This window comes from Trachypithecus francoisi, unplaced genomic scaffold (assembly GCF_009764315.1).
Source record: "Trachypithecus francoisi isolate TF-2019V2 unplaced genomic scaffold, Tfra_2.0 Lachesis_group21, whole genome shotgun sequence".
NCBI classification, from domain to species: domain Eukaryota; kingdom Metazoa; phylum Chordata; class Mammalia; order Primates; family Cercopithecidae; genus Trachypithecus; species Trachypithecus francoisi.
In genome coordinates, this window is record NW_022681467.1 from 4,194,652 (window position 1) to 4,266,740 (window position 72,089).

At 40.0% G+C, this 72,089-nt stretch overlaps 1 long non-coding RNA gene across 1 annotated transcript; it reads right to left on the reverse strand.

Annotated features, from left to right (window-relative positions):
* Window positions 1-6,627: 6,627 nt before the first annotated feature.
* On the reverse strand, window positions 6,628-27,344 carry LOC117068236. Its single transcript, XR_004431038.1, has 4 exons — window positions 27,150-27,344; window positions 12,563-12,811; window positions 7,827-7,905; window positions 6,628-6,783 (listed from the first exon to the last, which is right to left on the reverse strand). It is a non-coding gene; the product is annotated as an uncharacterized LOC117068236 (long non-coding RNA).
* Window positions 27,345-72,089: the final 44,745 nt, after the last annotated feature.

A 72,089-nucleotide genomic window follows, 5' to 3' on the forward strand; every position in this document is an offset into this window, starting at 1 on the left:
CTATGCTCCCAGCAGACTGCCTAGGACTTCCTCTCCTGCCTTGCAGAGGCTGCTCATGGACCCAAGGTGGCCCCTGCCAACCTGGCCAGTGCACTGGAGCACGATGGGGGCCCGTGGGGACTGTTTGCTGGGGGGTTCCACAGCACACATTTTGAGTATTTTCAATGTTATCGGGCATTTCACTAATTCCAATATTCACACCTGTGATGCACATGGCATCTAAATAACTCAGTAAGCTATTGATGGTCAAAACAACTAGCTAATGCCGTGATGAAAATGGTCACTGCCATCAAAACACACAGCGATGGGGCCCAGATCTCCCTGGGCGTTTCTCCAAGTTCAAATGAAGAGGATATACTCAATCTGTCCTGGAGCATTCTAGTGGCGAAAAGTCAAAGTTCTTCTGGTGAACATTTTCAAGTTGAAAGAAAAATTGTGCATCCCCCCCCAAAAAAAAAAAAAAAAAAAAAAAAAGAAAATGTGGTGCATATACACCATGGAATACTATGCAGCCATGAAAAAGGATGAGTTCATGTCCTTTGTGGACATGGATGAAGCTGGAAACCATCATTCTGAGCAAACTATGCAAGGACAGAAAACCAAACACGGCATGTTCTCACTCATAGGTGGGAATTGAACAATGAGAACACTTGGACACAGGGTGGGGAACATCACACACCAGGGCCTGTCGTGGGGTGGGGGGAGGGGGAGGGATAGCATTGGGAGGAATACCTAATGTAAATGATGAGTTAATGGATGCAGCACAGCAACATGGCACGTGTATACATATGTAACAAACGTGCATGTTGTGCACATGTACCCTAGGACTTAAAGTATAATAATAAAAAAAAAGAAATTGAAAGCACCCCATGTTCATGAATTAGAAGCTTGTTATTTTTAAATAGATACTTTAAACTTCATATATTGATCTATATATCCAACACAAAAATTGATGCCAAAATTTAAATGGTCTTCATTAGAGAAATGAAAAAGTTTATCTTTAAATATGTATGGAATTGTAAAGTGTCCTAAACAGTGAAAACAATCTTAGAAAAGGAGAACAAAGTTGGAAGACTCACACTTCCTAATGTCTAAAGTTTTTGCAAAGCAACAGAAATCAAAAAAGTGACACTAGTATGAGGATAGACATATAAAACAATGCAATAAAATAGAGAGTCCAAAGTACCCCATATATCTATGGCCAATTGATTTTTGACAAGAGTGCCATGACTAATAAGTGGGGAAATAATAGTCTCTTCAACAAATAATGATGAAACAACTGGACAACCACCTACAAAAAAATAAAGTTGCATTCCTACCTCACACCATAGGCAAAAATTCACTCAAAAATAGATCAAAAAACCTAAATAGATAGAGAAAAACATAGGAGTAAATTTCCATGACTTTGATTTGGGAATACATTCTTAGAAAAATGCTAAAAGCCAAAGCAACAAAAGTAAAATTAATTAATTAATTAAGCTATATCAAAATTTAAAACTTTTGTGGGTCAAAGGAAATTAATAAGAAAGTGAAAAGATAATCTACAGAATGGGAGAAATGCCTTCAAATTATATATCTGGTAAAGGGTCTAGTATTTAGACTGTATAAAAACTTTTACATTTTAATAACCCAAATACAAACAATCCAATTTTAAAATGAACAAAAGATTGACAAGACAAAGTAGGTACATAAATGGGCAATAAGCACATGAGAAGATGGTCAACAGCATAAGTCACAAGAGAAATCAAAACCATAATGAGCTACTACTTGACACTCACCAGAATGGCTAAAATTCAAGAAAAGAAAAGAAACTCATGACTTTTAGCATGGATGTGGAGAAAATGGAAGCCTGTGTCTTGCTGGTGGGCATGTAAAATAGTTCAGCCATTGTGACAGTAACTTGGGCAGTTTCTCAAAGAGTTAAATGTAGAATTACCATATGATTCATCAATTATACTTCTAGAAATGAAAACAGGTACTCAAACAAATATACGCACATGTACATTCATAACAGCACTGTTAACAAGAGCCAGAAAGTGGAAACAGCCCAAATGCTCATCAATATATGAATGGATAAACCACTTGTGGCATATACATACAGTGGAAAATTATTCAGTTGAAGTACTGCTGCCTGATACAATGTGGATGAGTCTTGAAAATATTATGGTAAGTAAAAAAAGCCAGATACAAAAGGTTATATATTGTATAATTATATTTATGTGAAGTGGCCAGAATAGGTAAATCCAGGATACAGAACATAAAATTGGTGGTGCCAGAAATGGGAGAAATAGGGAGAAATTGCTTAATGGGCACAGGTTTTCCATTTAGGGTGAGGAAAACGTTTTAAAATTAGAAAGGGTGGTTGTTGCACAACATTATGAATGTACAAAATGCCACTGAATTGCTCACATTAAAATGGTTACTTTTAAATTTTCACCTCATTTTTTTTTTAAAAAAAGAGTGTCCAAAGGGAAGTTAATGCATATATGTCTGCAGACAGCTGAAATAGAGCATTAGGATGGGAAATTAATTTTGTTTCATTGTTTCCTGGTAATGATAGCAAAATTAGTGTGATCATGTTCTGCTGATTTTGTTTGTGCATGTGTTTGCATACCTTCCTTTGTCATGAAATGGTAACTGAATGAGTCACTTACATTTGGAAGAAGTGTCATTATTGTACTAAGACATCAAAATCCCAGTATTTTTATTTTGGAAATTGACAAACTGATTCTAAAATTAATATGGAAATGCAAGGGATCCAGAACAGCTAAAATAACTTTTTTTGGAAGGAAGAAAATAGTTGGAAGACCAAAACTCACTAATTTGAAGACTTATTATAAAGCTACTGTATACATCATGGAATACTATGCAGCCATGAAAAAGGATGAGTTCATGTCCTTTGTAGGGACATGGATGAAGCTGGAAACCATCATTCTGAGCAAACTATCACAAGGACAGAAAACCAAACACCACATGTTCTCATTCATAGGTGGGAATTGAACAATGAGAACACTTGGACACAGGGTGGGGAACATCACACACACTGGTGCCTGTCATGGGGTGGGGGGATGGGGGAGGGATAGCAAGGCAGGTGTGATTGGTACAAAAAATAGACAAATAAATCAATGGGAAAAAATAGAGAATATAGAAATAGACCCACATGTATGTAAATAACTGATTTTCTACAAAGGTGCATAAGTAATTCAATGGGGGAAAGGGGAGTCTTTTCAACAAGTGATGCTGGAACAATTAGATATTCATATACAAAAAATGAACTTCAATCCATGTCTTGCACCATACACAAAAATTAACTCAAATGGATTGTAGAATGAAATGCAAAATCTAAGACTATTAAACTTGTAGAAGGAAACAGGACAAAACTTTTGTGGCCTTGAGTTAGGCAAAAACTTCTTTGCTATGACAGCAAAGTCATGGTCCATTAAGAACAAAATGGTAAGTTGTATTTCCTCAAATTAAAAATCTTTGCTTTTGGACCAGCATTGCTTCATTCATAAAAGAACGAAAAGGCAAGTTACAGCTGGAAAGGTATATTTGCAAAGCACAAATCTAATAAAGGACTTACATTCTGAATACAGAGCCCCCAAAACTCAATAACTTTAAACAATATTTTAATAGGCAAAACAGACACTTCACCAGAGAAGATATATAAATGATAAATAAGCATATGAAAAGATTATCAACATTGTTAGTCACTAAGGAAATGCAGATTAAAACCACAATGATATACCACTGCACTCCTATTTCAATGGGTCAGATTAAAATGACTGTCAGGTGTTGGCTAGGATGTGGAGGAACTAGGACTCTCATGCACTGCTGGCAGGATGTGAAATGGTACAACCACTTTGGAAAACAATTTGGCAGTTTCTTTAACAGTTAAGTGTACACCTCCTAGTTGATCCAGTAAAAATGAAACTATCCATACAAAGATTTACACTTTATTTGGTAATAGCTTAAAACTGGAAACAAGCCAATAGTCCATCAACATATAAATGAATAAACCAATGACAGTATACATAACAGAATATCACTCATTACTCAAAAGGAATGAAACACTGATATAAGCAATAACATGGATGAATCTCAGAATAATGATGGTGAGTGGAAAAAAAAAAGACTACATCCCATATGATTCTATTTATATAAAATTCTAGAAAATTGTCATTAACCTACAGATCTATAGTGCCAGAAAACAGATCAGAGGTTTCCTCTTGTAGGGTGCCAGGGGCAGATTAGGAAGGGGCAATGGAGGGATTATAGGTATCCAAAGAGATTTGGAAGGTGATAGTTGTGTTATGATCTTGATTTTTGATCATGGTTTCATATGGCAAAGCATATCAAATTGCACATTTTAATAATTGTGGTTATGAATGTCAATTACACCTCGTTGAAGTTCTTGAAAGCATATCAAAAAGCAAAATGTCTAATTCATTACACAGCAAACATTTCCTAAATTTCTGTTTATCGATTATTTTTTGTCCAACTCTTCTCTGTTTCCTATTCATATCTTGAGTGAAACAGTTATAACACTTTTATTTATTTTTTTAATTTTTAATTTTTATTTTTTTAATTATACTTTAAGTTCTAGGGTACATGTGCACAACGTGTAGGTTTGTTACATATGTATACATGTGCCATGTTGGTGTGCTGCACACATCAACTCGTCAGCACTCAACTTGTCATTTACATCAGGTATAACTCCCAATGCCATCCCTCCCCTCTCCCCCCTCCCCACAATAGGCTGTGAATCCACCTGGTCCTGGACTTTTTTTGGTTGGTAGGCTATTAATCATTGCCTCAATTTCAGAGCCTGCTATAGGTCTATTCAGGGATTCAGCTTCTTCCGGGTTTAGTCTTGGGAGAGTGTAAGTGTCCAGGAAATTATCCATTTCGTCTAGATTTTCTAGTTTATTTGTGTAGAGGTGTTTAGAGTATTCTCTGATGGTAGTTTGTTCTCCTGGATGATATCCCGAAGAGTGTTTTACAACTTGGTTCCATTTTCCCCCTCACTTTCAGGCACACCAATCAGAGGTAGATTTGGTCTTTTCACATAATCCCATATTTCTTGGAGGCTTTGTTCATTTATTTTTCCTCTTTTTTCTCTAGACTTCTCTTCTCACTTCATTTCATTCATTTGTTCTTCAATCATTGATACTCTTTCTTCCAGTTGATCGAGTCAGTTACTGGAGCTTGTGCATTTGTCACGTAATTCTCATGTCATGGTTTTTATCTCTATCAGTTCATTTATGGCCTTCTCTGCATTGATTATTCTAATTATCTATTCTTCCATTCTTTTTTCAAGATTTTTAGTTTCTTTGCTCTGGGTACGTAGTTCCTCCTTTAGCTCTGAGAAGTTTGATTGACTGAAGCCTTCTCTCAACTCGTCAAAGTCATTCTCCGTCCAGCTTTGATCCATTGCTGATGATGAACTGTGTTCCTTTGGAGGTGGATATGCACTCTTATTTTTTGAATTTCCAGCTTTTCTGTCCTGTTTTTCCCCCATCTTTGTGGTTTTATCTGCCTTTGGTCTTTGATGATGGTGATGTACTGATGGGGTTTTGGTGTGGGTATCCTTTCTGTTTGTTAGTTTTCCTTCTAACAGTCAGGACCCTCAGCTGCAGGTCTGTTGGAGATTGCTTGAGGTCCACTCCAGACCCCGTTTGCCTGGGTATCAGCAGTGGAGGCTGCAGAAGATAGAATATTGCTGAACAGCGAGTGTTGCTGTCTGATTCTTGCTCTGGAAACTTCGTTTCAGAGGTGTGCCCAGCCGTGTGAGGTGTGAGGTGTCGGTCTGCACCTAGTGGAGTATTACTCAAGGGTCAGGGACCCACTTGAGCAGGCAGTCTGTCCATTCTCAGATCTCAACCTCTGTGCTGGGAGACCCACTGCTCTCTTCAAAGCTGTCAGAGAGGGTCATTTACATCTGCAGAGGTTTCTGCTTCTTTTTGTTTAGCTATGCCCTGTCTCCAGAGGTGGAGTCTACAGAGGCAGGCAGGTCTCCCTGAGCTGCGGTGGGCTCCACCCAGTTCAAGCTTCCCCAGCGGCTTTGTTCACCTACTTAAACCTCAGCAATGGTGGGCACCCCTTCCCCAGCCTCGCTGTTGCCTTGCAGTTAGATTGCAGACTGCTGTGCTAGCAATGAGAGAGTCTCCATGGGCGTGGGACCCTCCAGGCCAGGTGTGGGATATAATCTCCTGGTGTACTGTTTGCTAAGACCCTTGGTAAAGCGCAGTATTAGGGTGGGAGTTACCTGATTTTCCAGGTGTTGTGTGTCTCAGTTTCCCTTGGCTAGGAAAAGGGATTCCCTTCCCCCTTGTGCTTCCCAGGTGAGGCGATGCCTCGCCCTGCTTCAGCTCTCACTGGTTGGGCTGCACCAGTTGACCAGCACCGATTGTCCAGCACTCCCAGTGAGATGAACCCAGGACCTCAGTTGAAAATGCAGAAATCACCCATCTTCTGTGTCGCTCGAGCTGGGAGCTGGAGGCTGGAGCTGTTCCTATTCGACCAGCTTGCTCGGGATCAGTTATAATGCTTTTAATTCTGCCTTTTGATACTTTAGTGATTGTATTAGTCAGTTCAGGCTGCTGTAACAAAATACCCCAGGCCAAGTGGCTTAAACAACAGAAGTTTATTGTTTCACAGTTCTAGAGGCCAGAAGTCCAAGATCACTGTGCAAGCAGGGTTGTTTTCTGGTGAGGTCTTGCTGGTCAGGTTGCAGATGGCCACCTTCTTGCTGTGTCCTCACATGGCCTTTCCTCTGTGCACCTGTAGAGGAGAAAGAGATCTCTAGTGTCTCTTTCTCTACCAATAAGAATACCAGTCCAATCAGATTAGGGCCCTACACTTATGACTTCATTTAACTTTAATTACCTCTTTAAAGACTCTATCTGTGAATGCAGTCATATGGGGGTTAGAGCTCCAATATATGAATTTTGGGGGAAGGGGAGTCAGGCATGATTTAGTTCATAAAAGTGATATTTAGTTTTATTTTTTAAATCTTTGTTCAAATATAATATGCAGTAATAATTAAACATACACATACAAACATAGAGAGGATTATGGCCCCAGGTCTAGCTATTGTCAGGGTCCGTATTCTTAGAGACTAGGACCATGTGTCTCAAAACTTTGCTAAAAATGCCTGTTTCTTAGCTTCAGCCCAGGCTACTGAATCAGAATCTCAAGGGGTGGCATTTTTAAATAAGTATCATAGGAGATTCTTGGGTACACTGAAGCTTGAGAGCAACTGGACTCCTTTTCCCTTTAACTGTGACTAATTATTCTTCCAGATCCTTTCTATCTTTTATACCACGGGTTGGAAAACTTTTTTCTGTAAAGGGTCAGATTTTCGTTTTAGACTTTTAGGGCCATACGGTCTCCACTGTGCCATAGTAGCAAGAAAGCAACCACAGACAACAAATAAACAAATGGCATGTCTTGTTCAATCAAATTTTATTTATAAAACAGGCAGGTGGGGCTGTGGGCCATTTAACCAGAGGTATAGTTTGTGGACTCCGGGCCTAGACAGTCTATTAATGCTACCTACTCAAGAGACAACCGTGTTGAGGTTGGTTTTATATTTTCTTGAGGTGAGAACAAGAGTTGATTCTCTGAGATTCAGATTTAGAACAGAGATTCACGGCCAAATCATCAATAAACAATTTTGAATGCAGATTTCTGTGCTCTCCTTTCATCTACTGAGTCAGAATCTCAAGAAACCAGGACTCAGGACATCCTTAGGCTCACCAATGACCCAGATGCACAGACAGTGGAAGGGATTCTGGAAGAGGATGCAGCATGACCATACTTACTTTGCTCCAGGTAAGGTGGAGTGTTGCTGCTACAACCAGCAACTTCTCCTCCGCATGACAGACACTGCACCCATGGCCACTGCAGGGGGAATTTCTTTTTTTGTTCAATGAAATCCAAGGAAATGGGAAAACTCACCTAAAGCTAGCCTAGACCTTAGCCTTTAGGAAAAATACAGGCCGCATGATCCTCCTTGGGAAACTTCAGTGGCTCAGGAAACTAGACACAGTCCTACTGAGCCACACGCAGCCATTCCCACCATTCCCATCTCATTTCCTCAACCTCTGTGCCATCTCTTGAGGACAGGATTCTAAGAACCAAATGGGGAACTGAAATAACTGTGTGCTTTAGAGTCAGATAAATGAGGGTTAAAATCATAGCTCTGCCATTTTTAAGCCAAGGGAATTCAATCAACGTAGACAAGTTTACTTTCCCTGAACTTCAGTTTCTCTGTTTTCAAAGCAATAAAATGGAAATAACAATAAATACCTCATAAAGTTGTTCTGAAGATTTAATGAAATAGTGGAGCTGAAACTTGACCTATCACAGACACTTGCTTGGTGTCAGCAGAGGATGAATGGGCACAAGCATTATTTTTAGTAAACGTTTAAATTTAGAATAATTTTAGATTTATAGAAAAGTTGTAAAGATAGCACAGAATTCACCTATACCCTGAGCCCAGTTTCGTCTATTGTTCACAGTTTACGTTAGTGTGGCACAAGTGACTCAATCAATGAACTAATATGGACACATTATTATTAATTAAAGTCCACACTTCCTTAAGGCTGCCTCAAGTGTCTTCGCTCTGTCCTATGCAGGTTCCCACATCACATTTAGTGATCTTATATCCTGAGCCTCTGGGAGACCCTGGCCATTTGTCACTCCTCTTGTTTTTCATAATCTGGACAGCCTTGAGGAGTACTGGCCAGGAATTTTGTAGAATAAATGTCCTTCAATTTGAATTTGTTAGATGTTTTTCTCATGGTCAGACGGGGGTGGTGGGTAGTATTTTTTATTTGTCTTCTTTCTGTAGTTTCCATCCATGTTATTCAGATTCTCAGGTGATGGGCCATCTGACCCAGAATAACAAGGCCAGGAGGGAGAAACCTGTCATTATTATGGAATCAGGGCAGCCACAGGAAGGCATAAGTGCAATAGCACTACACTGAGCTTAGATTTGCAAACAAAAAATGTAGGTCTCACTTGTTACACATGTGCTTGTTATAAAGTTAATTTGGGATTTTGTCCCAGGAATGGGTGCAAAGTAACAGCTCTTGCTAATTCCTTAACCGTAGGTAATAAGTAGTAATAAAAAGTTCTCTTTGTTCATCACCACTGAGTTGCAAAATTTGCAGGCAGTTTATATCTCTATGTCATAAAATTTAAACAACAAGCTACTCCTTCAAGGTCAGTTAGTGAGAACTCGAAAGATCTGAGTCAGGCCATCAATAAAATATGGCAAAATGAGATCCATGTGGACAATCTGTCGTGTTCAAAAGTCTGAAATGAAATATGATCATCAAATGATACAGAAAATTTCAGCAGCTAAAATTCAGCTAGGTTACTTGAAAAAGTTGCCTGCACTGGATAGCATCTGTTATAGATGCCAGAGATGCAGTTGCTATTAAATTGTGTAAAGTGTCTTTTAAGTAAAAACATCACATTTCTTTTCCACTATTATCAGGAACCAAGACATTTGCATATTATTGCAAAATGTATGCTGTCCAGAGGGTGTGTATGATAGACTTTGATGAAGCTAAAGCCAAGATCAAGGAAAACTAAATAGGAAAGATTCATTATTGACTCCCTTCAAGCACACACATAACTCCCATACACGGGAATGGCAACTGCATGTGCCTATCAAAAGCTGAGTATTTGCTCAAGCTCTTAAGACTGAAAAATACAGTTTCCTCATCTGTGAAGCGAGCAGGCAGCACTAAATGGTCTCCAGGGTCCCTTCCAGATTGAAAGTCCCAATGTCCTGTAATTCTATCATCCCAGCCTTTGATATGAATACTCAATGAGAAATAAGCTCAAATCAGGCCTGACAGCCAAAATATAATGCAGAGAATCAGTCTTCCTACTCCTAATGCACTAACTGAATTAATGTTTAATACATGGCTTGTCCTGACACATTCCATTCTGTATCTGGTAGCAATACCAGCAGGGTAGGGGAAATCCTTGGAAAATGCAGCAGCAAATGTCTATAATGATAATGCCTGTTGAGCACAGTTTACTGTGGGCTAAGTTTAAAATCAGCCCAGATTGTTAAAGAAAAATACACATCAGGAGATTTTCCAGGAGATTAGTTGGCTTTTTCCACACTTGAACTTTGGGAACTTGGAAGTCAGCCCAAGATCTCATAACTTGGCAACAAGGGGTGGGGTGGGCATGGGGGACGGATTTGGAGAGTGTAGAGAGAGAGGTTTGGATTTACTCTACTTCCCTCTATCTAATACTTTTCTGATATCCAACACAGTTCCTCTTCCTTTAATAAGTCAGTAATACCAAAGTCAACAAACACAGGAAAGCTGACTAAACAGCAATTGACTCTGGCCTACTGTAGTTACTACAATGAAATGATGCCATTAACTGGCCCTGGCCCCATCCAGCTCAGCACTGAGATTTCTAATCTTACACAGCTGTGCAGCTCCTGGGCGCCTACAGCCCAGAGAGTCTGACTCAGGCCTGAAAGACGCCTCGTCTTCGACTCTGCAGATCACCAAAGAGGGTCACTTAGTTTGCTTGCCCTTGCTGCTCACAATGTAGCCAGGCAACATCAGCACCAGTTGGGAGCACCTGGCAGACTCTTGGGCCCCACCCCACCCCACCCAGAACTACCAAATCTCAATCTGCTTATTAACTCCGCAGGTGTTCCTATGCACACTGAATTTTGGAAAGTGCTGGCCTAGACCTTCCCTTTGCTTTCCTCTTTGGGAGAGAGAACAATGTAGCAACTTTAGGTCTTCAAGGCTTCAGTTTTCTGAAAGGGCACCAGATTCTAAGCATCATAAGAAGTGGTATCCAGGCCAGGCATGGTGGCTTACGCCTGTAATCCCAGCACTTTGGGAGGCCAAGACGGGTCGATCACCTGAGGTCTGAAGTTCAGCCTGGCCAACATGATGAAACCCCATCTCTACTAAAAATACAAAAATTAGCCAGGTGTGGTGGCATGCACCTATAGTCCCAGCTACTTGGGAGGCTGAGGCAGGACAATCGCTTGAACCCAGGAGGTAGAGGTTGCAGTGAGCCAAGATCTCGCCACTGCACTACAGCCTGGGTGACAGAGCGAGAATCCATCTCAAAAAAAAAAAAAAGAAGCTTCATCCAAAAAGAGAGTTTATGGTATTCTGCTCTGTGTGGCAGGTTAATTGAGACGGCCCTTTGTTGTTTGTTTGTTACCCATCCACAAGCAGACACAGAATCAGCATTTGGGGGATGCAGAGACCAGGGATGACTCCTTCCTCCTGGGAGACCTGGGATTCCAGTCTGTGCTCCACGCACAGGTGCTCCTGGGAGCGATTCTGGGTCATCAGACCAGAGAATCACACTCTCTGCTATCAGCATCCAACCTACTCGAGTCCCGACCCCACCCTGCCAGGAGAGTCCAGCAAGCTCCGACGGCCTGAGCACAGCTAGGCTGGACATTGGAGGCAGCCCTGGGAGATGGTACGTGGCCTGTTCATGGAGAAGCTGGGTCTACCGCCTGGCTACCTCATTTAGATGTGGTTGCATTTAATCACCATTTTTTGTCATTGTTGTTCCTTGAACAGATGAACCCCCATGCTTTCACAATGCCCCTTCTAACGTATTTTCACCGTATTCTAAACCATTGCTACTTAAGAGTGCAATCCAAGGACTACAGGTCATTGGCATGCCTAGGAGCCCATCACCTCTGCAAGGCTCCTGCCCCACCTGCTCCACTGAGTCTAAATGTGAATTTCAAAAGATCCTGCATGATTTGTGTGCACATTAAAGTGAGAAACATTGTTGTAAACAACTACTGCATACCATGAAAAGACTGTTGGAAATGTGCTCAAAGAAGAGCCCTCCTCATCCTCTCCCTAACTGTACCATAACACAGAGCTAGTGCTGAAAAGATAACAGCACATGATGTGTCTGTGTGATTACTTGTTTCTCAAAATTTGTTATTTAGAGGAGTATTTCTTGCAGTGGGCTTCTTTTTGACTTTATTTTGACCCACTAGTTCAGTACTGGTCCCAGTTCCCAAATAGTTTGGTTTTTATTGGTGAGATGGGGTGGTGGATCACTGAATTAACTGATGTCCATCTGCAACTAAGTAACTGGGTGGGTTCAGAGCCCTTCCTCTCACTGACTGCTTAACTTCTGTCCTCTACATTGTTGCTGTCCTTTTATGATGCTTTTCCTTGCTTCCTAGGCATGGTTCCTATATTACGTCCATCCTCAACCCTTTCTCTTCCTTGCCTTACTCAGCTTAATTCCAGAGCATGATTTATAAAATATCAGTCTAAATAACATACTAAACTTTGTATATAAAATGATAGTCTCTAGAAATATGTCCAAGTCAGGTGTTTCTATGACATTTCTGGAGCCAAAAGCAAAATACTAAACACAGTTAAAAAGGAAACCTCACTTCTTCCATTAGTAATACCCAAACAGTGACATATTCAATGCCTGCTAAATTCTGAAACCTGGAAAAATGCAGCATTGATGTGACTTACCACTAGAAGCAATTAATAAGATTATAATGACTTACCAAAAGTTACCCTTTATGATTATGAATCTTTGTACATTGATGTCAGCGTTTCAACAATGTGACTTGTCTCTTGAGGACAGGAATCATAATTTAAAGTCATTCACCTTCCTAGTGCCAGCAGTGCCCAGGATCCCATAGAGTGATGGCTATGCTGGGAATGATGGTGCCAGTGATCACCAGGATGGAGATTTTGCCATTTTCAAGATGGGTTCAACCCTTTCAGGATGTAGATTTTATCTTGTAGTTATTCTGTTTTCCAGAAAGAATTAAGTTTAGAAGCAACTGTAAGAATAGGAAGTCTAGCAAAAAGACTCTTGGATCCTTCAAGAATGATTCCTCTGCTACAAAAAGGTTCTTCCCCTTTAGAAAGGAGAGCATGGGGCCAGGCACAATGGCCCACACCTGTAATCCCAGCACTTTGGGAGGCTGAGGCGAGAGGATTACTTGAGGTTGGGAGTTCGAGACCAGCCTGGCCAACATGGTGAAACCCCTTCTCCAATAAAAATGCAAAAAATAGTCAGGCATGTTGGTGTGCACCTGTAATCCCCACTACTTGGGAGGCTGAGGCAGGAGAATCACTTGAACCTGGGAGTTGGAGGTTGCAGTGAGCTGAGATCATGCCTCTGCACTCCAGCCTGGGTGACAGAGCAAGACTCTGTCTGAAAAAAAGAAAAAGAAAAAGAAAGGAGAGCACTGGAGAACCTAAATTTTGGGTTTAATATAATTTCATCAACCATCATTTGAAAAAAGACTCCAGGTTCTCCAAAATGTAGCCAGGCATCAGCAGCATCAGCACCACCTGTGAGCACATTAGAAAGGCAGACCCTTGGAAAAACAGTTCTCCAACCTGCAGCAAATCCTGCTCTCTCCTTCTCCTTTAAAATGTCATATTTCCCTATAGACATTAGTCATATGTATCTATTTGGAAAATGAATTTATACCTAGAGCAAGGAGGTTAGCTTCAAAGTAAAGCCAGGAAGAGAAGGGGTTGAGGATGGATGTAATGGAGAAACCATGCCTAGGCAGCGAGGGAAAGCATCATAAAAGGACAGCAACAATGTACAGGAGAGAAGTTAAGCAGTCCATGAGAGGAAGGGCTCTGAACCCACCCAGTTACTTAGCTACAGATAGACGTCAGTTAATTCCATGATCAACCACCCCCATCTCACCAATAAAAACCAGACTCTTTGCGAACTGGGACCAGTAATGAACTAGTGAGTCAAAATAAAGCCAATAGGTACCCATGCTTTCCCTTGCAGCTTCAATTCTAGCCACCACTCATACTTAACAATCAAAGTTTCATGAACTCACCTCTTTGAGCCTTTGTGTCTGATGCTAAGTCTGAAAAGAGTACCTTCTTCCTGCCTGACCCAACCTCCACTCATGCTCGAGGCCACTACTTTCCACAGTGAGTTTTTGCTGATATTCACATCTGCAAGGCTCTCTTGTGGTAGCCTGTGTTCACTCCTGTTGGAACTTATGAAATTATCTCTTTACTTGTCCTCTTCCTATCTCAACTGTTATCTCCTGAAACATAGAAGTAATTTTGTTTGGTTAATTTGTGCCTCACGTATTGCTAGGATATGTTAGATACTCAATACATATGTATCTAATCAACTCATGAATACTCTATGATACTTATTGATCAATATTCTTAAATACCACCAGGTTCTCAAAAAGTGGCTCCTGCATGAAAAGAAATTATTTTCTAAATTACTGTTTCATATTTGTCTTTACATCCATCACTTATTCCTACTCTAAAGAAAAGGGGAAAGAAGCCTTGTTATAGCCACAGTTTCCTGTTCTCACTCATAAAATGTTCATTTTATGTTGCTGTTGGGATGTAGGTGGTTTGTGCAGGAACTTGGGGTGATAGAGGAAAGCCAGATGCAATGACTTTTTGGTCCTTTCCAAACTCCAGAAGATGTCTTCAGACATTTCTTTTTCTCCCTCTCTTTTCAAAATTAGGTGGGACCTTCTAGGTGCCACCACAATCCATCTCTACACTAATGATATTTATCTAGCTGCGGACATAAACTTTCAAACCTTCTCTTGACTCCTCACCCAGATCTGCCAGGAAAGCTCAGAATGGAGCAGCAGGAGGGGTGGAGAAGCACACTTTGTGCTTAGAGCATCTCTTTTCCTTCCCTCAAACTTCTACTCTCCCACTACTGTATTTTTCTATTACTGTCTACTTTTCATCATGTTTGAGAAGCTACTGAACAGGTGTTTCCTAAATTCTAGAACTAGTGCCTGATTAATGAGCAAATTATTACAAAACAGTATACAACCTCCAGATGAAAAGCTTAATTGCAGAGTATTATGTCAGGACCTTAGAATTCATAGCATGTAATATGTACCCTATTCTATTGCTGCTGTCTAACCACTTCCACAATTTCTGCAGAAATTAGATAATTGTCTTTTTAAACTATAATCGTCTCAAAGGGAAAAAGAAAACTGTCATGACAGTGCAGTCCTTCCAAATAGAACTTCGTGATCAGTTAATTGACTTGGAGGCATCTTAAAGAAAATTTTAAGATCACCTAATCAAATCATCCATTTTCTAATTAGGTATAGTGAAGCCCACAGAGGCTTTGGGGATTGCCCAAAGGCCAAGACTTGAGTCTCACAACATTTAATCTAATCTGGCATTCATCTCAGTAGTAGCTCTCAAAGTATGCTCCACAGACCAGTAGCCTCAGTATAACCTCGGGACTTATTAGAAATGCAGACTCTCCACCCCATCCAGACCTATTGGATCAGGGCCTCTTGTGGTCAGGCCCAGCAATCTGTGTTTTCACTGGCTCTCTAGGGTGTTAAGATGCACCCTCGGTTTGAGAACCAGTGCAGATGCACTACACACCATCCAAACATTGCTCAAAAGTAATGGGCAAGTCTTCTGACTCCAAGATCGTGTTGACCAGGGAGTGGGGTGGAGAGAAATATTCTGATAGCCAAAGGAAAGGTGATCCAATAAGAATAAAGATACAAAATAAGAAGGAAAAGTAGGCTCAGAACTCCAGTTGGAATGCCTGTTGAAGTAGCAGCAAGATCCCTGCTTAGCCTTAGCTGTGAAATAGTGACTTTTCCCTTTCAGAAAATAGAACATGAGAGGATGGAGGAAGATAAAGAACTAGTTTCCCTTCCCAATCACTTCCTTAGCTCCAGAAAGTTTGCCTCCTAAGGAATTTAATCAGGAAATAAGATCCCAGTAGGATGTGGAGTAAGTTCTTTCTTCCACAAATCACCTGACAGTTTCCAAAGTCATTAATCAGCATTTTCAATTCCACTCCTCCCATGTGTGGGGCTCAATCTCTCCTTCCTTTACACAGTGGAGAGCATGGCTTTCTTCCTGCGGCCCAGTGTCGCCAGGCTTATGTCTTCACAGCTCATTTCCGAGGAGATGGGGGAATCTTACCTCATAGCTTTTGGCTTTCAAAGTGCATGAGAAAACCCTTGTGGGTCTAGCTTGGTTATTCTGCTACAGCGTGGACTATGTTCCACAGACAGACAGAAGAGACACTATGATTAACCAGGTCTGCGTCACAGAACTATGCTCTAAGCAACAAAAAGGTCACTGAAATTAGGGATCCCCACCAGTGACCCATGACAAAAATGAGTGGAAGATTGGTGTTCCCAGTGGAAATAGTGGAGAGATGGCTGCTATGTCCCTTCTCCCAGCATTGGCCTTACGGAGCCTCAGAGCAATGATATATCCTGATGATGTATCATTGATAACTAATGATTTTCTAGTTATCATGGATGATGATAAACTAATTTTTGTTATTAAATATTTTGCCATCACAGGACCCATTTATGTGGTTAACAGATTAGAGAAGGTGTGACACCAGAGGATTTGAGAGGGATGCAGTTCTTGGTGAAATTAAAACAGCAGATTATGGTAACCCAAAGTCCAAACACAGACATGACCCATGCTAATTCAGAACACAGATTCAGGAACCAAAGGCCACACTATTCAATCTTGCTTCTATCTTATTCTATCAGGCTAAACCTTGAGGTGACAGTAGAAAGAGTATTATCCCTTCCATAAATCTTACCAAGGAGAAAGCTAACACCCAGAGGACTTTACTAACACTATTAATAGTAACAGAGCTGCCCCAGATCCTAGTTCAATGCCCTTACAATGATATCAGATTGCTTTTACACAAGAAAAAAGAAAGATAATCAGGCTTTCAAGGTAAGACCATCCTGGATGCTGATATACATTCTGATGATCACAGAAATAAGCAGAAAGGTGGTCAAATATATGAATATTGTCATTTATATGTTAGGGAACCAGAGGTGAATGTGTATCATATACTATGCTTTCTTCCTCCAAGTGAATTTTCTAATTAGAGTTCAAGTATGGTTCAACTGGGGATGGAGGGACTAAAATATGGAACTTTTATGGATCTGCTCCTGTGTCTTATTTTATATCAAATTCTTGACCATTCTCATGAGTTTAGATCTGATTTATGATGACTTAGGAAATTGCATATAGATCCAACACTGCTGAAATAATGTGACCATCTGAAAATGAAGGTGAGGAAAGAGTCTTAATCCACTCCAGGAGGTAATTTAAAATCTGAGGGGAAAAATAGATAAAACATGGAGGAGACCAGCAGCAAAATAAAACCTGGCAATGCTGTTCTGATTGAGAAGCTAGGGAGTGGAGAAGCAGCAAGCTCTGCACAGTTGGAAAATTCAGGGAGTGCTCATTTCAGTGGCCAGTTTTTGAACATGTCAGTTTAATTATTATGCATCATAGTTGACAGCGATGCATATGGAACCAATTACAGCACATGTTAAAATCAATTATTGCATATTTCAGCTATCCTAAACACTGGAAAAAGCGTTCTGTACATTGCTGCAGATTTCAACTCCACTAATCATTTTTACTATCATGGTTCAACAAGAAAAGGAAATATGTGTGTGTGTGTGTGTGTGTGTGTGTGTGTGTATACGTATAAAAGTATACATATATACCTATACTGAGAAAAACACGTTTCACAACCAACATCAAAGGCAAAGCACAGAAACAGTAGCAATAGATAGAAAAGTTTCAAACGTTTGTTCTTACAGAAGTCTAATCTTCCATCCTGCTTTTTCGAAGAGAAATAACAAAAAATAAAATTCCTTGCTATCTCCCAAGCACTGTTTTGATCAATTTAATCCACTTTGGCCTCTTTACCAGCAGTGAGGTCCATTCTCAGCTGCTGTCTACTGGCTATTTTGGTCTAAAATGTTTGCCTTAACTGTTTACCCTGTTTCTGTGGCCTTTTCTCCCCCTTCAGATTTCTAACTCAAAAATTCTCCTTCAAAGTTCACAGCTTATTCATTTTCTGTTTACTTTTATATGCACCAACAAATAACTGGGTTATTGAAAAATGAAGGTGAGGAGGAGGAGGAGAAGGAAGGTGAAAAAAGTGAAGGTGGATGGCATTTGCCATTCCTAGGAGATTTGCACATTTGCTGGTTGTATTAAATCAGCAGCCTGTATGGTGTAGTGAGCTCCAAAATACGTTTCCTGTGAAGAAGGCTTATATTCTGAAAATTTGGATTTCTACTTCCTCTTCACCATGCATAACAAAAGTGAGCTGCAGAAAATTCATTGTCTGAACTGCACTGAAGGCTTGGGGACACACACTGGTGTCCCATGGTGATAATTTATCTACGCAAATCCTCCTGTCCTGAGATGAGGCAGGAGCTCCAAGGTGACTGAGCATTCCAAAAAAAGCCACACGCCTCACAAAACTTGGCTCCAGGGAGCAGGTGGGTGTGGATCCCGGGAAAGGGATCAGTGGTGTCTGAGTCAAGAAGAACCCAGTGGTCCAAGCAAGAGCAAAGAAAAACAGCCCATGTGGTTTAGTCAAGAGAGCGCCGGGCGGGATGTTGGGAATGCTGACTTCTCTGCTCAGCAGCCTGCCCAGCTGGGGCAAGGTACTCAATGCCTCGTTGTCCTCCAGACTGTCACCTGGCAATGAGGGAAGTGTATCAAAGAGAGAACGAGGCCTCTGAATTGCTTCAGGGCCCATAAAAGGAGGACTGCTCCATTTTAAAGTTTTTGAGGATCAGGGTGGGAACCACTTATGCTTGTTTGTTCTGTGACTAAACGATAGACCCCAACTTGTGCCAGCTGCCCTTCCTTCCTTCCTTCTTTCCTTCCTTTCTTCCTTCTTTCCTTCACTTAAGAAGTACTTATTTTGAACTAGCCCTAGAGATACCCATTCTCCTCTAGTGGAGGTGATAGATTACCAGCGAAGACAAGTGCATCAATAACCACATGGACATTAAGGGAAGTAAAACAAGACCCAGGCCCCTGGGTTATGTTTCAGATAAAGGGAGAATCTGCACTATACTGTACACATGCCTGTGATCTGCCACAAAGGGAGTATGGTGGGAAAGTGGAGGAGAAGGAATCCAACATTGCCCCTTCCCAAGAATTTGATGAACTCTTAAGTCTGCATTGTGATTCAAATGATTTAAAGGGTTTCTTGTGTTCCATTCAATAAGTGGGGACCTAGGCTATGTGAGCTGAATAGGAAAATCTGCTAGTGGCCATTTGTGAGATGGAGGACAAAGCTCAGACATAGTTTGGGAGGAAGGAGTTTCATCAGTCAGGGTCCCAGAAGAATATGGAATTCACCCATATGGTTCAAATGTAGAAACACTGTCCAAGGGGCAGCAGACAGAATGTAGGCAGAGTGAACCAACAAGGGTTGGGAGGCCCCCAGAGACGAACAGCAGCTTGGAGCGATTTGGAGCTATTACTGCCCTAGGAGACACTAGGAGCTAAGGAAGAGGGCTGCACGGGGGAGCACCCACCAGAAGGGAAGTGTGCAGCTTCTACTGGAACTGTGATCCCAAGGCAGGGAGGGAGTGGAGGAAGAAATGCCCCATCTCTCTTCTGTTTGCTGATGGTCTTCGACAGAGCCCAGATGTGGCAGTCAAGCAGATCAGTTCCTCAGCAAAGAAAAACGTATGTTTATATGGCTGGAAGTGGCCAGAACAAGGGCTCCAGCAGCCCCAGAACATGCCCAGTTGCCCAGGGTTCAGGGACCATTATCTCAATGTATGTGTAACCAAATCTGACACTCAAATTGGGATGCTCTAGAACATAATTCACCCCAGCAAAGGTGTGCAAGGAGAGTACAAGACAGGAGCCAGCACTAGATGAAGAGACCTAGGATCAGTGGTGTAGAGCATCATGTCCCCAGCATGCTTTGGGCAGGCTTATGTGGTCAGGGAGGGAGGCTTGGGAGAGAACCTCAGAAAAGTTGAGAAAAGTCCTAGAAAGCTTTACTAAAGCATTTGTACTTGATTCTAAAGCAATGAAAACAAGCTTTTAAGATGAGCCCACTCACTTCACCTCTCTGTTCAGAAACACACAAGTGCTTTTGACCCCAGTGGGTTCAATAACAAGCTTGTGAGTAGATGCAAGTGGCTTCTATAAGTTAAAGCTCATCAGAAAAGCCATCAGTAGTTTCATGTAGTTAAGAGCATGGGTTCTAGCCTTGGGTACACCACTTACCAGCTGTGTGACCTTGGGCAAGTTACAGACAGTTCCTCAGTTTCCTCGTCTGTAAAATGGTGATAAAAATGGCACTGACTTTATTAGATTGCCTTGAGGAGTAAATGAGCTCATATTTGAAAAGATCTGAGAACAATAATTAGTATCCATCTTCATAGCAGCCACATATAATGCATAATAGTTACAAATTCAAAAGAGATATTATTATTGTAACACTTACCAACTGACCAAGAACATTGAAAACATACCCCTGAAGAGCACTCATAAAGAGCTTTCAGCTATAAATAAGAATCAAGAAAATATTACTCGTCCTAGGCTGCCAGCTCATCAAAATTATCCCAGACAAGACCACAGAGCAGAACAGACATCTGAGGGTTTTTTACATATACTCCCTTATGACAGAGAGAATGGCCACATACAGTCTAATGCTGAACGTGCACACGTTGTGAATATTTCCAGACCTACAAAGCTTCTAGGTGGCATGTCACAGCATTCTAGAGGCAAGCTGTCAGTGTCACAACACAGAACTTTCCTGAAGGCATCTCAGAGCCAGAGGAGTAAACAGCGGAGACCAGCTCCCAGGTCATCTGCCTGTAACCCTCACTGTTGCTAAAACATTCCAACAAATTACTCTTACCATCCCATCTGATTCACTTGGTATAAGCAGAAAGTGCAGACACCCATGTGTGGTCTGAACCACATGACCGTCAAATAAAAAATATAAAATATGTCATTGTATTTCCCCAATCCTCTGCAAAAGAAAATGCAATGTTTTTTTTCTCTTTTTCATTTTTCTGTTGACGTTCATAGCTCTACAGTTGACATTTGGTCTTCTAAAATGTCTGATATAGAGGTATCAGAGGTTTAGGCAACTGAAAAGTGGAAGCATAAGGAAGGTGTTTCGTAGTTTATCAAACTGTGAGTACTGATACCTCATTAATTTTTAATGCTTCCTTCAACCAAGGCGAGGCAGCGTTTTCCTTCGGCAATCTTAATGATGCAAGGCCTGCCACTCACACAGGTGTTAATGGCAAAGTAATTTTGAGGTTTCTGGATGAGACAAACATTCCACATTTGTAGAACAAACATTCAGGAGGGATCCAATGTCAATGTTTCCTACGGATTTTTTATTAATAGCTCTGCTGCCTGGCCTGCTGGGATGCTCTCAGGAAGGGACACTGTTGTCCAGTCAGTCCTCGCTGAATCACCCATGCCCACTACAGCTCAGACATGCTCACATTGTCCTCACTCCTCACCACACCCTGGAGAGGGCATCTTTCCTCCGCATGCTGTTCAAAAATCGACACAGCAGAAGAGGAGCCACAAGATACCAGGACCGACCCAGGAAGTCTCTGCAGCATTATTAAGGCAAGGGTGCTCCAGAACAGTTGTTCTTAAAATGCAATTCTGCAGTTCACCCAGGAACTTGTTAGAAATGCAAATTCTCAGGCCCTACCCCAGACCTTCTGAACCAGAAACACTGGCGATGGAACCTCCCTATCTGTACATCAACAAGCACCGCTCCCCCCCCAACACCTGGCAACAAGTGATCCGATGCCTACTGAGCCAACCAATCAAAAATTACACAAATGCAAATGTGGTTTTGTGTAAGCAAGGTTAGTACTTTATCTGCATGGCGAAACCCTACAAAACATAGGTCACATCTGTTGCTCAATCTAGAGAGAAGGACCTAGGGTCCAAATGTCAGTAGAGGCTTCAGGACATTGAGGAACTGCCCTTGCCATTATGTGGAAAGAGAGAAAAGGTGAAGACTACCCCTGCTCCCTCACCCAGCGAAACCAAAATGCCTAAGGGTATAATTTAACAGAGCCATTTAATGATCAGAAAGGGGCTTCCTTTGTCGGTCAGAAGGAAGGAGGAAAACGGAAGCAGCACATCTGCAATGAGGGAGAGAAAGCCCCTTTGGCAATCTAGTGCAAGCCCAGTTAGAGCATGGTTTTGGAGCCTCTGCACAGCGGGTCTGGGACCACAGTCTTGGGATGATGTGACACTCCCTCAACAACCTGGCAGACCACAACGACAAGAAGGGTGGTGATAGATGATACTGGATCAATTACTTGGATTCCACCACTTAAGTAGGAGGAACTTAAATGAGAGCTAGAACTCCAGCCACCATGCTATGCAGGAAAAGGAATAGAAAAACAGCTTATGATTTTTGCTTCCTGGCTGGGAAGGGGTCTGCTATGCAAGCAATGAAGTGGTTTGACCTGCTTGTTTTGACACCATGTATGCAAAGCTTAGTCTGTCTTGAGGATTTTAGAACACTGCGCCTAGAATTTTATAGCCTCATGTTCTATCACAATTCCAAAAAGACATCTGCATGAAAACAAGAGGTTTGGAATCTATTTAACAGAGCTACAGTCCTGATGTAGAGAAGAAATAATATTCAGATGGCATCCTCTGTCTATCCATGGTGGCTCAATACCTGCCTTCAGCCTTCTAGGGACTTTTCCTTGCACTTCCTACGTACACTCTTCCTTTAGCCAAGCCAGCTGCCCTCACTGTCACAGCCTCCAGTGTTCAACACTTCCTAACTCTATGCTTTGGCCTATCATACCCTCTAGGCTGAGTGCTGCCTCAACTCCCTCTCTGGTTACTTGCTCCCAGGACTCTCTTACTCCTCTGCATCTTCACTGTTCAGTTTCCCTCTCTCTGACTTTTCCCTTCTTTTTATATGTTCATAATGCTCTGCCCTGTGCTGTGCACTTGGACTGGCACAGGAAGTAACCCTCATGAAATCCGTGCAGGCGACCAGGTATACAGGTTTGGCCCTCAGAGCAGTCGATTTGTACATAACCAGTTATTTACATTTCAATTCCCAAATTTTACCAAGGCAAATTGCTGAAATTAAATTAATATCTGTTTACAATGGCTTTAAAAAGGATTTTTTTTCTTTCAAGTATTTGCCAGATTAGAAACACACAACCTATGTTTCAGAAAACTGAGGCACAACAGGTGTGGAAAGAGCCCAGCAGTGCTTGCCACTCTCTTAGACTGAGAAGTGAGGTGGGCTCTTCCTGCAGAGGGTAGAAAAATGGGGTGAAGAAAAGGAAAGGTAACAAGATTGAGTCCACCCATTCTATCCATCTGTATCAGTTCATTTTCACAGTGCTGATAAAGACATACCCAAAACTGGGAACAAAAAGAGCTTTAATTGGACTTACAGTTCCAGAGGGCTGTAGGCAGGAGGCAAAAGGCACTTCTTATGTGGCAGCGGCAAGAGAAAAATGAGGACGAAACAAAGCAGAAACCCCTGATAAATCCATAAGATCTCGTGAGACTTATTCACTATCACAAGAATAGCAAGGAAAAGACTGGCCCCCATGATTCAGTTACCTCCCCCGGGTCCCTCCCACAACATGTGGGAATTCTGGGAGAAACAATTCAAGTTGAGATTTGTGTGAGGACACAGTCAAACCATATCACCATCCATCTATCCATTCATCCATCTAACTAATCATCCATTTATCTATCCATTCATCCATCCATCTATCCATCCATTCATCCACCATTCATTCATCTGTCATCCATCTATCCATCCATCCACCCATTCATCCATTCATTCATCTATCCATCCACCTTTCCCTTCATTCATCAATCTATCTATAGATCCATCCATCCATATATTTACGTATGTCTATCTACATAGTGTTCGGTGGCTCAAGCCTGTAATCCCAGCACTTTGGGAGGCCGAGACGGGCGGATCACGAGGTCAGGAGATCGAGACCATCCTGGCTAACACGGTGAAACCCGTCTCACTAAAAAAATACAAAAACTAGCCGGGCGAGGTGGCGGGCCTGTAGTCCCAGCTACTCGGGAGGCTGAGGCAGGAGAATGGCATAAACCCCGGAGGCAGAGCTTGCAGTGAGCTGAGATCGGCCACTGCACTCCAGCCTGGGCGACAGAGCGAGACTCCGTCTCAAAAAAAAAAAAAAAAAAAAAAAATTATATTACATATTGTAAAATTATACTAATATACTATTATTAGGATATAGTTTCAATGGTTATAACAAAAAAAAACCATACCAATGGTGACTTAAACAAGATAAGATTTCTTTCTCGCTTGCTTAAACACATAGGCTTAGGCAATTCTGAACTGATGTGGTGGCTCAACAGCATCAAGACTCAACTTCCTTAGTTCTCTCTTTGCTGTCCTCAATGATTAGATTGCATCTCCTGGTCTCATGTGGCTACTTCAGCACCCACTGCCATGTGCAGAGCACAAGGGACAGAAGGAAAGATATGCGCAGACTGAGAGGTGATATCCACCATCGCCATTCACATACCTCTGACTGTAAGTTTAGCATGTGGCCACCAGCACTTTAAAGGTTCCTCTGGACAAGGACCGCACTCAGTATACACTCAGATAAACTATTACTAAAGGAAGAAGGATGAAAGGGATATTGGATACCTGTATCTCTGCTGTACTGGCTATTCTGATTTAATAATGTAGAAATTCCTAAATTATAAAAGATATTCATATTATACAAAATTATTTTCCACAGAAAGCACTAACGTGTATGGGCTGTTTGCCATCGTGTGCCATCTGTCACTCCAGCTTCCCATTGCCATTGTCATCTTGACTGGGCCCTACCACAGCACACCGTTTCTGGGTGGAGATTAAGTTCATAGACTGTTAAACTTTCCTCTATGTTTTTAAACTTATTTTATAGAGTGGGATTTATTATAAATGTCATGCAATTTTATTATAAAATAATTCAAAAATGCAAATAAGCAAACAGAAGGAGAGGAGAAGGAGAACAAAAAAGAAGAAGGAAAAGAAAGAAAAGCATTTTGTGGTTCTATCCCACAGAGACCATGATTTGTAATTATTGGTGTACATCACTTTATTTATTATTTCTCTACCAAATAAAATCACAAAGTATATATGACCTTGGGACTTAGTCACCCCCTACTTAACACATACACTTAATAGTACAGTATAAATTTGGTTCTATCTGAATACAACAACATTTCTGCAGGAAATTTGCTAATATCTATTACAATATACCACTGTAAGATGTTTTAAATTATCTAACTATGTTGAAGATGAAAGTTTTACCACTGAAAACAATAAACAAATTCTGTGGAAATACAGAGCTAAAGCAATGGAAAAACTACGTTATCAGCATTTATGCTTTGAAATCTTAGATTCTTTGGGCAGTCAGTAAGCAAAAAGAGGACAAGAGAACTGGAATCAGTGTTTTATCAGCAGATAATATTTGCAAAACTATTTTATGAACAAGGGTAAGTGGAGAGGTTCATTCCTTTCAAGAGAAAGAATTCTAGAATACATTCCATTACCAATATTCATCCCTATGTGAAGATGATCAAAAATATGTACATTGAAAAAAAGAAAAAGAGGATAAAAGATTGTACTGATGTCCAAAGAGAACAGATTGCTCTATTGTAGCTGATGTTTCCTCTTTCCCTATAATCAAGCATCAAAGGCCTAACAGACAATGGCTAAGTTGTCCCAGATGGCGGCACACACATATGGGAAAAGAAGACCAGTGCATGACTGTGCTGATGGGGATAGGACACATTTCCTAAATGTCTATCCAGGAGTACAAGGCAGGCCTGGCCAGACCAAGGCTACAGACACATCGAAAGAATGGAAACCTGACAGTTCACCACTGAGGAAGCCTATTTGGGTGCCAGTCATACAAGCAGCATGCGTAGGTTGCCTCTTGTCTGCAACACTCATCACTCATTAGCCCACTGGAGCCTCGTGCTTCCAGGGCAAATGTGAAATAAATAAAACTGACAGGTCCTGCTTTGCAAGAATTTATGTCGTCTTTTTTTTTTTTTTTCATGGCCATATTGGGTCCCGAAAAGGGCTTCCTCCTCCAACCCTAGCCCCAGCTTGCATCCTGGCCAGGTAACCTAACATTTATAAAATACCTCATTCTCCACATTTAGCTGGAGAGACAAATCCTTGAAGACATTAGAGATATGTTTTGCTTAAAAGCAAATTCTGATATATAAGATATAAGCATGGGGTAACTTTTTATTCTACAAAATAATTCTGAACTTATAGAAGAATTTCTCAGACAATTCTCAGTGAGCTTTTTAAGTAAGAGGCAATTTACAAAACCATTCATATTCAACTTTTTTCTGAGAATTCATCTATTGTGTAAAGTTAAGTACAACCACATTGTTAGAGTAATCAATTAGATCGGTTATTCATACGATAAAAGCCACTAGTAACATTGTGTCTTATGGTTGACAGCACTTTCATAACTATGATCTTTCATAACTATGACCCTACAACAACCTCCAATGAGGTAGTAATTACTATTCTCTCTGACACACTAATGAAGACAACTGAAGCTCAGAGAGGTTGAGTAACTTTTTAAGAATACACAGCTAGTGGATGGTAGAAATGGGGCCAGAATCCATTTCTTCTGACTTAACCATACTTTCCTCTCATTTCAACTCTTGTGGTATAGAACCAGGATGACCACGTGTCCAATTTTCCTGGTATCACCCCTGTTTAAGCCTTTTCCGCAGAATATATTTATTAAGAATGTCTTCTTTTATTCTCAAAAGTGACCCTATTTGTATGATAAATGACAGAACAGTGTTTTATGTTCCATATTTTACAGGCTTTAAGATTTCTTGTGATGCCACATAGGGATGGAGAACAGGGAAAGAGGTATAAAGACCAAGTAGGCTCAAGAATCCTTAATTGCATTTCAACTGCAGTACTCATACCATTATCTGTTTTTGTATATTTGTTCTGTTTTTAAACAAAATGCAAGACGGATACTACTCCTTTAAAAGGTTGTAAAGCCTTTTATCCATAAAAATATTAGCAGATGTAAGACTATGGAATACACATCATTAGTACAATCTAACCACTACAGGTGGAAAATAATGGATTTAATACCAACATTGACAGACTTATACGTTCAACAAAACAAAGCATAGGCTATCATATCACTTAAGACTGGTGGTTGCTATTAACTGAAAATCCAATTCACTGATTTAACTAAAAAGTAAAGAGAAAAAATAATGACAGTATTGACTCACATAGCTAAAAAGTCTGGGACTAGATCCAGATGCTCCAAGCTGTCATTAGAAGTTGGTTTCTCCATGTTTCACGTCTGCCTTACACTCTAATGGATCCATTCTCAAGATTTCTACTGCTCCCTGAGAGTGCAGGGTTTATATAGTGTCAGCAATCTCAGCAAAATGCTTTGCGTCTGCCTGATTGGTCTTCCTCTCTCCATTCAAAGCAATCAGGACAGCCAAGTGAAAGCAATGCTCAGATTGGCCCATAGGAATTGCCATCCACATTCTGCACCTGGAGGTGGGATCGGCCCAAAGTGCATGTCAGGAGAGTAGAGGAAGACAGATTACACCAAGAATGAAAGAGGGGAAATCATTATAAACCATTTAGATACTAAAGGGGGAAAATGTATACTATGCCGTACTATCACATACTACAAATAACTCCACGCTGGTAACTAGATAACTTAGATAAAACAAGGTGATGTTGCATTTTGGAGGTGAAGATTCCATCCTTCCTTTTGCACCCATATCCTAGATTCTTGGGGTAATCTGTCTTCCTCTGCTCTCCTTATAAGTGAGAACATGTGTAGTATTTGACTTTCTGTTATTTGATTTAAGATAATGATCTCTAGTTCCACCCATATTGCTGCAAAAGACGTGATTTCACTCTTTTTTATGGCTGAGTAGCATTCCATGGAATATATTTATATACTACCACATGTTTTCACTTATAAATGGGGCCTAAAAAAAGGTGTACACATGGACATAGAGTGTGGAATAATAAATATTGAATACTTGGAAGGGAGGAAGAGTAGGAAGAGGGTGAGGGATGAGAAATTACTTAAGGGGTACAAATGACACTGTTTGGTTCAGGCTTTACCACTATGCAAAATATCCGTGTAACAAAACTGTGCTTGTACTCCCTAAATTTACACAAATAGAAAAAGGAAAAAAGAACTCAAAAGGAGAAAAATAGTCTACTATATTTACGTAGCTATTTCTGTTTATCTTCTTTTATTTTTGAAGTTCCAAGTTCCATCTCTTATCATTTCCCTTCTGTCTGAAAAATTTTTTAAGCAATTCTTTTGGCACAGATCTGATGGCAATAAACTCTCTTAGTTTTCCTTCATTTGACTATATCTTTGGTAATCCTTCATTCCTGAAGGAATTTTTTGTTGAATAAAATCCTGGTTTGATAATACTTTTCTTTCAGCATTTGAAAACGTGTATCACTTCCTTCTGGTCTTCATGGTTTCTCAAGTATCCCAGTACTTAATGCATCATTTTGCCCTGGCTGTTTTCCAGGTTTTTCTTTGTCTTTTGTATTTAGAACTTTAATGTATCTGGGCATTGATTTATTTGGGTTTATTATGTGTTGGGTTTGCTCAGCTTCTTCAATCTTTACCTTTGTCTCTTTTACCAATGTGAAAAGTTTTCACTCATTGTTTTTTCAAATATTTTTCTACACCAGACTCTTTCTCCTGTCTTTTTGGACTCTGATGACATGAATAGTAGACTTTTCATTATTGTCCCACAGCCCATGAGGTTCTCTTTTTTTTCTTCTCTCAAATTTTCTATGTTGTTCAGATTAGATAATCTTTTTTGTCTATCTTCAATTTTACTGACTTTTCTCTTTCTTCTCCTTACTGCTATTAAGCCCTTTTATTGAGTTTAGGTCTTCTTAAAGCTTCTATTTGTTTGCTGAGACTTTCTATTTTTCTCCTTATTTCAACAGTGTTCACAATTTCTTCTTGGGGCATTTTTAGAGTAGCTGCTTTAAAACCTTTGTCAGGCAGTTCCAGCATCTGTGTGTTGTCATCTGTTGACTGCCTACCCTTGCAAGCACAGATTTTCCTCATTTTTCATATGATGAGTAATTTTGAAGTGAATCTTAGACATTTTATTTCTTGTGTTACAAAACTCAGGATCTTGCTTTAATTCCATACAGAATGTTAACATTTTTGTTTTAGTGGCAAATTGACCTGATTAAATTAAGCAACATGTTCCAATTTACCTCCTGAGAGGTGTGGTTCTAATCTCAATTCACTTTTCAAAGCTTTGCAGTGCAATTCATGGAGAAACAATAGTTTTTCAACAAATGGAGCTGTAACAACTGTAATTTCACATACAACAAAATCTAGATACAAAGTTTACAACTTTCACAAAATTGATTCAAAATGGACCATAGACCTAAATATGAAATCCAACTATAAAACTTTTAGAAGATAACATAGGAGAAAATATAGCTGACCTTGGTTTGTTGATGAGCTTTTAGCTACAACACCAAAGCATAATCCATGAAAAACTGATGTTAAATTTCATTAAAATTTAAAACTTCTGCTCTGCTATTTAAAAATTTAAAAACAGGCCAAAGACTTACAGGAAATACTTGCAAAACACTTATCCAATAAAGGAATTGTATCCAAAATAAATAAGGAAATCTTAAAACTCAAAAAGAAGGAAATGAACAACCAATTGAAAAATGGGTAAAAGATCTGAACAGGCAGCTCACCAAAGAAGATACATGTGGCAAGTAAATATATGAAAAGAAGTTTAACATCATGACATTAAGGAGTTGACAATGAGAAAAACAATGGAATACCACTACACACTAGTTAGAATGCCAAAAAAATAAACAAAAAACAAAAAACAAAGCAATACCAAGTGATGGTGATGACGTGGAGCAACAAGAACTTTCTCCTTCATTCCTGGTGGGAATGCAAAATTTCACAGTTACTTCGGAAGACAGTTTGGCAATTTCTTATAAAATTAGACTTATTCTTACCATACTATCCAGCAATTTCTTTCCTGTTTTCTAAAATGAGTTGAAAACTTACATCCATAAAATCTGCATATTCATGTTTATATCAGCTTTATTCATTATTGCCAAAAGCTGGGATCAAGCAAGATGTCTCTCAACTGATGAATGAATACACAAACTGTGGTAGATTTGGAACGTTATTCAGGAATTAAAAGCAATGAGCTATAAAGCCACAAAAGACAGAAAGAACCTTAAATGAATGTTGCTATGCAAAATAAGCCAAAAAGAAAAGACTATATATTATAGGATTCCAACTATGAAACATTCTGGAAAAGATAAAACTATAGAGACAGTAAAAAGATCAGTGGTTGTGAGGACTTTGAGGTTCAGGGAGGGATGAGTAGTTCACCATGAGGGATTTTTAGAGCAGTGTAAGTATTCTGTATGGTACTGTAATGTTTGATACATAGCATGCATTTATCAAAACCCGTAGAATGTACAACACAAAGAATGAATCCTAATGTATGTAAACCATGGCCCTTAGCTAATAATAATGTATCAGCATTGGCTCATCAATTATAACAAATGTCCCACACCAATACAAGATGATAATATGGAAACCATGAGTAGGGGAAGCGGGGTCATATGGGAACTTGGTATTATCTATTCAATTTTCTGCAAACTTAAAACTGCTCTAACAATAAAGTCTACTAATTAATTTTTTTAACTCAAAGAAACAAAAAGCTTTGGCAGTGTTCTTTACATCTATCACAGGCATGTGCCCCTAGCAGCTGGTCTAGGCCTGGGCAGTGATCTGTCTCCTGCTCTGCTCTCAGCATCCCCCATGCTTATTACATCAGACCCATATCAACCGTGAGGACCACTCTCCTGGTGCCTCTCTCTCCATAATCTCCCAGGAATTTCCAGCTCCCTCAAGTACTGTTTTAGGTTTTCCAGCAACAAAGCCAGGACTACACACTATTCTGACATGCACTTCTGTAACTACGCATCCAAGGCCAAGGGGTAGAAGGAACAGAGAAAAAAGTAGTAAATTCACCACTAACTTTGGCACTTTAAATTCTGGTTGTTTTTTGAGTCACTTTTCAGAGTCCTCACAGCTGCCCTGTGCCTTATGTTCAGGTTTTATAGCCACAACCAGTGAGTGAGATGAGTGAAATGTGCTCCCTCCATTATACCTGGGACCAGGACTTCTCATTATTTATTTAGACACTCCAAAGACCAGAGCGAAATGGACAAATATGCTGTAAAATGAAGTGGTCTGCACACCTCGAAAATGCCAAGGTTAAGTTAGACAAAAAATACTGGGGAAGTGGCCAAAATTAAAGCACACTGAAGAAACAAAACATAACAATAAGGATAACAATATGGCAAAATTAAATACAGTCTGTGGATTGAATAGTAGTGTTGTATCCTTTTAAATGTGCTGATTTGGTAACTACTATGGTTATGGAAAGGGGTATCCTTGTTCCTTGGATATACACACCAAAGAATTTACGGGGCAGAGGGCATGATATCTTTAGCTCACTTTCAAACGGTTCAAAATTCACATAAACACACACACATATGCACGTGCACACACACACACACACATCCCTGCACATGCAAGAAGGTTGAAGGGTGCAGAGGAAGGAGAACCATCAGGAGGATCAGGAGACCCAAGTTCTGGTCCCACTTCCCCTATAAGCCTGCACTAGGGCCAGTCATCAACTTTGTGGTGCCTCGTTTTCCTCTTATAGAAGGTGGATAGGATAAGTGACCCCTAAAATTGCCTCAAACATGCCAAATGTGTGTATATAAGAAGGATGGAGTTCTGTCTCCATGGAACTCTCACGAGTACTGAGGCTTATGTGGTAAAAGAAAGAGATGGGGGAGAGAGAGAGAAAGAGAGAAGGAGGAAGGAAGGAAGGGAGGGAGGGAGGGAGGGAGGGAGGGAGGGAGAGAGAAAGAAAGAAAGAAAAAGAAAGAAAGAAAGAAAGAAAGAAAGAAAGAAAGAAAGAAAGAAAGAAAGAAAGAAAGAAAGAAAGGAAGGAAGGAAGGAAGGAAGGAAGGAAGGAAGGAAGAAAAGAAAGAAAGAAAGAAAGAAAAGAAAGAAAGAAAGAGAGAAAGCGAGAGAAAGGAAAGAGAAAGAAAGAGAGGAAGAAAGGAAGGAAGGAAGGAAGGACGGAAGGAAGGTAGGTAGGTGGGGAGGGGAGGGGAAGAGAAGAAAGGGGAGGGGGGGAGGGGAGGGGAGGAGGGGGGAGGAGAGGAGAGGAGGGGAGGGGAGGGGAGGGGAGAGCAGAGGAGAGTTGAGTTTAGGTTTTCTCTTGAAACCAGTCTCTCACTTTGCTCTGATAACAGAGAGTTCAGGAAAGCTGGAGGTGCCTGATCTCACCACACTGCCGCCTTTCAGCTCCAGCTCTGTCCTCTCTTCCTTCTATCTGCTGTGGAGGAGGGTTAGTGAAGTGTCACTCGGTGTGGTTTTGAGTAGCTGAGTTGTTTTTCTTGTTGTTTCAATGTTAAAGGCAGAAGTAAAGCTAAGGCTTCTGATGATCCAAAAACTAAGCATTGAAGCAATTAGATATTCTTTTAAATTCACTCATGGCCATTAACTTCAAAGTCTAAGAGATGGAAGTTTAACAGTAGGACTATTACAGAAATACACTTATATTCTGGGAATTATCTTTTGACCTCATGAGAGGTGAATCAGCAGAACTTCGTCTATAAAGTAATGAGCCAGGACCGAGACAGAGAGACCACATGAATCCACTCCCTCTTGCCTTGGAGCTGTAGCTATGAAGAGCCCTTTTACAACATGAAACAGCTGAAAATTAAAAGGCTAAACAACTTTCTGTAATTTGAACCCAACTCAGTCTCACCTGAAACCTCTGATCTAAGGCTGAGGTGTAAGTGACATAAAAGAAGTAGCTGGGCTTCTATAGCTAGAATCAGAATAGAAAAATGCACCAAATTAGATTACTTGATTAATCTGCCTTTTCAAAGGATCCTTCTTCCAGTGGGAGCACCAGAGAAGGAAGGGTTTGAGTTAGACAAACATACATTCAAAGTATGCATTGAGTCCTGGGCAAATCACTTGACTGTCCTGAGCCTCACTTTCCCTTTCTGTAAAATGGAATGATAATGGAATCTATCTTGTAGGGTTGGTTGCTGAGAAGATACAATGCTCTCTAAGATTTAAAATGCCTTGCACAGTGCCCAGCCCTTTGTGAATGCTAGATCTGTGGCAACCCTCCTGAGATCATGAATGTCATATTGCTTTACAACACAAGTTTAAGACTCTTCTGATTCACATTGAAATACCAACAAAAAGCAAACAAATACAGTCCACCAAGGAAACTTCCTGCTTCCAGAGTGAAATTTTAACTAAAGATTCCCTGGTGTTGGACAAGGCCATTCATCAATGTCTACCACAGCATCCCAACATGGCAGCCTCTTGAAAATCGTGCAGCAGGACTACCTCTTAGAAATATAGCACGAGCCACACAGGCATGTCAGATTTTCCAGAAGCCACATTAAATAAAGAAAAAAGATGAAACTAATTCATAATAAATGTAACCCAATATACCCAAATTATTACCATTTCAACATGTAATCAACCCCCAAAATATTGGTGAGGTATTTCACATTTTGATAATCTTTTTTTCATACTAAGTCTTGGAAATATAGTTAGGTCTTTTACACATAAAGCACATCTCAATTAGGATGAAGTTTCATCAGAAATATTGATCGGTGTTTAGGTTTCATAAAATTTACATTGAAAAAGTAGATTTATATGCTGAACTTGTTCTAAACATACTTAGAAGTTTTCCAATGACTAAATTGAGTATTGGTTCTTAAATTCCAATTTAAAAAAATTTAAAATTAAATAACTTACAAATTCAGCTCCTCAGTCACACCAGCCACATGTCAGCTACTTACCAGCCACATGTAGTTGTGGCTGGTGAGTCGGGTAGTGCAGTCTTCAACATGGAGACTCTAGGGGACCTCAAAATCTTGTACATGGATTCTGTTGATCTTCCTCCAGAGTGAGTCTTTAAGGGTCTATGTATGAGACACAGAGAGTTAAATATCGCTTTTATTTCTCAATGATCAATAGATAAACCCATATTGAAAATGTATCTAACCTAAGACGAACTCTCCAAATATTCATTTATTCAATCTATCAACTACTTGTTAACTTATGATTTATTATTGCAGGGTTCACTGAGAGCCACTCTGTGCCACCACAGAGGGGACACCCGAGGTGTGTCTTTCAGAAGAAGTAGGTGCCAGCCCAACAGTGAGGCAGGAGTAGGAGCTGACACAGGGCATCCTTCAAGCTGACTGTGATAAGCCTTTGGTCACTGCTCTGGGGTGTCATCATTTCATAAGGTAACCCCCACCTAAGAACATCTAGGAGGAAAGGCCCCATCCTAAAAGTATTGCCATTCCTCACCTGACCCTGTCCTAGATCACCAGCACACAGCACATGACCAGCATTTAACCCTCCAACTGACCCCAAAGGCTCAGGACACATGTGGAAGGCTGGCCAGGTACTGCTGATGAGAATCTATTTGGTGAACTTCCTCAAGGTGAAGTAGGGTAGGTTCATAAGCCTGTTCCATGAGCTACACACACATACACACACACTCCCCACTCAATGAGTTATTATAAGAGGAGCACATCTTTGAAATCCGTAAAACAGGACATAGAACAATAGAGTAACTTGAAGGTGAACTCAGTATCTTTGTGGCTGTGTTTATGTGGCATTCATTCATTCATTCATTCATTCGTTCATCGACAAATGTTTACCGAGCTAGCAAGACAGTGTCCCTGCCCTCTTGAAAGTCACAGCCTCCTAGGGCAGAAGTGAAGTTTCCACGCTGCAAAGTTAAAAAGCATCCTCAATAATTTAATAATAATGGCCATGTAATGGAAGCTTCCAATGTGCCTGATACATTGTCCTATGTGAGTGTGTTACTAACTCTACTGTGCAGATGGGGTAGCTGAGGCTCAGAGAGGCTAAGTCAGTTGCCTAACTTTACACAGTAATTAGTAGCAGGACCAGGACCAAAACGTAGTTTTAGGTTGCCCCCAAAATCTGTCTTCTTAACCATGGGGCAATACAGTACTCAGTTGGTTCACTTCTACCTTACACACAAGCTCGTCCACCTGAGTGAAGGAATGGAGGTAAAGAATAAAATAGCAGCAAACAAGTACAATTGATTTCTTTTTATCCCATCAGAGTAGGATTGACCCAAGATTTCAAACCTGAGATTTTGTGTTAGGAATAATTTATTGTCATATTATAAATTCATGTTTTTCTATACTACCATAAAACATATTAATATTTGTGATACTGAGTAGTCCTGAAGAGGTTAAATGATGTTCAATCTGACCTAATTCAGATGGCAGAGAAGTGTGTATAACGTTTCAAAAGAATTTCCACTAGAATAATTAAAATAAGTTATTCTTCATTATGATGCAATGTAAATGAAGTTCTTTAGTAGGCAATCGGGAGTGACGTTGACTTGACTTTAAATTCTGTTCCTAACATTTATTAGCTTTGTAAACTTGAGCAAATAACCTCTCTGTAGCCCTGTTGTGCATCTATAGAGTGGGCTTAATAATGCCAACTTATGAGTGCTGTTGAGACATTGATGGTAAACTATGTTTAGAACGTAAAGCACCCAGTAGTGCATCCAACACACAAAGAGATGAGAAAATCGATTTATGAGATAACAGGTAAAAGGGTGCACTAATCTAGAAAAGACATTCCAAGACACGGATATGCTCAAAAATACATTTTTGTACTCTGAACTAGAGAATACAGCCAGTGTGGGGGGAGTAGGGTTGGAACTGCAGGCTTCTCATACTACTTCCTTCACTGAAGAGTCATCAGGAAGTTGAATGTGAAGGCTGCAGCAGTATTAGCAATCATCTGGGGGAAGACAGAAAGTTCTGTGTTTAGAATATGGTGGTCCAAAGCTCAAGAATGAATAAGAAGATCTAGAAAGAATGGTAAACGTGTGGAGAACGTAGTGAACATAGTGTGAGAATGAGAGCAGAGTACACATGGGCAATAGGAGGTTGGCTTTTGGGCTATACAACATGGGTCAGCAAATGTTTTTTATAAAGGGACAAACAGTAAGTATTTCAGGCTTTATGGGCCATACAGTTCCAGCTACTCAACTGAGGAGCACATGGCCAGATGTCCAGGCCACACTCTTGGATCTGTTAAATTGTAATCCCTAAGGGTAAGACTCAGGCATAAGACTTTGCAAAGATGTAAGGGTCTTCACTGGTGTGAGTCATGGACCATTCGCATGTGTGCTGGTAAGGGGCTATGACCATAACTGGTACCCACTGTAGCAATCATATAAACCAACACACGCTTAGCAATAAGAGGAAATAGGCACTGGAATGTGGGTCTGGGATTGAGGAGAGAGGCTGTGGTCGGAAGTTTCTATCCAATTGAGAGTTCCCAGCCCAACACTGTGAGAGAGAGAGAGAAGAGAGCCTATGGGTGGGTGGGTCCTGATAGGAAGAAGGAGAATAGCAGAGGGAGGAAGCCCAGGGAGAATGGGGAGAAGGTTAGTGATATCCAGAGCAGTATTCTGACAGCAGATCTAAGGCCCCAACCAAGTTAGCTCCCTTCCCTTCATCAAGTATTAATTGGTCGGTGACTTTAACACGTGTCATATTGACACATTCATTCAGCTACAGGTTTTCAGACTGGGCACTACAGCAAAATGGAACTGCTATTCCTACATTCAATATCCATTTACCTAGAGTGTCATGAACTTAGTGGGAACTGGTGCTTGCAGAATCCACAGGGCAGCAAGAACTGACTTAGGACTAACTCTGCATTTTATGAAGCACGCTTGTATAGCTGATCATGGAGAGAATAAAAATCACATTCTCAATTTTAATAAGGTAATCAAATATAAATAAAACAAAGATCTACAAGAGCATTTTATTGCTTCCAATCAGTTCTTCAGAAGTGGATGCACTGAACAAAGACTGAGAAATTATTCTGATTGTAATGGTCACCAGAGCATGTTCCCAAAATATAAACCTATGATCATACACTCATTCCTGTATAATGTTAAATAAAAAGCAGACCATATGTTTATGATTAAATTTGAATTTGGAATTAAGGTATTTTGGAGACTGAATTGAGTAGCAAATCATTAACACAAAATTACCTCTCAAAAGCATCATATAATGACATGAAACATAAAACTATCCTAACCACAGAGCCCCCCAAAATGTATATTCATAGAGGTGAGAGGGACCTAAGGACCTACTGGGCTCCAGGCCTTGCATCGGTCTTTATAGATACTACCATGGTTAACTTTCATATTTCATCATACTTATCTGAAGATAAGTATTGGTTTGACCATGTGAAATTAGAGGGTTTTTTTGTTTGTTTGTTTATTTTTTGTAAGAAAATTGGGTTTACATAGAAAGAGGGCCATTTGAAATTCAAGCCCAGATCAACAAGCACCTTCTATAGTTTGAAGAAAATAAGACCAAAAGAAAAATGTTGGCCGCATGGTGGCTCACGCCTAAAATCCCAGCACTTTGGGAGGCCCAGGCGGGTGAATCATGAGGTCAGAAGTTCAAGACCAACTGGACAAGATGGTGAAACCCCATCTCTACTAAAAATACAAAAAAATTAGCCAGGCATAGTGGTGGGCACCTGTAATCCCAGCTACTTGGGAGGCTGAGGCAGAGAATTGCTTGAACCCGGGAGGCAGAGGTTGCACTGAGCCGAGATCGCGCCACTGCACTCCAGCCTGGGTGACAGAACAAGACCCCATCTCAAAAAAAAAAAGTTTCCGTAGATAAACTAACTCTAAAGTTTTAAGGTTTTTAAAATTTTAAAGTCAGATTTTCCTCATATTTATTTCTACTGGAATTGACACAGATACTCACTGAATGATTTTCAAACTCACACATTGTCTTAATATGCCAATAATTAATGCCATCTCCAAGGATAGAGATCATTAGAGCTTACTGGAATGTGATATTTGGATAACTTCTCCATTCTCATCAGAAAAACATTAAAAATAAACAGAGAAAGTCCTACAGTTGTGTTTTTTAGGTTTTCAGGTTTCCTAGACTAGGCTGATACTTCTCTGAGCAGCCTCGAGGCAAAAGGATGTGCCTGTGTGGGTTCTTCCAGGTCTAGTTCTCTGCCCCACACGTACTTCTCTGCACCTAGATCTGTGTTAAGTCTTTAGACTTAATGTAGCTATCCACATGGACCTGGCAAGTTTGCCTAATACTTAACATACATAGCTAATAAGGCAAGTATCAGATAAGCACTTTCACTAACCTCTGTAAAAGAGACCTGTGGTGGTGGTTCATACTTGTAATCCCAGCACTATGGGAGGCTGAGGCGGGTGAATCCCTTGAGGTCAGGAGTTCGTGACCAGCCTGGACAACATGGTGAAACTCTGTCTCTACTAAAAAGACAAAAATTAGCCAGGCATGGTGGTGCACGCCTGTAATCCCAGCTACTTGGGAGGCTGAGGCAGGAGACTCACTTGAACCTGGGAGGTGGAGGTTGCCGTGAGCCAAGATCACGCCATGCCACTGCACTCCAGCCTGGGGGACAGAGCAAGACTCTGTTTCACAAAACAACAACAACAAAAAAGAATCGCCCCTCAGAGGTCCTACCACCACCACTACCACCGGTGGGGGGAAAAAAATGAAATGAAGTTAGCACTTACTCCGAAGAATGAGGGAGAAGAGTCCACTCAAGTTGGCCATTTTAGAGACAGCAACTGTCATTTTGTGGCCTATGGCAAGAACCTGGCTGTCATCTCCTACCATCTGCCCTGAAGTAGCTGGCAGTGTCGTTGTTTCTGTTACAAGCTCTATAAGACCCAGTGATACCTTCTCCTGTTGCAAATGAAGTGCCTGCTATTCTCTGTCCTGTTAATTGACCCTGGAAACCCCTCAAAGGAGCTCTTCCCTATGGGCTTTGTCCCACCACTCTTTAAAATTACTAACACTATTCACAACAGCAAAGATATTGAATCGATCTAAGTGCCCATTGACAGATGAGTGGATAAAGAAAATACGGTATATACACACCATGGAATACTACTCAGCCATAAAAAGAAATGAAACTGTCTTTTGCAGCAACATGGATGGAACTGAAGGGCCTTATCTTAAGTTAACTAACTCAGAAGCCGAAAACCAAATACCACATGTTCTCACTTAGAACTGGGACCTAAACAATGTGTACACATGCACATAGAGAGTTAAATAATAGACACTGGAGACTCAGAAATGTGGGAGCAGGGTGAGGGATGAGAAACTGCCTCAGTGGTGTGATATACACTATCTGGGTGGTGTTTACACTAAAAGCCCAGACTTCACCACTATGCAATGTATCCATATAACAAAACTGCCCTTGTACCTCCTAAATCTATAAAAATAATAAAATAAAATCACTAGCAAAAGATGGCTGGCACAGTGGCTAGCTCTACAATAGGTAATTCCTCATGATAATTGAATTGACTGCTATTGTTTGGCAGTCCCCACCCTCACATGGAAGCTGCCCAAAAAGAGAAGCTCAGCAAATTTCTTTTCCTCTGCTGGTTATAAATCAAAAAACTCCAGCAGGGCTGGGCTTACTCCTTCACTTTCAGAAACTGAAGAAACTTCTCACCACACACTGACCTCATCAAGAGTTGCATATGTATTTTGATTTTGAGTCCTATTATTTTCATATTAGAAATACAAACATTGAAAACTAATCTATTTTTCTTCCTTCCGTATTTCAGATGAATAGTTTAATAAAACTGCTTTTGTTTCTTATCCCAGAAATTGTATGTAAATTATAATTAATACTATCCACTGTGTTTCAATACAAATTAATACATTATATAACTTTGCCCACTTCCTTTTACCCTTCTTTCTCAGGGTTTCTCTTACCTAGCAAGATTGAGCATCCAAGCTCTTCTGATTGAAAGACTCAAACCATGGTCTCTATCAGCTGTCCCATTATTCCAACCCATAATATCTGTCTTCATTTAAACACTTGAGAAGTATATAGATATAGACGATAGATTAGATAGATACATAGATAGATAGATGATAGATTAGACACATAGAGAGATTAGATTAGATTAGATTAGATTAGATCAGATCAGATCTCATGCCTCGAAGAAAGTAAAGGGTCAGCTCAATCTACATTGAGTGTAACCATTCACTGAGGAATTAATTATTAAAGTAGTAGATGAGTGGATGGAATCACTAGGAACCTAGTGCTGAAGAGAGTGATGCCACCTTATCATAGTGTTAACACAGCAAAAAGCACAACCCCTTGAATCTTGGGGGGCCAAGTTTTAGAACTGGACTGCTTTCCCTTACCTCTATTAATTAGTCCTGTTTAGGGATAGCCAAACAATTTTTTAAAGGCATTTTATTCAAGCATTCAAGAATCTTGTTAAAGAGAGTCATAATATTTCCTGGATAAAAAAATGAAATAAGTCTTCCAAAATAACATTTTGATGAATGAGTGTAAATGAATTAGAAACACACGGATTAAATTTCCCTTGAAATACACATGGGTTTCAAAATTAAGGGGAATTAACTTCTCCAAATGTGTTTTCAATTTTGCCTGACCTCAAAAGTTTGACGCATGGTTTGAAACGGTTGGCCTGATGCCAGTTTTGCCTACCCTTTCCATGGCTTTACCTGGGAAACCATTTTATTTTCAGATCTTCTTGGCCTTCTGATGCCTTAATAATGTCACCAATCTGATGCGTAGGGCCTAGCCCATTGCAATAAATATTATAATGGTGAAAAATTGCAGTTTTTAAAATGACCTCCAAGCCTAGCCATTGGCTCTTTGATTTCATCCAGCTTTGGGTGGTATATAAAATTCCGACACAAATAACGATTTTATGAAGCCTCTGAAAATGTTTTGAGAGTTTTGATCGTTGGTAAAAAAAAATGATTCACATTCTCTGAAGAAAGATATTAGAAATGATAAAGATTTCATTTTAGAAGACATTTATTGAAAAAGCAGTTGGATTTTGAAATTTTTGAAAACATCTCATCACTTTTTTCACTCAATACCTTTAAAATCCTTGCATCATGATTATCAGGTAGATGTTAACTTGTTTTTTGTACCTGATAGAAAACTTAAAGCATAAATGAGCTTTCCAGCAAGTCACTGGGAAGAAGCATTACGATGCCCCCGCTTCTTGTCTTTAAAGGTTGTTTTCTAGATCACCAGCAGCCGACAATCCTGAGCCATGTAAATCTCGTAAGCATGGCTTTGGTGAAGAGCTTACCACTGGAACAACTCTGAGTTACAGAAAGGTCATCTGACCTTAGGTTCATGGCCACTCCTACCTTGTTGTCTCCCCTATCAAGACAGAAAATGGCAATAATCATGTGGCAGTGTCAACAAATCTTAGCTCAGCATATCTGGGGATAGAGAACAGGAAGAGTGGGGTCTTGGATGCTGATTATGGTGTAAGGAAGTGAAAGAGGAAAGATAGGATAGTCAGTGGTCAACTGAGCTGAATCCCATGCTGAAATTCTGGGAAGTATTTGAAATTTATTCTCTCTCCAGGTGAGGGAGCTGAGGTATGTATACCTCAGCCCCTTCTGTCATGACTGAGGCTGCTGTGAGTGGGAACAGGAGTGGAGCTGCTACATCCCAGCACTTCCAGCTTGCCATATCTGGATCTGGCAGTAAGAGAAAGCTCCAGACGAAGCAAGGAGCTGCTGGCAGTTTCAGACTGCAACTGAGTGCACTAAAAAGGTCAATGCTGACAGGTTACCATGAGGCCCTTGGCAGTGTTTGCTACAGGAGGCTTTGAGAGATTGATTCATCACTGATGTCCAGGCTTTTCTTCAGAGACCTCCAGCCACCCTGAACTTTGTTGAGGCAGTCAGAGAAACCATGTAACTCTTCTATTCCTAGTAATCTTATCTCTCGTGTATTGGTAAAGAGATATCACTGTTGTCCATTCAAATTTTTTCTGAATAAGTAGACATTGTTTTTCCGGTTCCATTGTGAATGGATTACTCAAAGTATAGTGGCTCTGACTTTGCCAGCAGTTGCAAGACCTCACCGTAGGCTGGTTCCTAAATTACACTCTACGTTCTATCAGCCCCACCCTTTACCCCAATTTGCACTAATATGTATGTTGCAGAGGTGGCCGTGTTACAGTGTGGTCCTGGTTTCAGGCTGACCTTCAGGGATGTGGCCCATCACCTCAGCTCCCTCATCTGGAGAGAGAATACATTTCAAACACTTCCCAGAGTTTCAGCACGGGATTCTGCTCAGTTGACCATGTTGGCATGTCTTGACTTAGCCTAAAGTCCCAGTCTAGGCAGCAGGCTCACTGGAAAACCCAAACCGTTTTAGGAGTACACACAAAGTAGGGGACCAAACCAGCTAAATATTCATGAGACCAGGCTTAAGAGCAGAAGTATTTTATTGGGATAGGCCAGGAAAAAAAAGTAGGGCCTTTTTACATTTTTCTCATCTCCGAGTCTCACGTCACTCTGTGATGTGGCACATGGCTGACACTGGTCCGTGATCTCTCCTGGACCACACCTCAGTTTGACTGCATAGGCTTACATATGACAAGAAAACCTTATAAATTAGAAACAGAAAGAGTGGAGAGAAAACTGCCCTCCACTCATCCCTGCCTCCTGTCTCTGGGCTTCCAGAGGCCTTAAACTAAAGAAGAAGACAACCAATGAGTCAGATACAGACAAGTGCGGGAGAAAAATCAGATATTTTGTACAAAAAGAGCAAGAGACAAAGAAGTTACTCATTACCATGACTGGCCCCTTGTTTGAAAATTCTTTAGGGCAGTGATCCTGACCCAGCAGCATAAGCCTCATCTGGGGGTTTCTTCAAAATGCACATTCTTGGGTTCCAGCCCAGACCTACTGAGCAGAAACTCTGGGGATGAAGCACAGGAATCTGCGTGCTAACAAGCCCCCCAGGAGATCTCGTGCCTGTTGAGGCTTGAGAATCACTGCTTCAATGAGAGAACACAAGAGATCAAATAAAATCATAGCTAAATATTGTAACTAGTGATATAATTACATAAATTAACAAGTAAAGTTCAGCTACAGTATCGCAACGGTCCTTCTAAATTCATTCCTTTGCTTTCAAAGATCTGAGTTATATTCAGGTAATACAAACCAGATATGGCTCAACCCAGATGGACCAAATTAATCCCCCAGAAGCTTAGGCAGGGCTTATCCTCGAGGAGACAGCCACAGTCACCCATTATTATACCACTGGGGCCTGAGTAACAGTGCTCCCCATTTTAGGATAAGCACACACAGCTTTCTTGTAATATTTTCAAATGGGAAATTGGTGCCCAGAAGAAATCTTTCCTCAGTAACTGAATGGAATTTTATTATGACAAGCCATTAGCCTGAATGAAGATTACACATCGATGGGCAATACCTAGTTCAGTGGAAACTTCTGAAAGCAGGGGTACCACCTGCCTTTTACAGACTGCTTCCTTACCTTGTTCCAGGTTAATCAGTTATTGATGCCATTATGATTTGTGTGGAAAACTACAAAGGCACAAAGGGGAAGTCCCCACTCTCTGAAATGGTATGGCTAATATACAGCTTTTCAAAATGCAATTCATTGCATGATACTATAGTGATAGATACATACCACTATATATTTGTCCAGACCCATAGAATGTACAACACCAAACTGTGGATGCTTGGTGACAATGAGATGTCAATGTCAGCTCACCAACTACAACAAATAAACTACCCAGGTTGGGGATGTCAATAAGGCAGAGGCTATGCATGCATGGGAGCAGAGTGTGTGGGAAATCTCTGTACCTTCCTTTCAATTTTGCTGTGAACTAAAACTCTAAAAAAAAATGCTTTTTTAACAATGCGATTTGCAAATTAATCCATGGGAGATCCCACTACAGTGTAGATTCTGATTCAGTAGGTCTGGGATGGGTCTTGAAGTTCTGTGTTTGTAACCAGCTCTCAGGGGTGCTGATGCTGCCGATCCAGAGTGCACTTTGAGTATCAAGGATCTAATAGAACTGTCAAGCTGGTGTAGACACAGACTTCTTCGTTCCTCATCCTTGAATAAAATATAATAAAACATGTGACTCATAGAAACTTGAAAGTGAATGGTTTAAATAATATAAGCCAATCACATGGTGCCTCCTTGGAGTTCCAGCTACTCAGGAGGCTGAGGTGAGAGGATTGCTTGAGCCCAGGAGCTTGAGGCTGTAGTATGCTATGATCATGCCTGTGAATAACCACTGCACTCCAGCCTGAGTAACATAGCAAAACACCATCTTTATAAAAAACAAACACATATATATATAATATATGTTTACATATATATGTATGTATGTTTTAATTCATATATATGTTTGTTTTTATAGAGATATATAGAGAGAATTTGTATGTATATTCACAGATACATATACATATATGTATATATGTATGTATATATGTACATATGTGTACATATATACATATGTGTGTATTAGGTTGGTACAAAAGTAATTGCAAAAAAGTGTGTCCATATATATATACATATAATACACATGTATATGTACACACATATATATATATATATATATGCCTGATGATTGAAAACAAGAGGCCTTCTTGGCAGCGTAATCTCCATTTGCTGCCTCCCTTAGGCTTGCCTTATTTGTTATTTACGACAGGACAATGTCAAGGCAAGTTCTATGAATGTGCTTCTCTCAAATTTGTTTTGTTTTGTTTTGTTTTGTTTTGTTTTGTTTTGTTTTTTTGAGACAGAGTCTCACTCTCTCTCCCAGGCTGAAGTGCAGTGGCGTGATCTTGGCTCACCACAATCTCTGCTTCCCAGGTTCAAGCGATTCTCATACCTCAGTCTCCCAAGTAGCTGGATTACAGGCATGTGCCATCACACTCAGCTAATTTTGTATTTTTTAGTAGAGATGGGGTTTCTGCATGTTGGTCAGGCTGGTCTCGAACTCCTGATCTCAGGTGATCTGCCTGCCTCAGCCTCCCAAAGCTCTGGGATTACAGGCATGAGCCACTGCATCTGGCCACAAATTCACTTTTATATCTTACTTATAAGATATACATTATTTTATCAAATTATGGTATCAAAGCTCTTTATTTGTTAATATCTTTTTTATGAAGCTTTGTCAAATTTTAAGAATCCCAAAAATTTTTCCATTTCATAATGTACTCAATCAAAATTTTGCTTTTAACCTTTTAATGTTAGCTTGCTTTCTGAAATAAAGTCCAGACTGTACTCCTCCTTCCCTCCTCTCAGTCTACCCCCAAGCCCTCCTGCATCCACACAGAGTCTGTGGCCATAAAACTTGAACTATGGAGTTGCACTGACCTCATTTCTGGTCTCATCTTTCTTTTAAATGGCTGCAGTATCTTCAGAAAATTTGCTGAACTTCACTACTGGCCCTCTACTTGCTCCTCTGAACAATGAAGATAATGCTAGCTCCTAAGCACACATAGGTAAGGCAATTAGCACAAGCCAGGTACCTGGTAAGTACCCAATAAATTTAATGTTACTGTTATCAACCACCATTTCATTATACACAAGAGAAGGACGACTACTCTTTAGCCATGGAGGAGGTTGCTTCCAACTATATCTGGATGACAGAACTTTGTGATGGAAGTGGACATGGTAAGTAATCACAAAAATGTCTGCCCAAGAGACTACCGCCCTTGGTATGGATTATGTCTGTTTAGCACAGTCATCTGTTATCTTTTCTCCTTCTTTCTGTACTGCAAGGCTGCTGATAAATTCACCAGATTCACTCAGGGATTGTCAGCTAGAGCTCAGGAAACTACTAATTTATCAGTGCTCTGGCTGGATACTCCGAAATGGATGTGAGCACATGTATAAGGAAGAGCTAAGTTTATAAACAGGTCATCTTGTAAATGTTAACATTTGCAATTGAGGTTATAGTTCCCTTCACTTATCATTCATTATAAGAACAGTTAAAATGTTTATTTCTCTTATCTGTGGCTATTTATATCAATAGTATAATCCCCAACCGGAAAGATGGGCCTGCACACACGTGGTTTTGGCGCTCACATTACGATTGATAACCTTCAAAATGTTTTGTGTAATAATTTCACAACAGCTCAACTGAGAAAAAATTTTCATTTGCATTGTTCGTGAATAAATTATTTGTCAAATGTGGGAGTAAAAATGGATCCAAAACTTTTTGAAAAACTAAACTATTTGTCAGTATTAATTAAAGCAAAACATGCACTTACCCTATATCTCAGCACAACAAAATATGTGTGTTCCAACAAAAAACACACATAAGAGGACTTATGTCAACATTATTTGAAATGACTACAAACTAGAATACCCAAAAGTTGATCAATAGTAAAATGAATAAAGATATTGTGCTGTAGTAATAAAATTGAATACTATACAGCCATGAGCATGAATGAACTCCAACTACCTGTAACAAAGTGGATTAAACTCACATCCTTTTGAGTAAGAAGAGCCTTATACAAAGGATATATACTATATAAATAGCAAAGCAAATTCAGGTATTAGATATCAGGATAGTGGTTATTATTTGGAGGGCTCTGTGTGGAAAGCAACAGGGGTGAGGGTGCTTCTGGGAGCTGATGAGATTCTGTCTCTTAATTTAGGTGCTGGTTATGCAAGAATGTTCAACTTGCGAAAATGCACTGAGCTGTAAAATAGTGATTTGTGCACTTTTCCTTTAAAAATTCTATTTAAAAATTTCACTGATGGGCCTCTGGTATCATGGCACCAGGGTTAACCTGGTTTTCTCTGTGTGCTGCACTATTTGACTGACCCAGCCACAAAGCATTACTCACCAGCCTTCATGGGTGTCAGCACTGTGGTCTTGACCTTTGACTATCTTCCATCCCCACCTAATAAGCTACTAGAAGTGTCAAAGCAACAACCCAACAAAGAAATAAGCGTGTAGTCTTTTTGGTATTAGAAAACTCTATAGGAGTAAAACTACTGCAAACTTTATAAATGAGTTAATGGCTTTACAATAGTTTTTTTTGTTTTGTTTTGTTTTGTTTTGTTTTGTCTACTCTGCAGTTTTCATCACCATTTTTCTGTTGGTGTAGTGCAGACAGGATGAAATTTATGCAGCTGTCAGTCAAACACTAGTCAGACACAATTGATGGGGCATCGCAAGTGGTAAAATCCACATCCTCGGACAGCAGAGGGAAAAATGGTGGATAAGAGGCAGGACTAAATTGCAGCTCCCTAAATTGCAGAGCAGAGTGTGGAGACTCACATCATGAAGTTTTGCTCCAAGAACTACTGCAGGAATATACCAGGAAAACCAAGAAAATCCGCAAACCCACTGAAGAAAGCAGATTACTTCTGCAGGACCTGAGAGACAGCCCAAATACTGAGAGTGCCCAAACTGTGAAAGTGGGTAAGGGGGATTGTCCATCCGCAAACACACACCCTCACTGGGAAACCTGAAGGGCCAGATCACAGGCGAAGAATTAGACCTTACCTGGAGCTGAGACAATTTAGAGAGCTGAGCAAAATACAGGGGTAGAGGAAGCAGCAGGAAAATCCCTGTGGGCTCTCTAGGTCCCCAGGGAAGCCATTTCTGACTTGTCTCGTAGGGGTGCTTGGGGAGGGCTACCAGGGGAACTTGGAAAAGACCACAGGGAGAAGGAAACCTCTAGACAAACTAGGTAATAATTCCAACCTAACATGAAGTTTCCTGACCAGAACTCAGGGGAAGGCATGAATCTTATGTGCAGACATAACAGACAGGGAGGTACAAAAGCCTTGCCTGCTTTCTCAGCTGGGAGGCCGGTAGCCTGGGGCGAGTTCTCAGCACTGCTTGCCCACTGCCTGGAAACAAACTCGGTACTGTTGGCAGGGGCACAGTGGGAGTGAGACTGGCCTTTTGGGTTGCATGGGAGCTGGGTGAAACCTATAACTGCTAGCTTTCCCTCACTTCCTTGACAACCTGCATGACAGAGAAGAGGCAGCCATATCCTCGTGGTAACTTAACTCCATTGACCTAGGAACCACAACCCCATTCCCCACAGCAGCCACAGCAAGCCCCACCCAAGGAGAGTCTGAGCTCAGACTCACCTAACCCTACACCAACCTGATGGTCCCTCCCTACCCACCCCTGGTAGCTGAAGACAAAGGTCATATTCTCTTGGGAATTCTAGGGCCCTGCCTACTGCCTGATCTTCCCTATACTGCCACAGCTGACGCTCTCTTGAAAGTGTCATCTCCTGGCAGGAGGCCAACCAGCACAAAACTAGTGCATTAAACAACTACAACTAAGGACCCTTACAGAGTCCATTTCACTCCCCTGCTTCCTCTATTGGAGAAGGTGCTGGAAATCATGGCTGAGACCTGAAGATGGTTCACATAACAGGACTCTGTGCAGACAACCCCCAGTACCAGCCCAAAGCCTGGTAGCCATGTAGGGTGTCTAGATCCAGAAGAGAAATAGCAATCACTATAGTCAGCTCTCAGGAAGCCACATCCCTAGGAAAAGGGGGAGAGTGCTACATCAGGGGAGCACTCCGTGGAACAAAAGAATCTGAACAGCAGCCTTGAGCCCCAGATCTTTCCTCACACATAGTCTACCCAAATAAGAAGGAACCAGGAAAACAATTATGGTAATATGACAAAACAAGGTTCTTTAACATCCCCCAACAGTGGATCCAAACCAAGAAGAAATTCCTGAATGGCCAGAAAAAGAATTCAGAAAGTCAATTATTAAGCTAATCAGGGAGGCACCAGAGAAAGGCGAAGTCCAACTTATGAAAATTTTTAAGAATGATACAAGATATGAGTCAGTGAAATAGATAGCATAAATTTAAAAAATCACAAATTAAGGAAATAAAGGACACATTTAGAGAAATGTAAAATGTACTGGAAAGTCTCAGCAATAGAAATGGACAAGCAGCAGAAAGAACTTCAGAGCTCAAAGACAAGGTTTTCAAAATAACCAATCCAACAAAGACAAACAAAAAATAATTTTTAAAAAATGAACAAAGGCTCCAAGAAGTTTGGGGTTATGTTAAATAACCAAGCAATAATAATTGGCATTCCTGAGACAGAAGAGAAATCCAAAAGTTTGGAAAACATATTTGGGGAAATCAGCAAAGAAATCTTCCCTGGTCTTGCTAGAGATCTAGACACCCAAATACAAGAAGCTCAATGAACACCTGGGAAATTCATCACAAAATAATCATTGCCTAGGCATATAGTCATCAAGTTATCTAAAGTCAAGACAAAGAAAAGAATCTTAAGAGCTGTGAGACAAAAGCACCAGGTAACCTATAAAAGAAAATCTATCAGGTTAACAGCAGATTTCTCAACAGAAACCCTACAAGCTAAAAAGTATTTGGGCCCTACCTTCAGCCTCCTTAAACAAAACAATTATTAGCCAAGAATTTCATATCCAGCAAAACTAAGTTTTAAAAATAAAGGAAAGACACAGTCTTTTTCAGACAAACAAATGCAGAGAGAATTCACCACTACCAAACCAGCACTACAAGAACTGCTAAAAGGAGCTCTAAATCTTGAAACAAATCCTGGAAACACATCAAAACAGAACCTCCTTAAAGCATGAATCACACAACACCTATAAAACAAAAATACTATAAATAAATAACCCAAGGTATTCGGGCAACAAATAGCTGAATGAGTGGAATAGTACCTCACATCTCAATACTAACGTTGAATGTAAATGGCCTAAATACTCCACTTAAAAGATACAGAATGGCAGAATGAATAAGAATTTACCAACCAAGTGTCTACTGCCTTCAAGAGACTCACCTAACACATAAGGACTCACATAAACTTAAGGTAAAGGGTTGAAAAAAGACATTCCATGCAAATGGACACCAAAAGCAAGCAGGAGTAGCTATTCTACATCAGACAAAACAAACTTTAAAGCAACAGTAGTTAAAAAAGACCAAAAGGGACATTACATATTGATAAAAAGCCTTGTCCAACAGGAAAATATCACAGTCCTAAACTTATATGCACCTAACACTGAAGCTTGCAAATTTATAAAACAATTACTAATAGGCCTAAGAAATGAGATAGACAAACACAACAACAGTGGGGGACTTCCATACTCCACTGACAGCACTAGACAGGTCATCAACACAAAAAGTCAGCAAAGAAACAATGGATTTAAACTATACCCTAGAACAAATGGACTTCACAGATATATACAGAACATGCTACCCAATAACTGCAGAATATACATTCTATACATCAGTATATGGAACTTTCTCCAAGATATACCATATGATAGGCCACAAAACAAGTCTCAATAAATGTAAGAATATTGAAATTATATCAAATACTCTCTCAGACCACAGTGGAATAAAATTGAAAGTTAACTCCCAAAGGAACCCTCAAAACCATACAAATACATGGTAATTAAATAACCTGCTCCTGAATGATCCGTGGTCAACAATGAAATCAGGAAGGAAATTTTAAAATTCTTTGAACTGAACAATAATAACAACACAACCTATCGAAACCTCTAGGACACAGCAAAGGTGGTGCTAAAGGTATAGTTCATAGCCTTAAACACCTACATCAAAAAGTCTGAAAGAGCACAAATAGACAATCTAAGGTCACACCTCAAGGGACTAGAGAAACAAGAACAAATCAAACACAGCAGAAGAAAATAAATTACCAGGATCAGATCAGAACTAAATAAAATTGAAACAAAAATATACAAAAGATAAATGAAACAAAAAGCTGGTTCTTTGAAAAGATAAATAAAATTGATAGACCATTAGCAAGATTAACCAAGAAAAGAACAGAGAAGATCCAAATAAGCTCAACTAGAAATGAAATGGGAGATATTACTGCTGACACCAATGAAATACAAAAGATCATTCAAGGCTACTATGAATACCTTTACATGCATAAACTAGAAAACCTAGAGGAGATAGATAAATTCCTAAGAATATACAACTCTCCTAGCTTAAATTAGAAAGAATTAGAAACCCTGAACAGACCAATAACTAGCAGCGAGATTGAAATAGTAGTAAAAAAAATTACCAACAAAAATGTCCAGGACCAGACGGCTTCACAGCTGAATTCTATCAGACATTCAAAGAAGAATTGGAGCCAATCCTATTGATGCTATTCCACAAGATAGAGAAAGAGGGAATCCTCCCTACATCATTCCATGAAGTCAGTATCACCCTAATATCAAAATCAGGAAAGGACATAACAAAGAAAGAAAACTTCAAACCAAATATCCCTGATGAACATAGATGCTTAACGAAATACTAGCTAACCAAATCCAACAGCCTATCAAAAAGATAATCCACCATAAACAAGTGGGTTTCATACTAGGGATGCAGGGATGGTTTAACATAAGTGAAGTAACTTAGGAATGGAAAACCAAACATCATATGTTCTCACTCATAAGTAGGAGCTAAGCTATGAGGATGTAAAGGCATAAGAATGATACAATGGACTTTGAGGAAAGGGTGGGGGGTTGCTGAGTTATAAAACACTACAAATCGTGTTCAGTGTATACTTCTCGAGGGCTGGGTGCACCAAAATCTCACAAATCACCACTAAAGAACTTACTCATGTAACCAAATGCCACCTGTTCCCCAAAAATTGTGGAAATAAAAAATTTTTAAAAATTGACAGCAGACATAAAAAGAAAAAAATCGACACCCTGGGCAAAGTTCTATCCGAGTTCTACTAATTTTTGTTGTTGCTGCTATTGTTGCTATTGCTGCTGCTACTCAAGCACCTTTGAAACAGAAACACAAGTGTCTTTTAGCACATCCTTTTGGCAAGATCTTAAGCAAGACTGTCTGACATGCACAGCTTTTGTGAGCAGTGACAAAGGTCACTCTCATCCAAATGCTTTTTTTCTTAACATTTTGTTTTCTAGGTGTTCAGTAGCATCCAACCCAGACAGCATAGGACATTCTTATCTTAGGCAAGTCAACAGCCTTGCTCCAGCATCCATCACGGCATTCTGCTCTTTCTCTTTTCCTCCATCTTTGTCATTGTGTTTCATTTCCTCAAGCTTATAACAGTCTCTAACTGCCCTTCATCATTACATCCATGAATGGCAGCTAAAATTCGTTGACATAGTCTAATGTGGCAGAATGAAAGAGGAAAGGTGAGAAAACTTAAATATGAATCCATGACTGTGTACATCGTAACAGTCATTACAGTGGCAGGCATTTTCACCTATGCTATTTGAAATCAAATAGAAGACACTGCTTAGGGGATACAGGTCTATAATTTACCATTAAATCATCATTCTATAAATAAAATACATTTATCTTCCATTAGCACTTGTTTTATCAAAATGTTTTTTCTATGCCATTCAGCGAATACATTCTGATGTCGGCTGCCAAACGCTCCTACAAAAAATATCTGGAAGTAGACATTCTTACTAAAATTATTATTATCTATTCAACAAGTATTTATGAAGTACCTAGTAGGTATCAAGCACAATCCCCTGTAAATACAACAAGGAAAAGTAAACACACACACACACACACACACAAACACACATTATCACAAGATTCCAACACGTGGCCTATAGGAATAACCTGAAGCCCTCTTTCTGAGAAAGTTACATTTTGGACTAAATTTGTAAATCAGCAGGGAAACTCATGGGCCATCAGTCTAGCCGGCTGGTCCAGGCAGAACAATTCTGGCAATCAGATTGGACCCAGATAGTACAATCAGGCACCTAGCATCTCTTGCCCTAAGTACTTGAAACAAAAGGAGGCTGCCCCAAAATGCCATGAAGTCTTTTGGATCTTATGATTGCGGAAGTCAGAAACATACACTGCTCAGAAGTGAAGAGAATTTGTGTAGCAGAAGCACTTGACTAGAGAAAAAACATCAATCAATTAATCTGTGGAACCCTTCCTCGGATAGAATGAGATAGCATGAGCAACCATTTTCTTGCTTTCTTTGTGGTCCAAGCACTGCTTGTAGAGGTGTGCACGAATTAACTCTTCACAACAGTTAAGTCTTCACAACAGTTGTGGGCAGCTGAGGAACATTTTGCAAGTGTTAAAAAAAAATCACATGACCCTTAAAGTTGTACATCCAAAAGAATGCTATTAGATGGGCCTTGTATTAGATGCGAGAATTGGGACTACTTACTGTTTATAAAAATATCTTCAAAGGAACTGATATATTTTTATAAAATTAAATTTTAAATGTCAGCTTTATTTAAAGAGTTTATAAGATTGTACAGGGCAAATCTATGATAATGGTGCTGACATGATTGGTAAAGAAAAAGATGTGAGGCCATAAATTTGGCTGAAAACCAGAAGCATTCCTTGAGCCCCACATGGCACATGTTTTGAATTTGTTACTATGAGATATGGCCTCAGCTGGGCCAATAGCAATGACAGTCTTTGGAATGATTCAAAATTGTATATGACATTTTCTGGACTTGCCCCCAAATGGGACATCTTGATGAAACACTATCAATTCTGACTTTACGACTTTTCTTGGTTACACGGGGAATGCTGGCTGAATGCTGATAAAGAAATCAGATTTAATTTAGACAAGATACAAAATGTATTAGAAGAGTTAAGCGAAATGTTAAGATGCTCAAACAAATAGTGAATCATACTCTTTGGAAGAAAATCAAGTTAATTTTGAATTTGCACTATTCACATTATTTTGTGGGGATCACGGTTGCTATTAATGTTAGCAAAAGCTTTCAGAAACAGATCCAAGTTTGGCTATTTTACTCTATAAAAGAGTAATTTTTTAACTTTAGATAAAATGTGGGGTTTTTTTTAAAATCAAAAGTGCATGTGAACTATGTAACTGTAAAGAAATCTTCCAGGAAAAAAAAAAAAGAAATTAGAATGACACAAATCATTTATATTACAAAGGGGAAAATTCAAATACAAATAATTCCAAAATAAATACAGAGAGTATTTTATGGATACTATAGTGCTGCTTGAAGAGAGATTTAAATAAATTAAACAAGAGGTGACATTTTTGTTTTCTTGATAATATCCTAGCACAGAAAAATTTGAAAGAAGAATCCAAGAACTCTGTATCTTCCCTTCACGGATCCTGATATTACTATAAAAGGAGTGATAATTTTTATGTATCGTAACAATCTCTGTAATACAATTAAGATATTTTTATAATTTCTATGAAAATAGCATATCAGGTATGGCAGAATTACAACATTTGAACCTGACATGAAAATTTCACCCTTCATTTCTCTTCTAAATTTCACTGAAAGACTTGTATTGAAAATTCATTTGCTTGGCCTTAGCAGAGGAAAATCTCTCAAAATTGAAATTAATTTTAGGAGCCTGTTGAAGAACAGTGACTGGAGCAAGTTAACCAAATTAGCATCATTTTCTGTAAAACACAAATGATATAAAAATCTTGACTCTTAAAAGATAGAATTTGTGATTTTGCTGAAATGAAGGCAAAAAAATTTTAGGAAAAATACTTAATAATTTATGAATTGTACATGTGTTATTATTATTTAGAATATCAAAACATATGATATCAGGCTGGGTACAGTGGCTCACACCTGTAATCCCAGCACTTTGGGAGGCTGAGGCAAGCTGATGACTTGAGGTCAGGAGTTCAAGACCAGCCTGGCCAACATGGTCAAACTATGTCTCTACTAAAAATACAAAAATTAGCCAGGTGTGGTGGCAGGCACCTGTAATCCCAGCTACTCAGGAGGCTGAGTTAGGAGAATCACTTGAACCAGGGAGGCAGAGGTTGCAGTGAACCAAGATCATACCCACTCCAGCCCAGGCAACACAGCGAGACTCCGTCAAAAAAAAAAAAAAAAATCAAAGAAACATATGATATCAAATATCAAAACATATCTATAAATGTGTTTTGATATTCTAAACATCACTGGTATTTGCACAATAATAATTAAATTCAGTCATATTTGATATTTTGCTGATTTTCCATCACATAAAAACCTGTTTGCACATATTTTTCTATTTTATCATGATGAAGATAGAATATCTGTCAATGTAGAAGAATAGAATCTGTTTTATTTAACAGCTCACCAACTTGATTTACAACTTTTAAATATTGTGCCCAGGGGATGTGGGCCTCTTCCCAGGCCTCACACATGTCAGGGGTGTGACGAGAGAACATCTACATAGAGGACATAAAGTTCTTATAACTGGGACATTAATTCTTCACATTAGAGATGTAAGAAATAGCAAAGCAAGTATCTAGATGGATCCATGAACACATGGGCACTGAGGTGAAAGGCAAAGTAATAATCCTCTTTGAAAATCATAGAGAGTAGAGATGGTCTGGGAAAATTCTTCATTAAGCCACATCAGTCTTAGAAACAGCCCACCTGTCCAGATCCTGATTAGTTTCTGAATTCCAGGTTTTCAATGCCCTTGTGCTGTCCCCACCTGCCCAGGCTCCCATTGGTGACATCCTCACGCCACAGCCTTCCCGGGCCCTTCCATGTTCCATATCCCCTCTCCTCCCTCTGCTGCCAGAATGTGCTTGTCTTTGTCCAATTCCCTCAGACCCTCAGAGCTTCTGGATGTGGAGTTTACTCCTTAATGGGTAGGAAAGGTCTCCTCTCTGCATTTACCGACCCAGATAACGCTCCCTTAACATGATCTGTTGGGATATCATTCGTTTTACAGAGCCCTTAACACAAAGGAGTGATTAGTGTAGGGCATTTCAGGTGCTCCAAGGGACGGCTTTTCAGAGCTCCTGAGTGTCCCTTGAGTGGCATGTTAAGATGGGGCAGTTAACCTGCTTCCTATTACTTTAGGTGCTTTTTGATTAGAAAGTAGAGATAAGATGAGCAAAAACCCCAAGTCAGAACAAATCTTGCACACTGGAATTATACATCTGGTGCACATTTGGGGAGCGTGGAGAGAAAGCAGAGAAGGAAAAATGAGAGAGAAAAGCAGGCCCTCCAGAAGCCCAGTGTCCTGGTGGCCCAGCCTTGCTTATCTGATCTTCTGCTGTTTCTTTTCCCAGAAACCAACTGCCCTTTGGTCAAGAACTTTTGAAATAGATTCAAAACTGGCACCATGCAAGGTTTAAGATTGGTTAAAAAACTTCAAAACTCATGAAACTGGACTGAGTTCTGAACTTTACAAAACACAGTCCTCCAGAAAGGTCCTTTGACTTAATTGCCAAGTATGCTGAGTTGTAGGAGAGTTCCTGGTCATTGTTTTACATCAAAAATCAGGTAACTTTTGTTGTTTGGAATAATGAAGTCTCAATTCATTTCACGCATTTATATTTCACCCCATTCTATAGATGAGATTTCTTTTTTCTTAGTTTTTCGATCCTGGCTTTCGGGACACTCATATTCTCAGAGCTCATTTCAAACATGAAGAGATGCAGTTATGAAATCTATACTAATCCTGGCAGTGTAATTCCAACCCACGAACATCGTTCTTATTATCAATGTAAAATCACTGGCGAACATCAGTGTCACTGGCATAAAAAATAACTTGGACTAAAAATGATTATTAAGAAAAGCAAAACTCTTTGCTAGTAAGGCTGTAGCCAAAAGATCATGATTTCCCTTTGTTTCTGGATCAAACAGCCCAGATAACAGTATGTGAACATGTTTTGAAATGCTTTGCAAGTTGTATAATTTCCTGCAGCTGCCTTGCATGTTGATGGTAATGAATTTAGAACAAATTTCTCATATATGACCTCTGTATAGTATTGACTTGAGGTGGTAAATTATCTGAGTCTGAAAACACTCCCATCCAAAGAAACACCATACTGTGAGAATTTATACAAACCAATAAGGGTGTGTCCCATGAGTTATGCATTGGTAAAGTTCAAAGGCTTTGGAGCAGGATATTGAGCTGCATTTCCCTTTATTCAGGTTGTGACTGGAAGTAATTCTTAGGGAATACTCACTATTTTGTCCAACAAAAAGGAAATGCGTCAAAATCCTGCAAGCTCAAGGTGGATGTGAACATTTGCATTCCAATGTCCAATAGCATTACCAAGCACACTAATTGTGAGACTGAGGTTAGCTTTGAAATGGTCACCAGCCAATATAGAAGTTCCTTTCTCACAGAAAAGCTGAGATGAACTTATTTTCAGGAAATTTTAAATCAACTCTTTAAGTATTGTGCATTCCTGGACAAACATTTTGCCTGAGGTCAGTTAAAGAGAAAGGCATAGAAAGGACTCCCCCAAGTCTACTTCTCAGAATGTCAGTCAGAAATGAAGCTGGAGACTGAAGAAGAGAGATCAGTGGGGGAAATGAAAAAAAAAAAGCGAACAGGATTGGCAATGACAGTGCTTAGGAGTCTAGGAGGGAGGTTTGGGAAGGGCATACTTCAAGGGTTAGAGGGTAAACCTACCATGGTTGGAAATTTCTGCCTAGAAAAGAAAGCTCTCACCTACAATGTGAACCTTTGAGCATATGATGCCCCCGTGTCCATCATACTTCCTTTTCTTAAAATCAATCTTTAGGCCAGGTGCCATGGCTTAGACCTGTAATCCTACCACTTTGGGAGGCCAGGAGTTCAAGACCAGCCTGGGCAACATAGAAAGGCTCCGTCTCTATAAAAACATTTAAAAATTGGCCAGGGGCACATGCCTGTAGTCCCAGTTACTCCAGAGGCTGAGGTGAGAGGTTCACTTGAAGCCAGGAGTTTGAGGCTGCAAGTGAGCCGTGATAACACCACTGCACTCTAGCCTGATCACACCACTGCACTCAATCTCTAGAATTTGCTGGCAAAAATGTGCAGATGTCTTCACTATGCAGCGGAGACTTGAAGGAGACCTGTTCATATACAGGCCCAGGATCCCTTCCCATCAGGGTTCCTACAACCCTCTCACTTAAATGCTGCTCAAGTTCCTCTAAACTCCAAGGCATCCAGACTCCTATGACTGAACCACACTTTGTGTGAAATAAATAAATAATGATTAAGGCCCTCACCTGCCCTTCTTGGCCTTCCATCCTGGGATGCTAGTTCAAGGAAATTCTCGAGTGTTGGAATGTGCTCTGCCTCATACCACTCTGGGTCTCCTCCCTAAGATTCTCACCTTCCACAGCAGAGTGATTCTTTCCCATTCCTTCCCCTAGGTCCAGAAATCTGCTCCTTATTTTCTGGGCAAATTGCCTGCTGAGGATATGTCTGCAAATTGATGTTCTCTCTGTTATTAAATGGGGAGATTGTGGTGACATAAACGAGTTCCTGTTGCCAGGAGACCTTTGTGCCTTGTAGCCAACAAAATCATATTTGCAATTTCTCTCCTCATCATCTAGTGATTCAGCTGACTCGTGAATGGCTTGCAGCATAATGGTGCAGTGCTTGGGGTCAGGATGGAATTGGGGGGTCATCTCTAAAGACAGAAGACATGAGTTCAAATCTAGACACCAATGTGTGTTAGCCTTGTGTAACATGAGTAAGCACCTTCCCTCTAAGCCTGAGCTTTCTCATCTGCAAAATAAAGATCATAATAGGTCCTTCCTTAAAAGGTCACTGTAGGGAATAAAATGAGTTAAAACACACAAAAGGCTTAGAGCAGTGCCTGGCATTCATTCATATGCTCTCAGTAAATATTAAGCATTATTGTTATCATCTGTCTTTGCTAAGTCCAGTGTGATCAAGGGATGTGGAATGTGGCTCCCCAAAAGCAAGATTGGGAAACTAATGAGGGTAGTTAATTTGGGAGCCGGCACAGAACATGCCTTCACTCAGTGGTGACTCTGGTTGTGATTAGCAAATCTCTCCCCTCATCATGTTACATTGTGTTAGAGCCTAACTGGGGAAATGACTGACTTTGACTCTCCAATTGAGACCTGCAGTGTCATCTTTATGCCTACTTCCACTGTACTTTTCAAACAGTGATCACCTAACTATATAAAAGGCAGGCTAAGAATGTACCTAGGGCACCCAAAAATAAGGGGCACCAAATTTTTTTTAAATGGAGGGGGAGATGAAAGAAAGTTTAATTTCAATTAGCGTATCCAAAAATTGGCAACTAGGAAATACAGAAAGAAGTTACTTCAATTCCCAAAAGTGCACACATTGGCATTGTTTCTTGGATTTGCATATGCCTTAGGGGCACTGATAGCTTTAGGAGGGTCTTGTAACTAATGCTACTGGTAGCTACACTTGTCCCCTTGCCCTTCCTTCCAAGATTCCTCACCTGACTTCCAGCCTCTGCCAGAATCTGCATTCATTCCTTGCCTGAAGGCTTTGTAGGCATCAATTGGGATAACCCCACAGATGGGATAACCCCAAGGCCCACGGAGCTCCCTACGTGGGTTGAGCTCCAGCTGCTCGCTTTTGTAAGCAGCTTCCTTAGGCACCTCCGATGGGCTCCCTTTTCTTTCTGGCTCATTTCCCGACTCCCCTGATGGAACTTTCTTCACAACCCAAATAAACTATTGGCACTCAAATTCTTGTCACAGGGTTTGCTTCTGGGGGATTCAAAACTAAGACAAATTATCAGCCCACCCTGATCTTTGTGGACACCCTTTGCTCCATCTGCAGCCTTTTGGGTTAACGCTGGTGTCTGCCCTCTCCGGCTGAGGAAACTAAACTCCACCACATTCATTTACTCCTGGCTGATGTTATCCGCCAGCTGCCTGCCAGGGGTGTTCACCACTCAGGGACACTTAGTTCACATTCCCCGGATGGCTCTTGGCACTCCGATATTTACTTTCATTTCTATTTCAGACGCAACAAAGTCTTTGTACTGAGCTCAGGGGGCCAGGATGGACGGGTGGCATGCCCACAAGTGGTGCATTAGGAAGGATATGCAGCGTGTGTATTTACAGGATCCACAGCCATTTAGTTCAGTGCTTGCCTGTCACAGATTTGTCATCTTTAAATTAGCTGACTGGCAGTCACAGAGGCATGGGTGATGCCTGCTTTTAGTGTTCAAGAGAGAAATGTAAGCACATCTGTTAAGAGTTCCTGTACCAATATGTGGTGAAATTAAGTTCCCTTGATAAGCCAGGTACCATTGTCTCTCAGGACAACGTAACACATGTGAATACATATGCCTAACTATTTTATATCTGAAATAACTGAACTAATTCAACAACTATTTATTTCCCCGCGGGATTCTTTGAAATTATGTACTCTCACTTTAATTCTAACGTGAAATATCTTAAGTAATCCACCTTTTTAAGGCCTTTTAGGTGTTTTTAACTTAAAAAAAACTGCATTTCACTGGATGGGCTCGGCACTTTGGAGATATTTTCATAAAAACTAACATAGTGCTTCACAAAATGTTCCTCTAAGAAGCCCCTGTGAGGAAAGGAGAATAATTGCCCAACATTTTTGGTGCCCAGACTGAAGCTACCCACTCAGCCAAAAAATTGACATTGATTTGAGTCTAATGTCTGTTAAAGATACCTACAAATTTCACTATTTACTTCATTATACATTTCCCTATTCATGTTAATATAAAATTATGTTTTGCATTACTTTTAAAGAAGTTGACATTCCAGCATTCCATGGAACTTGCTAGAATCTGTTTCATCTCTAGAAACCTCAAGAGAGTTTTCAGGGATTGCACACAAGCTGCCTAATCATGTTCTCTTTGTTTCTCTCTCTTTGGGGCTGGCACAGAATTTTTAAATGATTTAAATTAGATGATAACAATTGAGCAATTGGGAGCTTTTGTGTAAAAAGCTAGAATTTCTGTTTGGTTTTGTTTGTCTTGTTTTGTTTGTTTTTTGGAAAATCAGAAGACTTACCTGGAATAGAATAAGTGTTATCTCCTTTTAATGGGCATTTGTTCTCTAGTTCACCACAGTCTCTACCGTACCCTATTGCCACATAACTGTCTGTGATTCCTTAGAAACCACTGGGTTTGTAACCCCCAATTTACATCAGTCTTGGCATTCATTCAGCTGGCCAATTACAAAACACCCTGAATAGACAGTGCACAGAAGAACCCCTGTTCACTGCTCACCTTTTGATTTAGTATTTGATCAGTCTTAACTGATTGTTGATAATCTACTAACTCAGTTTTATCTGAAATAACTGAATTGATTCAACAACTATTTATTTTCCCAGGAAATAGTTTCATAACATATTTAAGATTAATTAAGGATAATTAATTAATTAATTACTAAGGATAAGGATAATAAATACAGATAAGGGATAATTAATAATATCCCAATTTTTTCTGCATGTCCCTAAAACTCTCAGTCTCACTTTTATGAAAACCTGTTCTGTTAGCTTTTTGTAAACTCTTACCTGGTATACCACAGGTTCTAAAACTCCTTGCCTCCCTCAAGTTCAATCCCTGCCCAGTGCTGAATACCAAATGAACAATTCTTCATAAAACACTATTTGAATATGGCATCATGACATTTTAGGATTTAGCCTATTTCTTTCCCCATCCCCTCTAGGACATTGCAGGCAGTAAATTGTATAGTGCTACTCAGAATGTGATCTGCAGAACACTACCAATTATGTTAACTGTCTGCTATTAATTTGCAACAAGGTAGGCAATTGAGCAGAAAATGCATTTAGAAATTTTCATAGCAATCTGACTTTGTTGCAACATCCATGTGCATTATCAGTGCTTTCTTCCTTGAAATGAAGACAGATTTGTTTAGATGTTGCCAAACTTATGTGGTGATTAGCATGTAGTGCAAACTGAAGATAAGTCATATGCGGTAAGACTATGCATCAATCCAGGAGAGATCAGAAATTTTGAAAAACTAGCCCTTTACCACTGTGAGAAGCACTGAGTTAGTAGATTCTCAACAATCAGTAAAGACTGATCAAATACTAAATCAAAATATATTCATATGATAGCACAAATACAGTAAACATAGGATTAGATATACTCGTGATATAACTTTGATAAAGATTTTCATTGAAAACAATTTCATTTCACATCATTTTAAGCCACTAGAATCCCAAACAATCTTCCGTATAGAATTCTTTGAAATGACACATTTCTTCTGCACTTCCCAAAACTCCCAGTCCCACTTGTCACGGTACATGAAGAACTTGCCTGGAGAATGATGAAGATCATCATGTCTTTGGGTTACATAATGAATTCCTCTAGTGTTTTCTAACTGGCATTAAGGCAACTAGTGTGGTTTTATGTGATTCCTTTCATTGCTGGAAAACAATTGGGATAATTTTTTTCATTTTCATTATTTATTGTTTAACCATTCTGACACTCCTTCTAATTCCTTATGCCTGGCAGTGAACATCAGAGAAAGCCCTTATGGGTAACATGAATGGAGTCTGTGTTGTAAGATTCACAGTAAAGCAACCCTTGCTTGTTCCAAGGTGGAGAAATTCCAAAGAATGGCCACAGCAGGGTGATGTATACAGGTTGGTAAGTGACATAGCCATGCTTGGGTTCCTACATCTGATCTTCATATTCACACAGATAGGTAATAAACAAATGCCTTTAACAACCCATCCAAGAAAAGATAAATGCATTCTGCAGAAGTTGTTTGTTAAGACTGCAGCAAATGTCCCTGACCCCCAGCAGCAAAAATAGCAAATTGTGCTGGTCTTTCAGGAGCAGTGTTGAGTTTATAACAATCCATACACTCAGGCCTTTCTGACTGTTGTGAACAAGGACACACTTCTGCAGGCAGGCACAGGGATGTGGAAAGTACTTATGGCAAGGACTTTCACTCTGTGCACTACTGATGAGTCTATGGGAGAAGTGAGTCTGTGACATTTAACTGAATTAGAAGAATGGCCAAATCAGTCAGGCCAGCCCACTGAGACTGAGGACACAAGGTGTGGAAAAACATGCTGGTGTTTACAAATCAGCTACCTCTGCAGGTACAAGAGAGAGATGTGGGCAATAGTTCTTCTCCTAGACCAGCTGTGAGACCAGTACTTTAGAAACATCAGTCACAAATTTAAAATCATCACAAATGCAACAATATTTCTGCCCTGTCAGCATCCTGATATAAGCTAAACATGTAGATTGATTATAAATATTACGTTTTAGAAATAATGCCTACTAATTTTTTAGCCAAGAGACCACTTAGCCTTACAGCTATGTTTAAAATACACATTTGAAAATGTGATGGTGACCACAGTTCAGTGTCATTACATTTCAGAGCTATAATAGCTGGCTGCAAAGAAGCACACATTTTTATCCATTTAATTTGATGCTTTGACATATTTGGAAAGATTTTGTGAATAAGCAACTTCATTTCCAATAAATAAACTCCAAAATGTATATTTAAAGAAATTAAGAAAGTTGCATGATTTGCACAAGCAAGAATAGAACGGAAAATTTTTGTCCTGGTATAGTAAATGTGTAAACTTGGTTACACTGAAACCATGAGGTGATGTCCCACTTAAGTGGCCTTTATTTGATTTTGCATTTCTCCCTTTTAGGGTATTTTTTTTTTTTTTTTGAGATGGACTTTCACTCTTGTTGCCCAGGCTGGAGTGCAATGGCGCGATCTCAGCTCACTGCAACCTCCACCTTCCAAGTTCAATCGATTCTCCTGCCTCAGCCTGCTGAGTAGCTGGGATTATAGGTGTGCACCACCACGCCTGGCTAATTTTGTATTTTTGGTAGAGATAGGGTTTCTCCATATTGGTCAGGCTGGTCTCGAACTCCCAACCTCAGGTGATCCGCGCACCTTGGCCTCCCAAAGTGCTGCAATTACAGGCATAAGCCACTGTGCCCAGCCGTAGGGTAATTTTCATCACACATTTATGTCTGCTGCTTCCATATCAATATGTCTCAGTCCATACTGGGTTGCTATAACAGAATACCAGAACTGAGTGATTTATAAAGAAAATGGGTTTATTTAGTTCATAGTTCTGCAGAGTGGAAAGTTCAAGAGCAAAGCCCTGAATTCTGGTGAGGGTTTCCATGTTGCCTCTAATATGGCAGAGAAGGTCAAAAGGGAAACGGACACATGCTAAGAGAGAAAACCTGAGGAGCGTGCTGCCTTTATAACAACACACTCTTCCAGAATCTAATCCATTCTTGTAGGAACTTACCTAGTCTTGCGAGGGAGAAGTCACTACTGTGAGAATGACACCAATCCATCAATGAGGACAGAGCCCTCATGATCCAAACGCCTCCCATCAGGTTGCACCTTTCAACACTGCCACAATGAGAAATCACATTTCAACATGAGTTTTGGTGAGAACAACCAAACCATACCCGAAGTTTAGCATGGTGAGTATGAAATGACACATTTCTATTCAGCAGAAAAACCTGGTGATTCGTTTCCATCCCATCAGTTTGGTGGCAGACAATGTGCTACTTCAATGTGGGGACATCCACCATCCTGGGAAAAAGGACAATTAAATACTAATACCCTTTTAATTCCCTGTAAACCCATAAGGCTTAGCTGCTTTAGGTTAGCTTTAATCTTATTTGTCAAATTTATGTCAGTTTGTGGTATTAGAAGTCTTTTATCTTTGCTCGTCTTGCAGCATGGAAGGATCTCAGAGGCTGGCTTGTTACTTTTCTCCCTTGTTGTTCTGTTATTTATTGTTAATTACTGTTGTTGCCTCCCCCTCACAAAGGGCATGGGAAAGCTAGAATCACAGTTTTGCTGACTTGGTCTGGCCCTCGAATGCCACTGTCATGTTTCTAGCTTCTTAGGATGAAGGAACACTATCGGGAGTGAGGAAACGCCCCAGTCAGGCTTTGTTACTCACACTGTTGCAACTATAGCTTTGGAAAGAAAAGCCAGCCAGAATGTTTGAAGATGTGAGCTCACCTGTGCAATCTGGTGATTCATAGTTGCACCAGCCTAGGGAAAAAGCAATTAAAGCATCATAAAGAGGGACTTCAGAGAGGAAACATAAATGTTTGACTAGGGATTGCAGCTGCAGTGAGCCTGGTGCACTGATGCCTGTAGCAGTAGGGAACAAACCAAGGCACATCACTGTCAACATACAAGACACATCAAGAAATGCAAACTTAAAAAGAGGCAAAAAGAGGCCGGGCGCGGTGGCTCAAGCCTGTAATCCCAGCACTTTGGGAGGCCGAGGCGGGCGGATCACGAGGTCAGAAGATCAAGACCATCCTGGCTAACACGGTGAAACCCCATCTCTACTAAAAAAAAAAATACAAAAAACTAGCCGGGCGAGGTGGCAGGCGCCTGTAGTCCCAGCTACTCCGGAGGCTGAGGCAGGAGAATGGCGTAAACCCGGGAGGCGGAGCTTGTAGTGAGCTGAGATCTGGCCACTGCACTCCAGCCTGGACGGCAGAGCGAGACTCCGTCTCAAAAAAAAAAAAAAAAAAAAGAGGCAAAAAGAGGATTCTACTGCATCAAGGAATACAGTGTTTCTAAGTTTTATTTCTCTTTGAATCTGAGGTGAAGGTCTCTTTTTTGTTTTGTTTTGTTTTGTTTTGTTTTGAGACGGAGTCTCGCTCTGTCGCCCAGGCTGGAGTGCAGTGGCCGAATCTCAGCTCACTGCAAGCTCCGCCTCCCGGGTTTACGCCATTCTCCTGGCTCAGCCCCCGGAGCAGCTGGGACTACAGGCGCCTGCCACCTCGCCCGGCTAGTTTTTTTTTTTTTTTTTTTTTTTGTATTTTTAGTAGAGACGGGGTTTCACTGTGTTAGCCAGGATGGTCTCGATCTCCTGACCTCGTGATCCGCCCGTCTCGGCCTCCCAAAGTGCTGGGATTACAGGCTTGAGCCACCACGCGCGGCCGGTGGAGGTCATTTCTATCCACCCATCCATCTATCCCCTATTTCTATTCATTTGAAACATCTCAAGTTCCATAAAGCACCTAGTATGTGCCATATAATGTGAGGGTTTGATTCAGTAGGTATGTGAATTATTTACCAAGCATTTTTAGAATATATAAAATATAGAATATATAAAAATAGAAAACATGTTCCTTGCACCCTCAGAGATAGGGAAAAGCTGCAGCACATTCAATGAAATTAATCTATATTTGTATTGAGGTGATAGTCAAGGCATCATTTATTCAGCACAAAGCAATGATTTTATGGCCCATTACTCTCACGAAGAAGTGTTCTTCTAGATTACATTGCACCCCACACAGTGCTTGTACTGTACAAATACTTGGATGTTAGGCAAAGAGTTGCATTGATTGAGGACATCTTTAAAATCATCTCACCCACTCACATCGTTTTGCAGCTGAGCATACAGGTCCCTAGAGGGGAAGTGAACGGTCCAAGATTACCAAGTGTGCATCTTAAAATTAACTAACAGAAAATACTTTGAAGGAATTTTATAATTCTGAAAGAAATGCTTCCCACTCATGTGACCATGGTATGAGGACTATTTTTTACTAATAGTAAAGGAGCATGGCTGGGCACAGTGGCTCACGCCTGTAATCCCAGCACTTTGGGAGGCCAAGGTGGGTGGATCACCTGAGGTCGGGAGTTCGAGACCAACCTGACCAACATAGAGAAACCCTGTCTCTACTAAAGGTACAAAATAAGCCAGGCATGGTGGTGCATGCCTGTAATCCCAGTTACTCAGGAGGCTGAGGCAGGAGAATCGCTTGAACTGGGAGGCGCTTGAACCCAGAGGTTGCAGTGAGCAGAGATTGCGCCATTGCATTCCAGCCTGGGGGACAAGAGTGAGACTTCATCTCAAAAAAAAAAAAAAGAGAGTGTTTGCAGTCAAACCTATCTCACCTGTCTCACCTGGTCATGACAAAGAATGGGAGTGGGGAGTACTGTGGGTCAGCTTATCTTCTTTCATAATGGAAGTGGCAAGTCATCCAATACTTTTCTGGCAACTGTCACTTTATTTCACTTTCATAAAAATCCTTTTATCCAAAGGAAAAACAAGCAGCCAATTCACCAATGCGAAGAAAGTTATTCATAACAAATTTACAGTATGATATTTTCCCACTGATAGTTAAATCATTCTCACAAAAAAAAAAAAAAAATGCTGTTTCCTTCCGTGGTTTCACCTGTGCTAAGCATCAGCCTTAGCAGAAAAGAAGAGAGCATGTAAATTATGCAAACAACTATTGATAATACAGTAAAGCTATTTCTCAAATTATATACTTCTACGCATGTCTTTTTTATTGATACATAATACTGTACACAGTTATCACATGGGGTATATGCGATATTTTGTTGCATGCATAGAAAGTGTAATGATCAGCTGGGCGCAGTGGCTCAAGCCTGTAATCCCAGCACTTTGGGAGGTCGAGACGGGCGAATCACTAGGTCAGGAGATCGAGACCATCCTGGCTAACACAGTGAAACCCCGTCTCTACTAAAAATACAAAAAAAAACTAGCCGGGCGAGGTGGCGGGCGCCTGCAGTCCCAGCTGCTCCGGGGGCTGAGGCAGGAGAATGGCGTAAACCCGGGAGGCAGAGCTTGCAGTGAGCTGAGATTCGGCCACTGCACTCCAGCCTGGGCAACAGAGCCAGACTCCGTCTCAAAAAAGAAAAAGAAAAAGAAAAGAAAGTGTAATGATCAGGTCAGTCTATTGGGGTGCTCATCGCGTTGAGTACTTATCATTTCTATGTGTTGAGAACATTTCAAGTCCTCTCTTCTGGCTACTTTGAAACATATAACACGTTGTTGATAACCATAGTCATCCTGCTTTGCTATTTAACATTGGAACTTATTCCTTCCATATAATTGCATGTTTGCATCTATTGACCAACTCCTCTTCATCACCACCTCCCAACCACACACCCTTTCCAACATCTGGTATCCATCATTCTACTCTCTACCTCCATGAGATCAACATTTTTAGCTCCCACAAGTGAGTGGAATATATGGTAGCTGTCTTTTTATGTCCAGCTTATTTCACTTAACATAATTACCTCTAGTTCCATTCCTGTTCCTGCAAATGACTTAATTTCATTCTTTTTTTAATAACTGAATAGTATTTCATTGTGTATCTATACTACATTTTCTTTACCCATTTGTTCATTGATGGACACTTAGGTTGATTTCATATCTTGACTATTGTGAATAATGTTACAATAAACACAGAGGTGCAGATATTCCTTTGGTATAATTATTCCCTGTCTTTTGGATAAATACCCAGTAGTAGGATTGCTGGATCATCTGGTAGTTCTATTTTTAGTTCTTTGCAAAATCTGCATACTGTTTTTCATTGTTGCAGCAGTAATTTACATTCCCACTAACAGTGTGTAAGAATTCCCTTTTCTCCACAAAATCACTAGAAACTTTTATGTTTTGTCTTTTTAATAATATCCATTTTAATTGGGGTGAGATGATATCCCATTGTGGTTTTGATTTGTATTGCCCAGATGATTAGTAATGTTAAGCAGCTTTTCATGTACTTGTTGGCCATTTGTGTGTCTTCTTCTGAGAAATTTCTGTTCATGTCCTTTGCCCACTTTTTAATGGAATTTTTTGTTGTTGTTTTTTTTTTTTACTGTTGAGTTTTTCGAGTTCCTAGTATATTCTGAATATTAGTCTCTTGTCAGATGAATAATTTGCAAATATTTTCTCCACTCAACAGGTTGTCTCCACTCTATTGACTGTTTCCTTTGCTGTGAAGAATCTTATTAGTTTAATATAGTCCCATTTGTCTATTTTTGTTTTTGTTGTATGTGCTTTTAAAGTCTTAGCCATGAAATATTTGCCTAGACCAATGTCCTGAGTGTTTTATCCTATGTTTCCTTCCTGTAGTTTTATAGTTTGGGGTCTTGTGTTAAAGTCTTTAATTTATCTTGAGTTGATTTTTGTATATCGTAAGAGATAGGGATCCAGTTTCATTCTTTTACTTATAGATATCCAATTTTTACAGCTCCATTTATTGAAGAGGGTGTCTGTCCCATAACATATGTTCTCAGCACTTTTGTCAAAAATCAGTTGATTTTAAATATGTTAATTTCTTTCTGGATTCTACTTTGATCTTTGTGTCTGTTTTTATAACAATATCATGCTGTTTGGATTCCTATAGCCATATAGCCTTGCAATACATTTTGAAAACAGGCAGTGTAACGCCTCCAGCTTTGTGCTTTTTGCTCAGGATTGCTCAGGCTATTTGGGCTTTTTGATCCTATACAAATTTTAGAAATTTTTTCTATTTTTGTAAAAAATAGCCTTGGTACTTAATAGTGATTGTATTGACTCTATAGACTGCTTTGGGCATCATGGTTTCAATATAGAAACATTAATGATATGAATACTGCTGATCCATGAGTGTGCAGTGACTTTTGATTTGTTGATGTGCTCTTTGGTTACTTTCATCCATGTTTTACAGTTTTACTTTTAGAGATTTTCACCACCTAGGTTAATTTATCCCTAGGTATTTTGTTTTCTTTGTTGCTACTGTAAATGAAATTGCCTTCTTGATTCCTTTCTTAGCTAGTTTATTATTGGTGTATAGAAATGCTATGGATTTTTGTGTGTTGTATCCTGCAACTATATTGAATTTATTTATCAGAGCCAAGAGTTTTTTGGTGGAGTCTTTATGTTTTTCTAGCTATAAGATTATGTCATCATCAAAGAGGGATAATTTAATTTATTCTTTTTTAATCTGAATGACTTTCTTTTGCCAGATTTCTGTGGCTAAGACTTCCAGTACTATGTTGAATAGGAGACATGAAAGCAGGCATCCTTGTCTTACTCCAGTTCTTATGGGGAAGGCTTTCAGCTTTTCCTCTTTTTAGTATGATGTTAACTGTGTGTCTGTCATATGTGGCCTTTGCTATGTTGAGGCATGTTCATTCTGTGCCTAGTTTCTTAAGAGTTTTCATAATGTAGGGATGTTGAATTTTCCACATCTATTGAGATGATCACATGGCTTTTGTATTTATTATGTTGATAAGATGTATCACATTTATTGATTTGCATATGTTTAATCACCTTTGCATCCATGGGTTAAATTCCACTTGATCGTGGTGTATTTTTTTATGTGCCCTTGAATTCAGTTTGCTAGTATTTTGTTGAGAATTTTTGTGTGTATATTCATCAGTTTTCTTTTTTGTTGCATCATTGTCTGACTTTAATATCAGGGCAATACTGCCCTCAGAGAATGAATTAGGAAGAATTTCCTCCTCTTCAATTTTTTGGAATAGTTTCAGGAGAATTAGAGTTAAGTGTTCTTTTTAAGTACGGTAGAATTCAGCCATGAAACCACCTGGTCCTGAATTTTTTTTTGTTGGAAGATGTTTTATTACTGATTTAATCTTATTACTCATTATTGTTCTGTTTAGCTATTCCATTTTCCTGATTCAATCTTGGTATGTTGGAAGTATACAGGAATATGTTCATTTCTTCTAGAAGTTTCTAGTTTGTTAATGTATGCTTGTTCATAATAGTCTCTGATAATCTTTTGTATTTCTGTAGTGTCCGTTATAATATTTCCTTTTTAATTTCTCATGTTGTTTACTTGGGTCTTCTCTCTCTTTTTTTATTAGCCTAGCAAGTGGTTTATCTTATCCATCTTTTTTAAAAAGCTACCTATTTGTTTTGTTGAAACTTTGTACTCTTTCAGATCTCTATTTTGTGTAATCCTGCTCTGATCTTTATTATTTTTTTCCTTCTACTAATTTTGGATTAGATATGTTTTCTTGTTAGACTTCAGAACTTTTCATCTATTATTTTGTTAAAGTGGTATTTTCACGCTTTTGTTTTCCCTTCATCTTCTAGAAGACTGAAAATTATAATATTCGGTTACCTTATGGTGCCCCCATATCCTTTTTATTATTTTTTCTTTATTTTTCTCCGGCAGGGCTATTTCAAAGGAGCTATCTTCAAGTTCTGAAATTCTTTCTTCTGGTTGATCAAGACTGCTGTTGAAGCTTCTAAATGCTTTTGCATTTCATTCACTAAGGTCTTCAGTCCCAACATTTTAAATTTTTATTTTTAATGATATCTATCTCTTTGGTAAATTTCTTATTTGTACCCTGAATTGTTTCTGTAATTTGTTTGGCTTATGTTTTAGAATTCTTCTGAATTCTAAAAATTGAATTGAATTGGCCGGGCGCGGTGGCTCAAGCCTGTAATCCCAGCACTTTGGGAGGCCGAGGCGGGCGGATCACGAGGTCAGGAGATCGAGACCATCCTGGCTAACACTGTGAAACCCCGTCTCTACCAAAAAATACAAAAAAAACTAGCCGGGCGAGGTGGCGGGCGCCTGTAGTCCCAGCTACTCGGAGGCTGAGGCAGGAGAATGGCGGTAAACCCGGGAGGCGGAGCTTGCAGTGAGCTGAGATCCGGCCACTGCACTCCAGCCCGGGCGACAGAGCGAGACTCCGTCTCAAAAAAAAAAAAAAAAAAAAAAAATTGAATTGAATTGAATTCTAAAAATTGAATTGAATTCATCTAAAAAAAAAAAAAGAAGTTCACATTGAGCTTCTTTAGTATCTATATTTTTAAATTCTTTTTTTGAGGATTTTATAAATTTCTTTTGATTAGGTTCTATTGCTGCACAATTATTGTATTTATTTGGAGGTGTCATATTTCCATGCTTTTTCATGTATCCTCTATCCTTACACTGGTATCTTTGCACCTGGTGTAGTGGTCACTTCTTCCAATTTTTTCCAGTTGCTTTTGTAAAGGAAAACAGTTTCCTGGAGATGTATCTATAGCGTTGTTTGCGTACGGTATCTTGGCTTTGATTCTGGACATGTGCAGTAGTGTAGTTTGTGTGTGGCTTCTTCAGTTGCAAACAGCATCAGCAGTGTCTACAATTTCTTGGCAGCTAGGGTGCAGTTGTTAGTGGAGGTTGCGGTGAAGTTTTGTGGGGAACTGGGATGCCACATAAGCCAGTCCTCAAACACCAATTGTGTCAGCAGTGAACTGAGCATAACTGTCCTTGGGCTCCAGAGTGGTATATGCTGACACTGGTGTTACTGAGTTCAGACACACCAATTATTCAGCCTCCAGGTGGCTTGTTTGTGTGCTGGGAATATCAGCAGTTGGTTGGGCAGTTGGGCAGGTTCTTGATCCCTTGGACAGTTGGTGTGACATGGCCAACGGCAGTGGCAATGGTGGGACGACCTTCTGGGACCCAAGCAGTCTGTGCTGATATAGACAGTGTCTGTGATGGGTTGGATGAACTAGTCCCAAGACCCATAGGTGAAGCAATTAGGTGGTCAGCTGCGGTGATAGTGGCTAGTTGCATGTTCTTGATCTCAGACCCCAGGAGAATTGCTCAGGTGCCACCCATGGTAGACTGGGCTGGGTGATCCTCAGGCTCATGGACAGTATGCTCTGGTCTGGAAGTGGGAAGTAGAATCAGGCCAGGTAGACCA